Consider the following 72,089-nt stretch of genomic DNA (forward strand, 5'->3'; position numbering starts at 1 on the left):
ATTTAAATCGACCGCTTTAGGCCAGCCTTCAAGACCCGCCCATTGGGTCTTCATGTGTGCTTTCTCTGCCCAACCCGGCCGGCTGCCCTCCTTCACCATCTCTTCCTGCCACTCCTCAGAAGCGGAAAGTATCGTTTCGGCTCCCAGGTTCACCGGACTCCTTCACTAGCAGGGTGGAGGGGGAGGGGGGCGGGCAGGGGGCTGCTGTAGCAGCAGCAGCAGCCTTACGCAGCAGGAGCAGCACCAGCCGTCGAAGATGATGACGCCGAAGTGTGGTGAAATTGAACTCGCTCCTCGTGCTGGCATCACGCGCCGTTCGGCTCCCAGCCATCAGATGTTCCAGCACCTCCGCCAGTAAATAAATCATTTCCTTCATTGTGCCGGCCTCATGCTGATTGGCGCGACAAACTGGTGCCCGGACGTGATGAAACTTTTGCGTCTGGGTGGTGATGCGGCCAATAGTGAACTGTCTGTTGACTTAAGCGAGCCAGAGGTGCGAATCTGCCGCCGAGAACTGGGGAAGGCGAAGTGACGGCGCAGAAACAGCAGTGGAGGGTCCGTCACCGGGCATGGTGAAGGTGTTGTCGTCGGCTTTGGCCATGGTGGGGGCGGGTGTTCGAGCGGACGTCCGGAGTCACCAGTTTGTCGCCCCAATCTATATGAGGCCGGCACGATGAAGGAAATGATTGATTTACTGGCCGAAGTGCTAGAACGTCTGATGGCGGGGAGCCGAACGGCACGGGACGCCGGCACGAGGAGCGAGCTCAATTCGACCGCATTTCGGCGTCATCAGCTTCGACGGCTGGTGCTGCTCCTGCTGCTCCTGCTGCGTAAGGCCGCCGCTGCTGCTACCAGTTTTTGGTCGCTCCGCCACTCATCGTAGATCCCGCAAACTTTTGCGGCCGACGCACGCGCTGACCATTCGCGCCAGCAACAAGTTTTATTGAACCATCACAATATTAGCTAGGGAGCCTCCATGTACCGGATTTTTTAGGTTGGGGACATCTCCGACGACATCGTCGCAGGCCGCTGCCATATCTGGCGGAACAACCGCCGTGAGGTAAAGCGGCCGCTGAATTTGGCGGGCAGCCAATTTGATTCCCAGCGGAAGTTCAGGAGAGCTTGTACCGCTTGTATATATACTTCTGGCATGCCTCCCGATCACTTGCACACTCAAAAATGTTCCGAGCAGTTAATGCTGTTACCGGAGTCCAGTTGTCATCGCTTGGCTTCAATTGAGATTCAAAACTGCGACAATGGAAGATAGGAAGGCTGCCTTCTCGGAGAAATCTGGCCTCAGCTTATTCGTTAGCCGAAGTCAATTCGAAAGCCTCATGGATATTCGATCAGATCGGCACAGTGTGTTTTGTTTCATTTCGTCGCTTCTATGAACAGTGAGAGTCAGACACCCAAGAAACCCTAGTGCGCAACTTGAGAGAGTACGTCCGGCGATCTAGCCCCTGCAGGTTTTTGTACATGCACTTTTGCACTTAATCGCCATCTGCGGATATTCCTACATCTGGCCTGCTGGCACGCTGCCGCGGCCCCCGCGGCGTCAAGGTGACGCTGCAGGTGCACTCAGCCCGCCACTACTGGCTGCCATTATGTCGCTGCTGGAAAAGCAATAGGAATCAATATCCCTTAGAACAAGGATCGTGTAGTTTCTTTATTTGTGTAGGCAAACAACACCATCGAATCTGAGCTATCTCTGCCTGCATGTGTGCACTAACCTCATTTCTTTGGACTTCTATAATGACTTCATTTGAATGAATAACACGCAGTGCAGGAACTGAAGCAAGTGCATAGATTGCTTGTTTTTCCCCATGCTTAGAGTGGAGTGAACGCCATGTTCTTTGCCCTTCCTTGCGATAATGCAAAAGTTCATTACGTGTTGGAAACCAAAATATGCATCATGCTATGGCTAGACGAGTTTCTTTTTGCAAACCAGAAAGACAAAATTCTAGATAGTGTTCGAATAGCTGAGGAATCATTCAAAGCAGATTTTTCGTTTGCAGCTACTTCACTTTAAATAACCACATCCCCATATGTAATTGCTGCAGTAATAGCTATACATATACACACCCGCACAAACAAAAAACTTGACACCTATTGTCCAAGAAAAGAATACAAAAGTGAATGAAATAAAATTAAATGTGAATTTACACAGAGGATAGACACTATTGCTGAAAAACAAGACCAAAACAATGTTTAAAACCGACAGTAACAGTAAAGGTGCGGTTTCATGTAAACACTCCCCCTCCCCCCGCCCCCCTGTGAAAAGTACACTGCCCAAGGGGTTCGATTGCAAGGCCTTCAGCGTGCCTGGTTATGCACACATAGCGACCGTAATCTATCGAACGATAAATGGCTTCCTCAATCGAATCATCACTTCTACCAAGCTTTGGATTGCTAGATGTTCTAGAAAGCCCCGCTAACCAGCTAAGAAGTGAACCCCTTGGGCGCTCTACTTTTGACAGGGACTCTGCATTGTCATCACGGTCTGTAATTCTTGTAGCAGGAAAACTTTTCTTAGCAGCTGCGCCAATAAGACAAAATGTAAGTGATTAAGCAAAGCAGAAAGGAGATTTAAAAATATAGTAGCAAGCAGCATAAATTGTGCAATCACTTGCTTACAACGAATGTAACAGTGGCCTGTACACAATAAATACAGCAGCTAGGTCTGCGGTGTGTGACACACTGATGTCGTCTAACAGGAGAGCTCCACTTATGAAGTCGCCTGTTTTAACTACTAATTTGTTTTACACATCAGGAAAAACAAGCATATGAGGCGCAATAGTAAATCGGCTACTTTATTTAAATTTTATTTCAATAACTTCTGCCATCCAAAGCAAACACAAAAAGAAAATGAATAACTTGTTTACAGCAGGTAATCTACAAACAGTCTGTATCCACACAATGCCACTCTGTTAAAAATTGAAAACAGCAGGCTACAAGCACGCTTTTTCTTTATACTTTTGCTTGACCTATGAAAGGTTTACTCCAGAGGACGTCCTGCTCGAATGTGCCTCGGCACATCGAGCCACCTGTTTGCGAAGATGCATCTGCAAGCACGAGCGAACATACTTCTCAAAAGACAACTTTTCAACTTTTTCTTTCTGAGAACTATACCTTCCTTCAAGATTACTCTCCTCATTTTCAGCCATGAACCTTGATATGGTTCTAAACGAAGCCTTCATGTCCAAAATGCTATCAGCCGTGACAAATGCTTTGAAATGCTCCTCAAAATAAGCCAGGACACGCATCACAATACTGCTGGGCTTGATTAGGTTGTTAACCCCATTAACATACTCTTTTAAGTTGATTAGTGTTCTGTAGCTTTCATTTTCTCCGCCTAATACTGGCGTGCATGGCTTACAATTGCCTGTTGGTTTCAATAAAACCCGGGGAAGAAACCCTCCAAAATAAGCGAGGATGTCGAATTCAGATGAAAAAGCTTCCTCAATAACGTGGTCGTCTATGAGCTTCTTGCAATCCTCAAACTCCACAATATGCTTATGGAGAATTGCACCAAGAAGGCCGGCGAGATGCAGGCTGTCGTCAATGTTGTAGCTTGTTCACTTTGGTGTGTGTAGAAACTTCCCTACACAAACGAGCTGTAAAGAACATTGGACATGTTATGCACTTTTGGTGGGCTTTTTCATTCGCACTTTTGAGATGTTTTCTAGAAAGTTTTGGCTTAAGCCACAGGGCAGGACACACATCTACCCACGGTGGCATGGAAGTTTTTCTGCGAGGCTGATTATAACAGGTGGAGATCAGAAGGCCTGCTTTAGAAGGCTTCCAGTGCGCCGTTCCCATCTTCACATGCCGCAGCGTATGTTGGTCAAGGGGAAGCGTTTCTCTCACCTCTTCATACTTGGTGATACTACGTTATTTACAGCAAGCACAGAATGACGGCATGACTTTAAACTATACCATCTCTAAAGTAGTACAAAAAAACAAGTCGTTGCCTCGGCGTGTGCTGGCAGCTTTCGTTTCTGAATTAGGTAGCAAACTCCAGCGGGGTACTTCACGGAAAAGCTGTACAGCAATGCTTAGTTTCAGGTTGGCAAAATGTGCAGTGCTCACGTGTACAGCAGGCAAGCCATTTGCTATCTTAGGGTCATTATCGAAGTCGTGCTTGAGTACTTCCTCTACATCCTTGATGTCGACCTTACTGCCAGGAAGACTTTGCTGGTTCACTGTCTCAGTGCTAAAGAAGAAACCGCTTAGCCGGAGAATCTGAGAACGAACGATTTTTATAACATGAGTTGGGTCTCCGGTAAAATGAAGCAGTCCACCTCCAAGGTGAAGTTGAGGAACACTGCAAACTGTTGCAGAGCTTTAGTGGGTGGAAACCTTTAGCAACCGCAACACAGCCCGGTTTGCTGACCCATATCACTGGTTACGACGAGAACTCTTAGCGATGTGCTGTGAAGCATTTCGATGAGAGTGAAAACCAGGTCTTTCACCAGTCGTCCATCAGGAGATCTACCCTTAAAGCGGTATGCAACCGCTTGTCTATCGCGTTTGTTTAGGACGCTCACCATGAACACCAGGGCGTGGTTTTCCACACACTCTAGCGTGTCGTGCAGGGTAGTGCTGCCAGAAAAGTAGTCCATTGAGCGCTCCTGCTCTTGAAAAATTTTCGTATTATCCATGTATAGGACACAATTCTTTTCAGTATCCTCTATTGCCTCCACTTTGCGTTTCCGTACATCGAACACTTCATGGAGGACGCGCGGAAGGAAGTGGGTGTTTTGAAACCTCCTGATCAGGTTCCGTTGGAGGGCAGGGGATGCGATAATGATCGCAGGAGTTCATAACCATTTGCACTATATGCATTCTTGATTGGCAGAAGTGTTCTGTTTTTTTTCAGAGTAAACGCATACTTTGCTAGTTTTTCTGGTCATTACGTTTCTTTGGTATTCATTTAAGAATTTTATATTCGACAGGGAGTCAAGTTTTTCTTGCAAAGACTTGTCGTTTAAAGCTTCTATCGGAGGCTTTTCCTGGTTGTGCAACGATTCTAGCCTTTTACGCTTCCCAGTTTGGTCACTGTACTTTTTAAAGCTCTGCAGTGCTATTGCGAGTAGATTCTGTCTTGTTGCTGTCATTTCCTGAGAAAGTGAACAAGACCGAATTGGAAGTTCCGGGATTATCACAGTGCTCGGCTGCTTTTTCTGGTGGCAGTTCTGACAGCATTGAGCCAATAGACTCCGAATGAATCTCTGTCAGCTGTGGTGAATGGAGCATGCTCAGAGAAGTGCTACCATTAAGGTTACAGAAAGTGTGGCTAGACGGCTCTATGAATACATGGGAAAGAGATAAAGAACTTGACTTATTTTCGTTGTCGAGACTGCTAGCAACAAAAATTTGCCGAATAATTGCAGTGGCAGCATAAATGCCGCTTGACTGCAGCTCGTTACATGTTGCAGAAGCAGTCCTCTCTGAAGGCATGTCGTCCTCTTCACTCTCAACACTGCAGCACACAACTAAACACCTGGGTAGGCGAGTGTTTTCCTCATATATTAACAAAGTTGGTGAACGCTAATCTGTAAAGCATGCGGAGCTGCGTGTTCTAGAGCTGCCTGGAGTATGACACATTGTCAAAATGATGTGTTCCCGTGGTGAGTGGGTCACAATACTGTCACAATTCTCGAAAAGCTAATCTTCGCCATCTACAGTTTCCACCACATCAAGGCGCATGCTGTTTGGTGCGCTACCAAAATGGTTTGCAGATTCATCTTGAGCTGCCAGTCCAATTGGCAACGTGTTAGCAAAGGCTGCTTCATGGAAGAGACGCTTTAGTACGATGGGAAGTCGGACTAGTTGGGTTACGTTCATTTCAAAGGAAAAGTACAGCGCGAACAGAGACGACGGACGAAGAAGAGTTTCACAACACAAACACTGTCTCACAACTAAAATATTTTTCAGGAGGAAAACACATATAAAAGCGACCGAAAAAACGGCGAAGTCAGCAATCACATGAGGCAATCAGCTCAAGGAACAAACACAAAAACTAAAAAGATAGCACAGGCACCCTTTTATATGACCCATGGCCAATCAGGCATTGTCCAAGAAACGTATCTCCGCATCAAATAATGTGATAGAGGGTTGGCTGATGCATGCGCTAAACTTCTTTATGAAAACCGCTTCCATAATCTCTCTGGTACGCTAGTTCCAGTGCTGGTACAGTACCTCGGTTTTTTCAAATATCGCCTTACAGTTCTTTTTATCTACGCACACAGCGCAATGTTTAGATACATCTGACGATGCTTGTTTGGGTTCTTTTAGGCGGATATTTAAGCAGCACCTGGTTTGTCCGATATACAGCTTTTGGCAAGTGAAAGGAATCAGGTAAAAACCCGAACGCGCACAATCTGCGAATCTTGATCTGTGCCGCACCGAACACGTGAAGGGGGGCATTTTTTTCTTCCATTCCTGAACGTCTGTCCCAGTCATCGGACACAGGCGTTGAAGGTTTAGGGGTGCTGAACAGAACACGTCAACACTAAAACGACAAGCAACATTCCTCAGATTGTGGGCCATGCGATGCACGTAGGGAATGGCTACTGCTTTCTTTCTGGATCCCGTTTTCTCACCACAGCTCGTGGTTCGGAGACCCCTGAATTTGCCAATTTGTTTTTCGCATGTACGTCTTATAGCAGAAAGCGGGAAACCTGCCGCGGTCAGTCATTGCACGTGCAAGGAGACACCGTCTGCTGCGAAGTGCACACAAGATTTTTCTAGAGCAGACCTTAGGCATGAGAGGGCTATGAAGTTTTTACCAGTTTCGTGTGCCCTAAACAAAAGTTCAGGATCAGTTTTTTGGAGCGTGGTTTATTGACCCAACAAGTGACGCCCTCATCAACCTTAGATCTAGGAACTGAAGTTCATCTTTTTCTGGCCTTTAGAATTGAAATTTGGACCTATGGCATTCATTTTAAACTCTTTCGACACATAAACCTCACGCCTTGCGTGCTTTTCCTTATTTTCTAGAACCAGAAAGTCATCTACATACCTCCAGATCTCCGCCGGAAAGTTAGCTCTAGTGAAGGAGATTACACGCAGCGTTATCGAGGAAGGCCATCATCGCTGTCCGTTGGAGTGCGTCGACGCATTGAAGGAGAATGTAGGTAGGCAACGGAAGTCAAAGATCCTGCGACCTTTGCTGCGTTCCTCAGTGAGAATGAATTGCGCCTTATGGTGTCAGATAAGGAAGGATTTTTCGTTGCGCTCTCCGAGGCATCATACTCGCAGAAAGCCAGGGCGGCAATTGATAAGAACTGTAAACCGGTTAAGGTGAGGTGTGAATGAGCAAGGGACCATGGAGTCGAAAGGCTAACGAAGTGTAACCTCATCCCGCTTGCTTCTAGTGTAAAGAAACCTCCAGCTTCAAATCTGGACATGCTTTTTGCTGCAAGAACACACAAACCGAGTATCCCTTTTCGCACAGTTGTTTCTGAGCGCCACACTTGGCAACACACAGTATCCGTTTATCTACAAAAGAACCTCAGCGCCTTAGCAGTACTCGACCTCTATGCTGTTCCTGACACACAGGCGGTCGTCCAGTACCTCCAAAATAGTACCCCAGGAACTTGTCTTGGATTAAGCATTGATTTTGAAGATTTGTATTATGCCCTACCTCATGACAAGCTCTTGGCCACCGTGAAGAGATCATTAACACTAAAGAACGATGAAGTATCATTTACTGGTCACCGCTGTGCCACAATAGAAGCCTTTTTAGAACTGCTTTCCTTTAACTGTGTTCAAAATTTCTGGACTGGCGGGACAATTTTCTTGCAAAAACGCGGTGTGTGTATCATTTCTCGTGTAGCCCCAATACTCAGAAGTATTTTTAGAAAGAGTAGACGTAGCGATCAGTGATAATCTTGACGGTCTTGCGTTTATGATCCGGAGATATGTAGATGACTTTCTGGTACTAGTAAATAACGGAGGGCACGCAAGCCGTGCGGTTGATGTGTTGAAAGTGTTGAAAGAGAAAGCCATGGGTCTGAATTTCACATTCGAAATGCCGAAAAAAGATGATCTTCAGTTGCTAGATCTAAGATTGATGTTCAAGGAGGGCCACACTTGTTGGGTCAATATACCACTATCCAAAAAACCGATACTAAACTTTTGTTCAGGGCACACGAAACTGGTAAAAAACGGCATAGCCCTAACCTGTCTAAGGTCTGCTCTAGAAAAACCTTGTGTGCACTGCGTAGCAGGCGGTGTTTCTTTGCAGGGGCAACGACTGACCGCGGCAAGTTTCGCACTCTCTGTTATAACACGTACATGAGAAAATCTAATTGGCATTTCAGGGGTCTCCGCACCACGAACGGAGGTGAGAAAAGGGGAGCCAAAAACGAAAGCAGTGGCCATTCCCTACGTGCATCGCATGGCGCACAATCTGAGGAATGTTGCTCGTTGTTTTAGTGTTGACGTGGTTAGTTCAGCACCCCTAAAGCTTCAACACCTGTATCCGATGACTGGGACAGATGCCAGAGATTGGAAGAAAAAAATGCACTAATTCACGTGTTCGGTGCGGCACAGATCAAGATTTGTGGATTGTGTGCGTTCGGTAGTATACCAGATTCCTTTCACTTGCCAAAAGGTGTATATCGGACAAATTGGGTGCTGCTTAAATATCCGCCTAAAAGAACACGAACAAGCATCGTCCGATGTATCTAAACATTGCGCTCAACGCGTAGATAAAAAGAACTGTAAGGCGATATTTGAAAAAAAAAACCGAGGTACTGTACCGGCACCAGGACCAGCGTATCAGAGAGATTATGGAAGCGTTTATTTATAAAGAAAAAATTTAGCACGTGCATCAGCCAAAGCTCCTTTCATTATTTGATGCGGCAATACGGTTTTTGGACAATAACTGATATACCATGGGTCACACAAAAGGGCGCCCCGCGCTATGTATTCAGTGTTTGAGTTTGTTCCTTGTGTTTATTGCGTTATGACATTGCTGACTTCGCGGTTTTTTCGGTCGCTATTACATGTGTTTTCCTCCTAAATAAAATTTTAAGTACGAAACAGCGCTTGTGCTGTCCACCACTTCTTCGTCCGTCCTCTCCGTTGGCGCTGTATTTTCCCTTTAAAGTAAACGTAAACTACTTATCTTAACTTTCCATCTTACTAGAGCAAATTTCTAGTACATCAGAATCTTTTCTGTAGTCTAATGCTTTTCTTTACCACTCGGCCTGCTTGGCATCCTTGTACGCTGGGTATGAGTGCAAGGCTCGTATAGCCTCATGGCACATCAAGACTGGAAACTGGCCAGCTGACCTACAGATGATGTGTGGACCCTTACTTGTATCCGCGGGACACTGGAGAGAAATGTGCCGCATGCTACGCTCGGAATGGTGTCGGCAAGCCCGCTCCTAAAGCCCTGCCTACGTATTTCCTGTGGCGAGGAAGGTGATGCCCGGCATCAAGCACGAGCTCTTAGAGACTGGATGAAGACTGCGGACCAGACCACCGAGTTCATTTCGTATCCTGTACGTCCCCACCTCCCGAAGAAAAATCGGGCGGTAAATGCCAGTCAGGACGTCCTTCCACTGGGAGGTGACCAGATTCCGCAGCAGGACAGGGAATTGCCGAAACTTGGTCCCTAATACTCCTCTCAACCAGTGTTGTCGCCGCCCGAAAAGGTGGCTCAGGTAAAGAACATTACCCGCCACGTTATCGAGGAAGACCGTCACGCTGTGTGGTGGAGTGCGTAGACGCGTTGACAAAAACTGTAGGTCGGTCACGGAAGTCTAAGAACCTGTGACCTTTGGCTACGTTCCTCCGTGAGAATGAATAGTGACTTATGGTGTGGGATAAGGAAGGATTTTTCGTTATGCTCCCCTAGTCATCATACTCGCAGAAAGCCAGAGCGGTAATTGATAAAATCTTTGAACAGGTCAAGGTGAAGTGTAAGCGAGTAAGGGACCGCGCAGTCGAAATGTTAAAGAAGTGCAACGAACGGAGGTCAGAAAACGGGAGCCAAAATAAAAGCAGTGGCCATTCCGAACGTGCATCGCATGGCGCACAATCTAAGGAATGTTGCTCGTCGTTTTAGTGTTGACGTGCCCTGTTAAGCACCCCTAAAGCTTCAAAGCCTGTGTCCGATGACTGGGACAGATGTCTAAGAATGGAAGAAAAAAAATTGCACCCCTTCACATTTTCGGTGCGGCACAGATCAAGATTTGTGGATTGTGTGCGTTCGGTGGTTTGCCAGATTCCTTTAAATTGCCAAAAGGTGTATATCGAACAAAGCGGACGCTGCTTAAATATCCGCCTAAAAGAACACAAATAAGCGTGGTCAGATGTATCTAAACATTGCGCTCAGTGCGTAAATAAAAAGAACTGTAAGGCGATATTTGAAAAAAAACCGATGGACTGTATCGGGACCGGGACCTGCGTACCAGAGAGATTATGGAAGCGTTTTTCATAAAGAAGACATTTAGTGCGTGCATCAGCTAAACTTTTATCACATTATTTGATGCGAAGATACGGTTCTTGAGCAATACCTTATTGACCATGGGCCATAGAAAAGGGCGCCCTGCGCTATCTTTTCAGTTTTTGAGTTTGTTTTTTGTGTTGATGGCGTCATCTGATTGCAGATTTCGCGGTTTTTTCGGTCCCTTTTATATCTGATTTTCTCCTGAAAAAAATTTAGTTTCAAGACAGCGCTTGTGTTGCGCACCTCTTCTTTGTGCGTCGTCTCTGTTCGTGCTGTATTTTTTCTTTAAAATGAACGTAACACTTCTAGCCCAACTTTCCATCCTACTACAGCAAATTTCTAGTACATCGGGATCTTTTCTGTGGTCTAATGCCTTTCTTTACAACCCGGCCTGTGTGGCCTCCTTGTACGCTCTGTATGAGTGCAAGGCTCGGATAGCATCATGGCACATCAAGACCGAAGTCTGCCCAGCTGACCTACAGATAATGTGTGGACCCTTAATTCCATCCGCAGGACACTCGAGAAGAATGTACCGCATGCTACGGTCGGAATGGTGTCGGCAAGCCCGCTCCTAAAGGCCTGCCTACGTATTGCCTGTGGCGAGGAAGGTGATGCCCGGCATCAAGCACGAGCTCTTAGAGACTGGATGAAGACTGCGCACCAGACCGTCGAGTTCCTTTAGGATACTGCACGTCCCCACCTCCCGGAGAAAAATCTGGTTGTAAATGCCAGCCAGAACGTTCTTCCGCTGGGAGGTGCCCAGATTCCGCAGCAGCACATGGAATTGCCGAAGCTTGGTCCTAAATACTCTTCTGAACCATTGTTGTGTCCGCCGGAAAAGGTGGCTCTGGTGAAGAACATTGCCCGCCGCGTTATTGAGGAAGGCCGTCATCGCTGTGTGGTGGAGTGCGTAGGCGCATTGACAAACACTGTAGGTAGGCTACGGAAGTCTAAGAGCCTGCGACCTTTGGCTACGTTCCTCAGTGAGAATGAATAGTGACTTGTAGTGTCGGATACGGAAAGATTTTTCGTTGTGCTCACCGAGACATCATACTCGCAGAGAGCCAGAGCGGCAATTGATAAAATATTTGAACAGGCTAAGGTGAAGTGTGAACGAGTAAAGGACCGTGCAATCGAAATGCTAACAAAGTGTAACCGCATCTCGCTTCCTTCTAGTGTAAAGAAACCTCCAGCTTCAAGTCTGCACAAGTTTTTTGCCGCAAAAACACACAAACCGAGTATCCCCTTTCGCACAATTGTGTCCGAGCGCCACACTTGGCAACACACAGTATCCGGTTATTTAAAAAAAAACCTCACCGCTTTAGCCGTAGTAGACCTCTATGATGGTCCTGACTCACATGCGATCGTCCAATACCTCCAAGATAGTAACCCAGGAACCTGATTTGGATTTTGCATTAATGTTCAAGATTTGTATTATGCCCTACCTCATGTCAAGTTCTTGACCACCGTGAAGGAATGCATCAAACTAAATGACGATGAAGTAGCATTTACTGGTCATCGGTATCACAGTAGAAGCGTTTTAGAACTGCTTTCCTTTTAACTGTGTTCAACTTTTGTAGAATGGCGGGGATAATTTTCTTGCAAAAACGCGGTGTGTGTATCATTTCTCGTGTAGCCCCAATACTCAGAAGTATTTTTAGAAAGAGTAGACGTAGCGATCAGTGAAAATCTTGACGGTATTGCTTTTAAGATCCGCAGATATGTATATGACATTCTGGTACTAGTAAATAAGAGAGGGCACGCAAGGCGTGCGGCTGATGTGTTGAAAGTGTTTAAAGAGAACTTCATGGGTGTAAATTTCACATTCCAAATGCCGGAAAAAGATGAACTTCAGGTCCTAGATTTAAGACTGATATTCAAGGAGGGCCACACTTGTTGGGTCAATAAACAGCGCTCCAAAATCCAATATCTAACTTTTGTTCAGGGCACACGAAACTGGTAAATAACGGCATAGCACTCTCCTGCCTAAGGTCTGCTCTAGAAAAATCTTGTGTGCACTACGTAGCAGATGGTGTTTCCTTGAAGGTGCAACGACTGACCGCAGCAGGTTTCCCGCTTTCTATTATGACACGTAAACGCGAAAAGCTAATTGGCAATTTCAGGGCTCTCTGAAACACGAACGGAGGTCAGAAAACGGAAGCCAAAAAGAAAGCAATGGCCATTCCCTACGTGCATCGCATGGCGCACAATCGGAGGAATGTTGGTCGTCATTTTAGTGTTGATGTTGTCTGTTCAGCACACCTAACGCTTCAACGCCTGGGTCCGATGACTAGGACAGATGTCCAAGTATGAAAGAGAAAAATGCACCCCTTCACGTGTTCGGTGCGGCAGAGATCAAGATTTGTGGATTGTGTGCGTTCGGCAGTGTACCAGATTCCTTTAACTTGCCAAAAGGTGTATCTCGGAAAAAACGGGCGCTGCTTTAATATCCGCATAAAGGAGCACGAAGAAGCATCGTCAGATGTATCGAAATATTGCGCTCAGTGCGTATAAAACTGTAAGATAAAAAACTGTAAGGCGATATTTGAAAAAACCGAGGTTCTGTATAGGGACCGGGACCCGCGTACCAGAGATTATGGAAGCTTTTTTCATTTAGAAGAAATTTATCGCGTGCATCAGCCAATCCTTTATCACATTATTTTATGCAGAGATACGGTGCTTGTGCAATAACTGATTTTCCATGGGTCATAGAAAAGGGTGCCCCACGCTATCTTTTCAGTTTTTGAGTTTGTTCCTTGTGTTGATTGCCTCCTGTGATTGCGGACTTCGCCTGTTTTTCGGTCCCTTTTATATGCGTTATCCTCCTGAATAAAATTTTAGTTGCGAGACAGCGCTTGTGTTGTGCCCCTCTTCGTCCGTCGTCTCCGTTCGCGGTGTATGTTTCTTTAAAAAAAGAATAAAAAGAGGCGCTTTCTTGGCTTGCAGAATTTTGGCACAGCTGCTAAAAATTGTTCGCAAACAAGCATTTTTACACGTGAGTGAGGTTTCGAACAACTGACGTTTGGCCACCTGACCTTTGGCAATTGGCCTTTGGAAAATTTAAAGGCGGTTCTTGTGTACGAGTTATGGGTCCGAGCTGCTACCTTGGCTCGATTTCAATGAGGTGTTTTTCAGAACTTCACGGGTCTGATAACAGAGGCCGAATGTTGCATTTGTTGGTAACTCAATAATCAAGAGGCAATTTCTTCGTTCAAGCATTAGAGTAATGGAATTGAACTGCTCGGCATTCTAGGACTGGGATGGGCTAAGTTATGGCATTCCAAGGAATTGTAAGCCATAATATTGCGGCAATTTCTAATACTCCAGACAAGAATGGACAGCACTGCAATAAATTCATGATGCCTGTCGTCGTTCTAGTGAAGAATGGGATACCCCTCATAAGGAGAGAATCATGCTCCTTAAGCCAGTGAGCAGTAGGATTAATAGCACGGAGAACAGATTAGCCGGCTTTCACAAGTAAATTAGCAAGTACTGCAAGAGATCCTGAGTTTTTACGTACTGCAGCAAACAAAAGTATCACTTAAGTGATAAATTTTTCATATGTAAAGACACTATGAAGACAACATACATCCTTGCTTTTACTACCCTTTAAAAGAACCACTTAAGAGATGTTTTTCATATGTAAAGTCACCATGAAGACAACATACATCCTTGTTTTTGCGGCCCTTTAAAAGAACTGGCAGGCCCTTAATCAAATGACCAGAAAATTATCAGTTTTCTTCAAAGTAACGTCAGCAGTTGCACCTTTAAAGTGGCACTAGAACAGCAATCAGTATGTCAACTTGATGCATCCAACATGCTACTCGACAAGAACTGAAGGAATGCTACTTTATTTCACTACCTTCCTGTCAGCGGTTGCTTATGTCGACGGCAGCCGATCACATAAACTAGCCCGTGATGTCGCAGGTGTAGACCGGGGAAGTGGCTGACAAGTCATCACTTATTTTCACATGACAATCATCCAAAGGAACCAGAGTTCTAAGTTGCCTTTGTGGAGCATGTAATGCAAACTTATGCATGCTTATTTAATTTTAGGCTGATAAAAAATCCGCCACCCTTTATTGGGTCCTGAGAGTGGCGTAAAGCATGAAATTCTTTAGTGAAGAAGTCGAAACCTTATTTTGAACTGCACATGAGGGACACTGACATGCATTTTTTATGCACTAGTCTTCCTCACCATCCCCTTGGTGACGATCTCTAGAGCGCAACGAACCTCGATCGTCATGTTCAGTGGGCTGCTGCCATTTGTGTTATCCTCATGTAAATTTTTTACGCGACAGCACTACACAGTTAGTTTGGTCGAAAGTTCGTTGGCGTAGACATACTCAGCCCTTGTGTCAGAAATATTCAGGCACGCGTAAAAACAATCGTATCATGGTTATTTTCAATTCTAGTGATTTATTAATGATTGGTGTGTAATAGGCGATGACGAGTTAATGAAACCGTTTTAAATAATTGATCAATTAAAGGAACGAAAAGGGCGTTCAAAGTTGTCAAACGCACAGAATGAAAAATCCAATGCCTTATGATGGTAATTAAGAAAAACTTAGTGGTAATTAACAAAATTTAGTGTGCAATTGATAAATTACTTCATTGAAGCAATTGAAAAATGCTTTTGAATGTGTTTTCAACGGGCAATGCGCTGCGCCCAACGGGTGATGGCGTTCCGTGGACTGCATGGCTGCGCTGCAGCATTCTTCTGGGAATGCGCTGTCGTGTTCCACTCTCAAAGACGAAGCTGAAGCGTCCTCAAATTTTTTTATTCCTTTTTTGTCACAGTCGTATAAGTGAGCCTTATAATCACTACAGGGTAGGGCCTGAGAGCATGCATAAGCCTTTTTAGGCTGCAATGAGAATAACATTAAATATGGTGCCGGCTTACATTCGCCTAAAGAAATCCTAAATATAATCATCCCAATATGTTCACTTGTGTAGTCTACACTCGTTATACATCACTCTCATTCCCCGGTATATGCTCGACGATGGCTAACGTGGCCTGCTTCATTCAAGCGCTTGAACAGCAGGTCACTCTCGGAAGACTTACTGCTAGGGACAATGGCTGCAGAGTGTGCAGGCAGTCCAGGTAATGCGGGCGTTTTAAGTTTTTTCAGTGGCACTGGCCTCGACCCGCGGTTGTGATGCCAGCAAATGTGCATGCATATACTCTCTTCTCTCTTCTCACCAGATCGTCACCCAACCCGACCAATTTCTTCTCTTTCCCTTCCCGAATGCAGACTAGGAAGCCAGATATCAATCATTATGCGACAGTGCTACAAGACGAAGAAAAGAACAAGAAAGGACAAACAGACTGCGCTGAACTTGCAACTGTATTTTTATTGGATGGCACACGTCAATTTATACACTGACGTTCTCTGCGCAAAAGCGCGTCGTCAAGGACATGTGTCGAACGCAGACGTGCTTACCACAATTAAAACCATTTCAAGAGCACACGTGTGTATGCATAGCCGTACTCATTGTGCAGTACACTCATTCTCTCGCTGGTAATGTAACAGAAGGTGCACTAACACACCCCATTCATCTCCCTGATGATGTGAAAAGCCTCAGATATCTCCTTTTTGTGCCGGTCAATATTTAAAAACACCACTTCTGCGCCTAAAAAGAACGGAATGCATTTACATTTGAACCACTAAAAACATTTCAAAAGCACACGTGTGTATGCATAGCCGTATTCATTGTGTAGTAGACTCACTTCCCTCGCTTATAATGTAACAGAAGGTGCACTAGCACACCCCATTCATCTTCCTGATGATGTGAATAGCCTTACATATCTCCGTTTTGTAACAGTCGTTATTTATAAACACCACTTCTGCGTCTACAAAGAACGGAATGTGTTTACATTTTAACAACTGCTTGCCTGAATTTGCGGTTTTTGATGTTGTCTTCGCCTGTAGCGCTGTTGCATGATAATGAATGAGTACCAACTAGCCCAAACATCCTTTTTTCTCCAGAAGTCAATCTTTCTGGACGACATCTTCGCGTTTATATGAACATAAATGAATAAATGTTTAATTTTCAATTAATTACTCCATCTCACTCCCACCCACAACGCACGCATACACACGCAACACACCTCCAATATACCAAACTCATTCGTCGGGTCAAATTTTACATATGTCTTTTCTTCCATGTCGAGGCCTGCTAAAACTTAGCTGTGGCGAGTACAAACAAGCGTGAATTTTCAAAAGTATCGAGAACCCACAATACTACATTAATATTGTTGTCAATACATTTGAGGAAATACAAACAATATCGTGATAGCATTTGTTGCGAGCTTCTTCCAGTTATCTTTTCTGTTTTGCTCAAAGCTGCCACCCTCAAAGTTGGCCTACAAGCACAAAAGTTTAGTAAATATCACCGAGGAATTGTCAGTGCTTCGATTCTCTTCACTCATCATGCCATGCAAGCCACGGGTGAGCCAGTAGCGTCAGAAAATGTATCCACACTTATGCATCATAAAATGAAAGGCTGTTTCCCATGGGCCTTCTTTCTATGCAGGAATGATAGTGGTGTGTATGACAGCCCTCTGCCAGATAGCTTAACGTTTGAAATGATCCCAAAATAGGTTAGTCATTAGAATTTCCTGTAAATATTATTGCATTAGCAAGTAAATAACAGCCTTCAAAATACACATGCTCTAAATTAAAGGGACAATAAGGAGAAATTGAAGTTGGCTTGTATCGATAGAATACCAGCTCCTGATCACAAAAACGCCGCTCTTACTGAAAACAAAGCTCTTGTAAGGTAGAAAATAGCAAGAACCAAAATACAGGTATCGCCACCACAGGCCAACCTCGCAAGTACAAGCGTGGTGACGCCATAGGACAAGGGACGCCACCTTGGAGGAATTTTCAATCATACATGGTTTCGCGAACCTCTGAGGCTAACAAAGGTAGGTTGTGCAGATCAATATTGAAGTAAGTTTTGTTTTAAAACTACTAGTGCACTTTTAACACACAAGGAAGCCAGGCAAAGGAAAACCTGAATATTTGAACGTTGGAAGCAAAGAAAACCGTTGCTTGGCGGCGCCACAGGCGATCAGGAGAGTTTCGATTTGTTATGGCGCTTCGCGTCTATGAGCTTTCCGTGCCCCGTGGTTTTGTTTTCGACGCGCCTCGATTTACAAGCACCGAACAGCAGAGGAACTCCAAGTGCCGCTTCAAGTGCTAGTTAACCTCTGAAGGAGCCTGTTAAGCCTTGTCAGATGATCGCCACGGTCGATGAAAAGCTATGATGGCACGATGGTCGGTGATCGTACAAGGCAGCACTTGTGTATTCACACACTTGCCCGGCGAAACATTCCCGGCTGTGCCAGTCAACTTCAAACTACTTATCGGAAATCGTTTATTAGGGACGGGAGACAAGGTACAAGGCAGTTCAGGAAAATTGCTGATGGCCTAGCTCTGTTAAGCCAGGATATACCTAACGAAAACGCGGAGATTTCTGCATCAGAAGAGTGCATTCACTAGACGCGCCTTTATTGACGGCTGTACCTTGAGCCGTCGTGGCGGAGTGGCAGCGTCTCCGCCTCAAACGCCGAAGGCCCTCGTTCGACTCTGAACCTCGGCACAGGACTTAATTTTTTTTATTCAGTGAGTGGGCGGGGGTTTAAGTGGCTCCAATGGATGCCGCCGCCGAATACGTTGGTTAGCGGTTAAAGAGACACTGAGTAGAAACCTATGAAAATTTTTGTTAGCAATATCTGATAGTTCGGCATTTCATGGCTTTGTTGCCGCTTGTCTGGGAGCGAAAGATGCATTTATTTCAAAGAAATTTGGATTCGAAGTGGAAAAATTTTTTTCCCGCCGCTCCGATTCAAACTCGAGAACTCTTCTGACGACACGGAGAACTCTTATGACGACACAGAACGGAGTGACGTGAAACATGACGTAAAAGGAGACTCCGTGATTTCAGGCAGCTAGCGGTGCGGTCTAGCAGCTGCCGAAATGAAAGCTACCGCCGCCGCACGTTGAAGGCATCTATCGGGGGTCGCTTCCGTCGCTTCGTTTACGTTTGCACAGGCGTCTTGCCAGCGTTAGGATGGATGCCGTTCCCGACCACGACGACGTAGTTCTCGCAAAAACTCCGGCCTGCATTTCAGCGGCCTCAGCCCCACAAAGCGTGCGATGCTTTTGAGGGAGCAGAGTTAGGTTAGCCGCCGGCGGGTGGTTTTCCCCCTTCCGCCGTGAGCAGCCGTTGGAAACTATATATCATAACCGCAGTGGGGGAGTCGCAGGGCGCCAGGACAAGGTCTGCGCTTGCGCCCATCGGAGACTGGCCGGGTCTTTGGTGCCAACGGATTGTGATTCCTTGAACGGCGCGGTTTCACGGCGGAGCAGGCGGCGTCGAGGTCTCTCACGGTTGCAAGGGCCAAGTCATGTAATTATTGTTTGCCACAAGAAACAAATGGGTGCTCAAGGGCGGTCGCTTTAAAGTCGGCGGCTTGAAACTAAAGCCGGCGCACGACGCTTCAACGGCTTCCGCTAGATCCAACGGGTCCACTGGATCGGGCTCTCTCGCCCACTTGCATTTACCTTCAGATATGTACTGTGAATGGGTTAAATTAGCCGAGCTCGAAAAGAACAGCTCCGCCGAACTGCCGCAGCTATTGAATACAACGCGCACCGCGCCGCGGAGCCAAATCAGTCTGGCCGGGCCGGCGGCGGTTGGCGCACTCGGCGCGAAATAGAGACATGCTCCAAGTCTCCCCCCGCCAGTGCGGTTGGAGTGCGCCGAAGCCGCCGAACGCGTCGGCGGTCAAGCACAGTTGGAGTATAGAGGGTCTCGCTTTGGCCGACGTGACGTCGCCGTGCAGCGCGCGCACGCGCCTCGCCGCAGCATAAACGCAAAGAGCCTGTACTCTTAAAGGGACACTGAGGAGAAATTGAAGTTGGCTTGTATCGATAGAATACCAGCTCCTGATCACAAAAACGCCGCTCTTACTGAAAACAAAGCTCCTGTAAGGTAGAAAATAGCAAGAACCAAAATACAGGTATCGCCACCACAGGCCAACCTCGCAAGTACAAGCGTGGTGACGCCATAGGACAAGGGACGCCACCTTGGAGGAATTTTCAATCATACATAGTTTCGCGAATCTCTGAGGCTAACAAAGGTAGGTTGTGCAGATCAATATTGAAGTAAGTTTTGTTTTAAAACCAATAGTGCACTTTTAACACACAAGGAAGGCAGGCAAAGGACAACCTGAATATTTGAACGTTGGAAGCAAAGAAAACCGAAGCTTGGCGGCGCCACAGGCGACCAGGAGAGTTTCGATTTTTTTTATGGCGCTTCGCGTCTATGAGCTTTGCGTGCCCCACGGTTTTGATTTCGACGCGCCTCGATTTACAAGCGCCGAATAGCTGACGAACTCCAAGTGCCGCTTCAAGTGCTAGTTAACCTATGAAGGAGCCTGTTAAGGCTTGTCAGGTGACCGCCACGGTCGATGAAAAGCTATGATGGCACGATGGTCGGTGATCGTACAAGGCAGCACTTGTGTATTCGCACACTTGCCCGGCGAAACATTCCCGGCTGTGCCAGTCAACTTCAAACTACTTAACGGAAATCGTTTATTAGGGACGGGAGACAAGGTACAAGGCAGTTCAGGAAAATTGCTGATGGCCTAGCTCTGTTAGGCCAGGATATACCTAACGAAAACGCGGAGATTTCTGCATCAGAAGAGTGCATTCACTAGACGCGCCTTTATTGACGGCTGTACCTTGAGCCGTCGTGACGGAGTGGCAGCGTCTTCGCCTCAAACGCCGAAGGCCCTGGCTCGACTTGAACCTCGGCACAGGACTTATTTTCTTTTATTCGGTGAGTGTGCGGGGGTTTCAGTGGCTCACATGGATGCCGCCGCCGAATACGTTGGTTAGCGGTTAAAGCGCGCAGGCTCTTTGCGTTTATGCTGCGGCGAGGCCAAAGCGAGACCCTCTATACTCCAACTGTGCTTGCCCGCCGACGCGTTCGGCGGCTTCGGCGCACTCTGACCGCACTGGCGGGGGGAGACTTGGAGCATGTCTCTATTGGGCGCCGAGTGCGCCAACCGCCGCCTGCCTGCCCGGCCAGACTGATTTGGCTCCGCGGCGAGGTGCGCGTTGTATTCAATAGCTGCTGCAGTTGGGCGGAGCTGTTCTTTTCGAGCTCGGCTAATTTAATCCATTCACAGCACATATCTGAAGGTACATGCAAGTGGGCGAGAGAGCCCGATCCAGTGGACCCGTTGGATATAGCGGAAGCCGTTGAAGCGTCCGGCGCCGGCTTTAGTTTCAAGCCGCCGACGTTAAACGCGACCGCCCTTGAGCACCCATTTGTTTTTTGTGGAAAAAAAATAAATAAATAACTTGGCCCTTGCAACCGTGAGAGACCTCGACGCCGCCTGCTCCGCCGTGAAACCGCGCCGTTCAAGGAATCACAATCCGTTGGCACCAAAGACCCGGCCAGCCTCCGATGTGCGCAAGCGCCGACCTTGTCCTGGCGCCCTGCGACTCCCCCACTGCGGTTATGATATTTAGTTTCCAACGGCTGCTCACGGCGTAAGGGGGACAACCACCCGCCGGCGCCTAACCTAACCGTGCTCCCTCAAAAGCATCGCACGCTCTGTGGGGCTGAGGTCGCTGAAATGCAGGCCGGAGTTTTTGCGAGAACTACGTCGTCGTGGTCGGGAACGGGATCCATCCTAACGCTGGCAAGACGCCGATGCAAACGTCAATCGACGGCAGCGACGGCAGCGACCCCCGATAGATGCCTTCAACGTGCGGCGGCGGTAGCTTTCATTTCGGCAGCTGCTAGACCGCACTGCTAGCCGCCTGAAATCACGGAGTCTCCGTTTACGTCATGTTTCACGTCACTCCGTTCTGTGTCGTCATAAGAGTTCTCCGTGTCGTCATAAGAGGTGTCGAGTTTGAATCGGAGCGGCGGGAAAAAATTTTTCAACTTCGAATCCAAATTTCTTTGAAATAAATGCATCTTTCGCCCCCGGACAAGCGGCAACAAAGCCATGAAATGCCGAACTATCAGATATTGCTAACAAAAAATTTTTGATAGGGTTCTCCTCAGTGTCCCTTTAATGCACTGCTCAATATATGCACCCTGCTTCAGCCGCTGCCTATTCCGTTCCCTACTGCATTTTCCAACATTTTGTTCAAGCAAAATTCTTGCTCCGAGCATGAGAGAACCAACAAATTCAGAACAGCAGCAACCAAGCTATGTCACTAAGAAAAAATGGCACACAGTGCTACACTGTATAATTCATAAAGTAGCAATCATCGACCATAGCCAGAAAAAAAGGTGAAACATTGGACGAAACTGAGCTTAAGGTTCAGTTTTTTTTTAATTTGCCCCTACGCTTGCCAAATTAAATTTTCTTTTTCCTTTGAATTTGTTGATATATCTTGCTTGAACTAAGTGCATTAGAACGTTTGCAAAAACTTGTGATTCCAGCGCGATATATTGAGGTTGGTTTGGTTTCTGGGGGTTTAACTTCCCAAGCCGACTCAGACTATAAAGGACGTCGTAGTAAAGGGCACCGGAAATTTCGACCACCTGAGGTTTTTTAACATGCACTGATATCGCACAGTACACAGGCCTCCTGAATTTCACCTCCATCGAAATTTGACCGCTGCGGCTGGGATTCAACCACGTTTTTCGGGTCAAGCAGCCGAGCGCGATACCCAATCAGGCACCGCGGCGGGGCATATTTGAAGTTAATGTCATCGCCTCAACTTGCAAGGTATAAACATGGTAACTAACTTGCACTACGCAGGTGCTCATGCAGTTAAAATTGTTCACTTCTTTGCACGCCGCTTCCGCTAAGGCAGGCAATTACTGAGGCTAGGCGCTCCTGTTCATGAAGATATCACGTACGCAAAATCCAGTTTGCTCTAGTACACATTAGCTTTTCAGTAGATAGCTGACTTTCTTTGTGCATGCCCATTCAGTCTTACAAACTATAATTGTGCGTGAGCCTGCAGAAAAATATTATATTACATCCAAAAAACCACTCTACAGCGGCAAGGAGTTGGAGCAATACTTACACTGCATAAGTATGACAAGGCGTCTGTGTCCATCGGTCTCGCTTGATTTGTACCAGCTAGCGTTTTCTTCGCGTAGGGCTGGCCGCAAATTTAAACATACGCACACCGTTGCGGCTGTTGTTAGAGCACAGCAGTACTCAGCAGCCGCTATGATTGTTGTCGTGGAGTTCGGGACTAGAAGAGTAACGCCCACGGCCGTGCAGGCGCAACATCTGCCGATGGCTTTCACACCAACCCAGACTTCACCATTTCGTTAAGCACGAACGCAGACTGGCTGCCGGCTTCTTCAGATCTTTGTAGCGCCAACCGAACCACATAATAAGGACCATCAAGCATAGGAGCACCTATCTCACTGCAGCACAAACGCAGAACGCCGCACTGGATTTTATTATTCAAAATTGTGACATGAGGCATAAGTTGAGAAAAGAGGAAGGAATGCGTGATATATAAAGTTAAAAGAAGGAGTGAGGACCCGTTGCGCTGAGGTAGTCGCAGAGGTTGCCGGTCAAAAGATTGTTTTTAGTCCACTTCACATAGTCACGTTCGCGGTTCCGCCGCAGGCCCACCTCCCTGAGGAACTGTTTTCTAACAGCAGCCTCACTGGGCACGTCCACAACAAGTGCCGCACATCACAGATGTCCGATGCAGCGCCACAGGGAGGGCACCTGTCAGTTGCTGGCAGGCGTTTTGCACACCACCGATGGCGGACAGATGGCGTCAGAGCCGCCCCCACTCGAATCCGGCGGAACACGGAGGAATTAGAGTGCGTGTTCGCTGGCGTAGAACTTCGGAATCGGAAACATGGGACAAGAAAGGATCTGGGTCAAGAGGGGAAGGTGGCGGATTGTCTGATGTGTGACGACGAGTCGTAGCATCCGGTTGAATGTTATGTGGATCCTCAGTATGGCCGCGAATTCAGTATATGCGCGCAGGACATGAGTACTTCGAGCAGTGCACATGAATTGAGTGTGAAATCTGGAATTTGCGCCGAAGAGCCTTACGTTCTTTAAGAAGTGCGATGGAGACGGTGTAAATATGAACAGTATTTAATGTTGGAACAAGCGGAAGAGAAGAAATGCATTATAAAAGGCTTGAAATTCCAATGCCAGAGGAGTGCAAGTGCCCGCGGTATACGTCACGCGAGAGTTGAGATGCGGATGAGATGGATTATACACAGCAGTTACTGCCCTCTCTGCAGTATGTGATGCATCCGTGTACAATATGCACCCTTCAGGCAGGTAGGCGGCTGCTACCGACGACGAGACAGTGGAGCAAATGTCAGTGAGCTGGCGATATGACCACGGAGGAAGTGTCTTAAAACGTTGAAGTGGGAGAAACTGTTTTCAAGCTGTGTTGGCCACCTGTTGGTCGATGAGTTCACTGAGAGTATTAAGTTTGGGCGAACTTCTGTAGCACGGGTATGATTGTTAAACGAGGGAGATATGTTATGGCGTGCATAGCCTCACGATAGATAACGTCAAGGGGGTCCCACTGTATGCGGGTGATACGTTTAAATTGTGCCTGATATACTATCCGTGGCTGATGGATAGAGCGGACAAGCTGTCGGGCCGTAAGGGCATGTGCGCCACCAGAGCGCATAGCTATGCGACGAATGAGACCTAGAGTAGCGTGAGCCAATTTACTGGTGGCTTTCAGCCACGGGGTGCCAGTCCCAGATGTATGAAGAAGGAGGCCAAGAACACGAACAGCTTCCACCTTAGGAATCAGATAATTATGTATCGTAAAATTTAGTGGAGCTTTCCGTAAGCCGGTTTTATTTCTAATGCGATTGAAATGATTTAGTAGGAAAGAGTGTTGGACCCAGAGGTGAGAGGCGAAATGTCAATGCATCCAGCGCGTGCTGGAGGACTGACTAATGAAGAGACGCATCTGGATGACAGCACTACAAGGTTATATCATCGGCATACGCAAGCACACGGATTAAAGGGTTGGTCTCAAGGGCTCGAACAAGAGGAATAAAAGCACATTGAATAATGTGGGGGCGAGTACGGAGCCCTAGGGCACTCCTCTATTAGAAGGGAAGTTGCCAAACGGCTTTCCGTGCACACGCACACTGAAGGTTCGATTTGCTAAATATGCCTAAATAGAGCGGAGAAACCGGTGAGGGTACCAAGAGTTTGAAGGGAGGCGAGAATGGCAGAGTGAAGGATGTTATCATATGCCTTTGTTATGTCTGTAGCGAGCACGGTTCGTACAAAATGACTCCGCGGAAAGTGGTCAAGCACGTCAGCAGCTCAAGTCCTCTGCTCCAATTTGTTGGCGGAAACCAATTTGGGAATCTGGGTAACAATCATGGGATTCTAGCCACGACGACAAGCGTGATGCGAGAATCTTGTCATAAAGCTTGCAGATGGTAGGCGTGAGGGAATTTGGACGAAGGGCCGAGAAAGGTACTGGTTGATGACATGTCTTGGGCATTGGAACCACAATAGAATGCTTTCAGACTCACGGCAGGACGCCAGAATGGCACTTTGTTGAAAGTGTCAAGTAGGGTTTGCTAAGCTGTCTCTTCCAAGTTACGGAAAAAGGAGTTAGGTATGCCGGCGTGCCCGGGAGTAGTGGTATATTTTAGGCGTTCAATGGAGGCCAGCAGCTCTGCCGTGGTTGGGATAAAAGTAATCCCATCGGAAGGCTCTGTAATCGATAAGTCAGGCGCAGGCGTACCGTTGCAGGCCAGGTGTAGAAAAAACTTACAGGCCGCTTGTTGTGAACATGTATCTTCACCCACATTACTTCGAGGCCAATGCTCTATGTGTTATCTGCAACCTGAGAAGGGCGCTCCATGGCGGGAATCACTCTCCAAAGGGGTCGATTGCCCTTCGTAGAGGACCGGGGGGCCCACCATGCAGCCCAGCGCTGCCTGCTTAGCCGCTTTGCTTAGCGCCGCGCACGTGAGGTAGCGCGGTGAAGATTGGGAAGAGCCGATGGGTCATGGGCATGACGAGTAGCTAAAGATACGCCTGGCGACGAAGAGCCCAAAGATTCAGAAAGTGTATGTCCAGGTTTCGATTGTCTTCATTTACAGTAGTGGTAATAGTGTGAGTCGCGCGAACAGAAGAGAGAGTAGGCAGTGCTGAATGTGGGTTGAATGTAGATTAATGATTATCTGCGTGTACAGAGTCCTATGATGTTATACGTATGCTGCGGGGTTTTTCCATAGACGCGTAGGCGTGAGGGAGATAAAATAGGGCTGTGATCACTACCCCATGTATCTGAATAAACAGCCGAACGAGGGTTACCGAGGCCTAACCACCAAGTCTAATCAAGTGAATACGTGCCACCTCGTAGGATGGGTAGAGGTATTCGGGTGGTTTAAAAGTTTAAAGGAATGATCTGAAATGCTGCTTTGGATTGTGCGCCCCTTGAAGAATCAGATGGGTAACGCCACGAATTTTGTGCGCCGTTGAAGTCACCATTATCTATAATAGAGATACCCGAGTTGGTAGAACGTAAAAAACGAATCCATCCTTATTGGAAGATGCGGAGCCAGGACGGTCGTAAAACGAAACTAAAATAAGTAGTGTGTGTGCAGGTTTAACAAGAAGGGCGTCAAACTCTTGGCGTGTGTTGCACCGCCTTGAAAGGTATAGCGGTGTAGGAGGAACTGAGCTGTGAATATAAATTGCAGATTTACCTGGGCTGAGGGAGGAGGCGATGCAACGGCGATCAGTGATAGAGGGTGAATGGTATGCGCAGAATCCTGAAATGTATGAACGTGAATTATGCTCTTGCAGTAGGAATGCCCATACCTTCACCTTTCCGTCGCGAAGGCGGGTGTTCACATCAAAGGCCTTATTAGCGAATCCTCGACAGTTTGCACTGCACCGCCGTAGATGATGCGCTATCCATGTCGAGCCCGAAGAGCTTCTACGATGAGGGATGTCTCCTGCTTCATGAGCGCTAATATCTTATCCACTGTCGGGGTAATCACGGCTAACAGGCGGTAGGCACCTGATTGTGGCCTAGTGCTTTCTCGAGATGTTTCCTTTGGTGATTGCTCCCGAGTTATTAGAATTCTTCGACAGGACTGAGAACGACGCTATTCCCGGCGCTGGGTGAGTTCGTGTAGTCGGCGGTGAGCCTCCGCGATGGCATTGTCTAAAGCTGTGTCTTTATCTGTGGTATCCACATGTGATGGATGCACTGGTCGTTTTGGTGTACCGTTTTATCCGGGAAGTTTAGCCGCTTGTGCATACGAACGCTGGTGAGGAGACGTATGGTGAGCAGCGGGATCAGATAAAGGAAGTTCAGGGAAGTCGTCGTCACATGCGACAGCAGCAAAGCTATTACTTGTAGGAATATGCACTTTTACAGGCGACGTCGGAAACTTCTTCGCTTGCATCTTCTTTGGACAAGCGGGGAAGCGAATGTCATAGTCCGGTGATTCAGATAGGGCACAACGAGCTGTTGGTTCATTCATGTCAGCCAGAGCTGCAGGATTAGGACCGGTATTTTTCATGCGTCCTTTTTTGTGGCAGTGATAGCAAAAAATACGACGAGGTCGGAAGGGCTGTGGTTTGACGATCGCACCGTGGCAGTTAAGTTACTCCGTGAGAGTCAATGGGCCTTGTATGATGAGCAGGTATGAGCCCCGGCGCCCCATAGGCCTTGCTCGCATTACTACGTGGCTTGAGCAGCGAATGGTTGCGCGCACCTCCTCGGGAGGGCTTGGGCTGTCGACATGATAAAGCATGCAGCGGAGGGTGCCAGGGCCAGAAGCAAAATATATTTGCACCGGGACATGCTTGCTGTCGTCCAGGGGGATCTGGGTAACTGCGCACATTTTTGTGGGCGTCCATCAAGGATGTCAAGTTTACCGTGATGGTGTTCGATGGGCGATGGAGGACAAACCCGCAGTAGTTCGAAGAGCCAAGAGCGTGGCCAATTGTGGCTTGAATATTCCGGGCAGAGATGGCAGTCATATCAAAGCGCAATGTAGGCTTGATGTTGACGCGGAACAAGTTCGCAGCAAGTGGAAGCGAGGCTTGACTCACGGGAGGCATCTGTGGAGGTGGCAGGGGCTCAGACACTGGTGGTGGCCCTCAGTGGGAATTCTGAACCGGCGCGATGGGCACAGTTTCTTGAGGGAGTGCCACAGGTACGAGGCGGTGGAGCAGTCAATGTGACAGGCCAAAGTCGTTGCATCAGAAGACGGCGCAGGCTGGAGCCCGGAGGCGCTGACGATTGCGTGGACGTGGAAGCTGCGTCGAGTGGCAACACAGCGGTCACCCGCGTAGCTGTCGTCGACAACAGGGAATCCATGAAGATGCGTAGCGCGGCCTCACTCGGCAGCGCCGAATTAAGCCTAGCTTGCGCCTGGGGGATCCGGTTGAGTTTTTCACTTGAGAATGAGCCCACCTTGCCAGGAATTTCTCCGCAGGGGCGTCTTCGGCATTCGTTCTCACGGAGGACATTGTTCCACTTAAATAACACGAGATAAAACAGGCGAAAAAAGCGAAAACACAGAGCTAGAAGCGGACACGTATCCACCCGTGATAAGCGTTCGCAGCGCGTTCCGACTGAGAATCAAAATGGCGGCAGCGAGTGCTGGCAAACGCGCCTTCAGCGACATTCGCAGGAATTCCGGCAAGCGGCGTCAGGGGCGCTTACAAAAACTGGCACCACCCTAAATAACCAGTACACGGCGGCTCCCTAATATTAGCTTTCCTGCAGGGCGGCTTGACAGCAACTTTGACAAACGTCCCGTGCTCCAGTCTATAACATTACAAAACATCTTTGGTGAAAAATCACTGTCCACAACTCCCACCGAAGGAGTGTCTGTACGTAACATGCAATACACTCCTCTCAATCAACACCACTCTATGGCCCGATAGGCGATAACACAGAGGAAAAAAAAAACCTAATACACCTCAGAACGCGAGTGAGCATTTCCGGAGGCGCCAAGTAAACCGCGCTCACATGGCGCTAACGAGTAGTTGCATTTTACCCGTCATTCATAGGCTAACTGATGTTTCTGGCCGTGCATCTGCCCTGCAACACAAAAAACCTAGTCGACAGCTCACGAGGAGCAGCTTATCATCATGAATTTCGCACTCACTGCTGTTCCGCGCATTTGGAACAACATAGGGGCACCGACATAAGCGGCATTCAGCTCCCGTAACGCAGCTTAAAAACCAGGATAGGAAGTTTGTCACTGCACAGATATTCTGTTTTGCACATACAGCTCATCTTATAGTGGTTTGGCAGACGAAAATAATAAAACATAATCGTGTCGACTTAACGTGAGTGGACGAATAAACTGAATTTCACTCGAAATGTAATGTACCTAATCCACGGGATAACACACCAACGACACCGAAGTATCCGCGCACACAGTTGCTTGCGGCCAAATGATTTTCCGCCGCCTCGCAGTAAAATGGATAAAAAATGAAACAGAAACCCGTTCCATAGACGTATCGTTACCATTCGCACTTTTGCCGCGTCTACCTTCATCTGGAATCCAACACCACAGAGAGAAATTAAAAAAAAACTGTTCGCGAGAAGAAAACTAAACCTTAAAGCTTTATTCATGCGCGCCGCATCTCCCACGGAGTAGCATGTGGCTCACTTTTCGAATAAATTAAAAGTTGCTAAGCATAAATTTTTTTGTTTGTGTTTCGAAAACTGGTATGGTGACATCAGTCTGTCATCGGCTCGGAAGCAGCATGTGTATGGGGACGAGCGAAAAAATACTAGCTTTGTGGTTGTTGCGTTGCAGCAGTTTTCCACGAAAATGCAAACGGCAGAGGTATGAATGGTAGGTGCTAATCGCGCAAAGGATCGTGCTCTTCTAGACTCCTATAACGGTATTTCTAAGAGATGGGCACAACCTTGAGGTCTCACACCCGTCTTTCCACTTCTATTTTCAGGAAGTTTTAAAGCCGAAATTAAGGTTGTCATAGAAATTAGTCTATGGAACGTCTATAGGTTGTCTACAGACCAAAGAAATTAAGAGCGTCAAAAACAGGCTATAGACTATAGACCGCTCATAGAAAAAAGAAATTAAGGCTCTCAGACATAGCCTATAGATCATCTACAGACTGTCTATAGGCCAAAGGTAATAAGTGCAGTTTTAGACTTCAGTCTATAGATAGTCTATAGGCCGTCTTAGGATAAAAAGAAATTAAGGATGTTATTGTCTTAGGTTATGGACTGTCTAAAGACTGTCTATAAAAGACAGAAAATTAAGAAAACTATAGACTTCTGTTTATAGATAGTCGAGAAAATGTTTATATAAAAAAGAAATTTAAGTTTGTTATAGACTTTAGCCTATGGATTGTCTACAGATTATTTATAGAGAAAGGTAATTTAAGGCTGCAGAGTTTAGACCATAAATAGTTTAATGACAAAAAATATAGGCTGCTATTGACTAAGGCTATAGATAGTGTGTAAGCATTTTTTACATGAATGGAAATCAAGGCGGCTATAGATTTTACGCTCTATCCTATGTACAGAACAAAGGTAACTTAAGCCTGTATAGATTTTATTCTATATACAGTCTACAGAATATCTATAGGCAGAATGGAAATAGAAGGTAGTTATAGACGTTAGAATATAAGTTTATAGACAAAAAACTAAGTTTTTTATGGATTTTAGTCTATAGATAGTCTACTGGCCATCTATAGGCTAAAGTAAATAAAGCCGCTTGCAGAATTTAGTCTAGATATCGTTTATAGACTGTCTATAGAAAAAAGAAAATTTAGACAGTTGTAGACTGATATATGCGCACAGTGTAGAGCATTTAAAGACAAAAGAAAATTAAGCCTTAGTGGTTATGCCGCTCGGCTGCTGCCCGAATGACGCGGGATCGAACCCAGTCTGCACCGGTCGAATTTCAATGAAAGCGAAGTTCTAGAGGCCCGTGCATTGTGCGAACCCCAGGCGGTCGTAATTTCTAGAACCCTTCAATATGGCATCTCTCATAACCAGCGTCGCTTTGGGACCATAAACTCCCATAAACCGAACCAAATAAGGCTGTTATAGAGTTCAGTTTGTATATTGTCTATAGGTTGTCTACAGACAATGGTAATTTAAGGCTGTCACAGACTTCTATCAATAAACCGTCCATAGACAAAACAAAATTAAAGCGGCTATAGACTTTAATCACTAATTACCATGTGGACTATCTACACACGAAGGTAAATGTTAAAAGGCTTGCTATAGAGCCTTTAAAAGTTATATAGAAAGTCTATAGACGATTTTTATAAAAGCCGACGCCATTGCCGAATTCTCAGTTGCTTATAGTTAACGAAAATGAGCTTCGAGCTGCGAAACAGGATATATGCAAGCGTTGGCGAGCTACATAAAGCCATAAGGACATACAAGAAATTTGCTGAAAGCTGGCAGAGGCTGCTTTGTACAGCGCGAAAAACAAACAATAGAAAATCACCAAAATGTAGACCTCACCAAGGTATCGGAAATTAACGGAGTGCTCAACATCAGTGCACCGACTATAAGCGACAGAAGCATAAATCTGTGAGCTGCATACACTGCTTTAATTGTCAAGATCCAGTGCACATCAATAGCTAGTGCAATGAGACCAGGTGCTCGCTGTATTGCTCCAGATGCGATCGCGATGGGTATTACGCGAGATCATGCCCGTGACAGACCAATTCGAAAACGGTAACGCACCATGTAAGTGCACTGGCGCCAGAGAGGTGTAGAGGATATTGTTGACGGTGAAACATTGGTTGCGTTTTTGGACACGGACGCCGATGCCACCATATTTAAGCTAAGCCGCACATCCGTCTCGGCCAAGAGCTCGCGGCACCTCCCGGAGCCTTCATGCGTGATGTTCATCATCATCATCATCATCATTTATTTACCCTTAAGGGCCCCAGGGGGCATTACATAAGGGGTGCGGCGAACAGTAATCATGTCACAAAGAACAAAATTGGAACATAAACATAACACATGTAGATACAACTGTGAACACTTCAAAAGAAAAACAAGCAAGTAAGTGAGTAAACAAAAAAAGAAGAAAGTGCCTTCAACAGGAATTAGTTGGTGAATAAATCAATTAACATCTGTTTAAATTTTAGGGAATTAACTTCATTCACAACACTGTCTGGAAGGACATTCCACTCGGCTATGGGTGGAATTGAACCTGAGCTTGCGCCACGATTACATTGACCTTCCAGTCATGCCCGTTTACATCTTTTTGATGAGTGATTTGTTGGACCGGACATAATTGCTGGCACTAAAGTCATTGACCTCCCAAACCTGCACCTCGTAAGATGTGCAGGCAGCACTGAACTCTTCGAACAACGGGAGCCAGAGAAAATGGAAACTGCAAAATTTAAAACTGCTTTTTGGGGAAAGGAAATGGCGCAGTATCTGTCTCACATCCCGGCAGACACTGTAACGTATAATAGGGAGTCTGAAATAGAAGTATTAACGAACGAGGTTTGAAGAAGACGAGGATAGCGATAAGAATGTCGTGTATTAAACAAATAATAAACAAGATGAAGAAGTATTATGTGAGGTGGGAAGCGATGATTGGTGGAGAAGAGAAGAGGACGACGACAAGGATGACATGTACCAAAAGCAAGGTTATAAAAGGTCGAGGGAGAGCGTGGCATAGGGGGGGGGGGGGAAAGAACAGAGAAACGGATGTTCCAGCGGGCCAGGAACCCTTCGGATGGAAGAGAGCAACGCCGGCTACTGCTCCAGTAATCTCGAGTTCTACGGCGTCGCAACGTTGCCTTCCTGCCGTTCCTGAGCCCGCTCCGGGGAGTCAACGGATGACGCAACCACCTTCTACGGCCAGGGGCGCCCCCAGCACTGTTGCCACCCATCCGGGTGTTGCTCCCAACGCCAACATCACGGGCACTTGGACCGGGAGCTTGTACGTCGCCGGCAAGGACGATACCAGCGATGCCTGCCTGAGCACATCGAACGCCACCTCGATACCGGCTAATGGACCCATGCAACTCTGCGTCTGCACCGAACCGTGAGCACGAACACCTAATGCTAGTAGTAGAACGCTAGTAGCTGACGCTAGTTGTAGTGTTCCGGGGCCGTATGTATTGGCAGTCTGTGTTTCTTGTTAGATTTGTTGGTTAGTTTTGTGTGGTAGTGTTTATGTGAAGTAGGGTGTATTAAATGTGCGTCTGTGTGGATGCACCTTTCGCCTAGTCAAGTGTTCGCCGAGGTTCTGTGACGAAGATAAGTTGAGAGCGTGTGCCATGATTAATTTCCTTGTTACTTTTTGTTTTTCTCAGATCTTTCCGATCTCTCGACGGCAGAAAGTATAAATTTAGCAAAAATGCTAGACCTAAAGATGATGATGATGATGATGAACTGTTTATGGCTCGAGGGAAACTACGGCCAAAGAGCGCCATGACACAAGGTATTTTCCATTTCTCAAGGTTAGATCAAAGACGCGGCCATTTCCCAAGCATTTCACCTTAAAGAAGCCGAGAACCAGACCGAGGTAAACCTTGTACCTATTGTATCACCGGTGGATACCCGGCGGCACTGGCGTTCGAGCCCCGCAACTCCCGCATGCGAGGCGCATGCTCAACCACATGGCCACCGCTGTGGTCAAAAACGGTTGAACTGGCTATCAGGCTAGTGTTAAGCAAGGAATAGGAGATGCGTCGCTATGAACCCCTGTTTTTGGGCGCAATAAAAGAGTTTACCTACCTACCAGAAGGCAAAGAGGCAGAGGGAGGAAAGGGCGCAAGCACGCACAGACGCTTCTGAGGAAGAAGAGCGGTTGGCTAAAAGAGCTCGCGAGGCAGTAGAGCGGGAAGCTAGAAATGTTCGCGAGGCAGAAGAACACGAGAAAAGAATAGAACGGGAGAAGGAGTTTCTTTTGTGGAAACAAGCGCATGTCGCGGCAGGATATGAGGAGATCCCTGACAATGATCAGCGTTCGTTAGCGGGTAGAGAATCTCTGAGACCGGCAGGATTTGTCCAGGAAAGCTGATGGCAAACTAGATGATTTGGACGCGTATCTGCAAAGATTCGAGTGGATACCTTTGGGGCAAGGCTGGGAGCGCAGTGAATAAGGTCATGACATTGAGCATGTGTTTAGTAGGGGCGGCGCTGAATGTGTTTGGGGGGATGCCTGGTGCTGATTCAACGGACTACGAGAAGTTCAAGAAGGCACTCCTCCAAAGATTCATGTTTACGGCAGAGGGTTTTCGCGAGATATTTTGCACCGCGAAACGTGACGATTCTAAAACCGCTAAGCATTTTTCTGTAGACTGAATAACTATTTCGACAGGTGGCTTCATATGTCGAGCACAGAAGAGCTTTAAAAGGGTGCGTGACAAGGTGGTGACCGAGTATTTTTTAGCGTGTTCCAGTCCAAAGCTAGCGCTCTTCTTTAACGAAAGAAAGTTGTTTTTAATAGAAGACTTACTTGAAAAAAGATGAAAGAGTTCAATGGAAGAGTTTGCCGACACTGCAGACAAATTCCTGGAGGCTCCAGGCTGAGAAAGATAAGTAAGGCAAACGGGGAAACTCAAAAGATCCTAGCGACAGATGCGGCAAAACCAGGATGCTCTGGTGGTGCATCTAAGGCGCCAGGAAGGTGTTCCGTCTCTGGAAAGTTGGGACGCCGTGGAGACAGACAGACAAAAAACTTTATAACTGCAAGTGAGTTTTGGACCCTGCTAGGTCCCTGGGCCACTGCGAGGTCCCGCACTGCATCATGTAGGTGATGTCGGGACATGACATCGGCAGCCCGTCACCGCAGCAAGCTGTGATGTCAGGTCTACCGACGTGAGTAGGGCCTCCCAGTCCTCCCAGCTCGAGATGGCGTGCTGTGCCATTGGGTGAGGGTCAGCAGGGCAGCCGAAAAGGATGTGGGAGAGTGTGGCGTGCTGGTCACTACATAGGGAGCATGCAGGCGACGTGCAACAATAGTGTGTTAACAGCTTAGGTGATGACAGAGAGCGGGTCTGTAGGCGTCTGAAGAGGAATTTGTTGGGAGTGCGTAAGAGAAGAGTGGTGGACACGGGGGTAAGTCCAATGGTTCAAACGGGGAATTTGCGTGAGCTCAGCAAAAGTGACGTGCACCCGTAGCCTCGAGAACCCTGGACCGAGACTGTCCTGTGGCCGGCAAATGAAACCTCGGGCCAATTTATCGGCAGCCTCGTTTCCAAGGTTCCCAGCATGAGCCGTCACCCACAAGAGCTCAGTCCTGCGCGGATGAGGACTGTGCTGACTAGGGTGATGAGAGCAATGTAATGGTGAATTCCAATCGCAAGCCCAGAGCGGTCTGCACGCTCTGTGACAGAGCGCATGAATCCCGCGTAAAGCGCGCGACCTGAAATTGCGATTGGAGTACACTTGCTCTGGCCAGAGCATGTAGGTGGCGCTCGCGAACTGCTGGCGCCTGCCCACGCTTCTCGCGCGCGTCGTCGTCTGCTTTTCGGCCGTTGCTGCAAGAGGTGACGACTACACCCGCTGCCTTTTGAGATGGAGGTGACGCCTAGAGTTTATGACAAACTACTGCTTTCCGACTCGCTGTCGTCAAACAGAGCGAGCGCCAGTGCGCGATTCACTTTTGAGTCCATAGCGGCGGGCAAAGGTGATCGTCTGCTACGCAGCGCAGAGAGGATCCAGCGCGCCGGACGCGACAAGCCGCCGGAAATTGGGGGTGCTGCTAGCGCCGCTAAAAAGAACGTCACGCAAACTTCCGGTCGGATTTGCCGATTTCGGCGGAGCAGTCCCGACTGCTCCACGGAGCAATCTCGGCTCGGCAATCGCTCCCTGCTACCATTAGAAGACGCGATCCGTGGCTCAGATCTGCGTTTGGAATACAGTTGCTCCGAAAAGAGCAGAAAACGTTGCTCCCGAAGTGCTCCATCTCTGCGATTGGAAGTCACCACAAAAGAAAAGGGGAGAAAAGACCGCCCCTTGAGGGGTTCCGAGCACTCCGAGTGTATAAAGGGGTGTGGTAATCTGATCGATGTGCAGGGAGGCAGTGCGGCCCGAGAGAAAGGCCCGAGCGTAGTAGGTTTTAGGTCCTACCTGTAGAGCTGGCAGTTCCCGTAACATGCCATCGTGTCGAATCCTGTCAAATGCCTTGGTGAGGTCAACTGCCAGGATGGCTCTAGTGTGGTGTGGGTTGGTATAGACAAGCACGTCATGTGTAATGTGAAGTAGGATGTATCGCGCAGATAGATGCATCCTGTGGGAGATACGGTGGTTGTCTTTCATGTACGTTGTTAGCGGAACAAGAATTATGGGCTCGAAGGCCTTGCTTAGACAGGATGTAAGTGAATTGAGGTGGATGTTTTCCAAGGTGATAGGCGTGTGGGGTTTTGGAAAAAAGTTGATTTTTTCATGGTTTCACGAGGCAGGGAGAGTATTTGCCTTCTAACATTCGTTAAAGTAGTTGACTAAGTCAGAGATGGAAGCATCGCTAAAATTTCGGACAGCTGCAATGGTAATTTGATCGTCTCTGGGAGCGATATTCCGTAATTTCAATAGGGCGGCGCCAAATTTGTATTCTGTAATAAGGGCGCGAAGCTCGAGCTGGAGTGGATCCGCGTAATCGGGGTACTTGCAAGAGAGACCGGGGATGGTATCTGTTAATTTTACCTACGCGAGGAAAGCGTCGGTGTCCTTTCGATAGTTGTGAGCGAGGCCCCGAATGCTAAGACGCGTCTGGAATTTGGATTACGTGGGATCTAGCATGTGCCGTAACAGGTGCCAAGCGCGGATTGTGGAGTGATTGCCGAGGAGACCGTCACAAACCTGAGGCCAGTTAGCTTTGCAAAGACTGGCACTACAGTGTTCTATTTAGGATTGAATCTGGGCAAGTTTGAATTTTATTCTCCTATTGTGTTTCTAAGCTTTCCACATTTGCGTTATGCTTTCATGTGTTTAAAAGAGGTTGGCGAGCTTACTGTCAATAACACGGGTGTCTTGGGTAGAGTCGAGCGTTTGAGTGTATTGGCGAATGTCTTTCTGCAACTGAATAATCCAGGTGTCTAGGTCGAAGTGGGCCTTTTTTTCCTGCGCTTGCCTAAATTTTCTGAGGTCGTCCCAATTAGTGCGCTGAACGGTAAATTTCCCCTGAGATCGGAGATAGTATAGTGTTATGCGAATTAGGTGGGGTTCGCTGCCTAGTCTGGGTAGCATTCTTTCGCACTGCAGGTGGGCCAATTTTTACTAAGCGTGAGGTCTAGGCTATTAACAGCAGCAACACTGTTACCAATCCGCGTAGGTCAGCTGAAATCATTAAAGATGGTCAGGTGGAGCACCACAGTTTCATTGTATAAAACTGTTCCTCTGTGGTTGGAGCGGCGATAGCCCCAGTACACGTGAGCGCAAATAAAATCGCCGGAAATACGTAGCGGGTTTGATCCGGCAAATTGGGTTGCGGATTTGAGAAGTGAGGAAAGTTGTTTAATTGGCTGACGTGTGAGAAGGTAGCAGTTAAAAAAAGAGGGGTGATTTTGCAGGGGTGGGCGGAGGAATTTCAATAAGGCTGTGAGCGGTGGGGGCTAATTGCGTGCTCCACGCAATGCAATGATTTACAGACGTATCTTACCACCCCAGGAAGATCAGTGGGGTATGAGGAGATAAAAGCGTAGCCTGGCAGTTGCCTGCAAACATTGGCATCCTGATTGACGATAATGAATAGTGGGGATGACGAACTTGCGATAATTTGCTGCAGAGGATCGCGCTTTCGCCGAAAGCCCTTGCCATTCTATTGAATACCCTGTAGGGTAGTGAGGGGAAGGAGGCGTGTAGAGAGTGGATAGTCTGTTGATAATCCAGGAGTGCGGCGAGTTAAGCACTCTTCTACATTGGTCATGATGCTAGAGATGACACTATCCATTAGACGGGTAATGGTAGCTTCAATCATAAGCTGGCACTGTGCAGTGGCTTGAGCAGTGATGCGCTCTCTGATCCTGGCTTCCAAGTTTTGGACTAAGTCCTGAAATTTGGCGTCTACGTCTATTGATTCGACTGGGCTCTCATCAGGCCTCCTTTTGGGGGGGGGGGGAGGTTGGGCGTGTTGGGCAGGTTGGGTGGGTGAAAGGGATGCGGTTGGTGAATGGGGAGACAGAGCATATGTGGCGGTAGTGAGGGCTGCCCTCAGCTGCTGTTTCTGTTCCAGCAGATCCTTTACGTCCGGGTCCTGGGAGGTACTGGTGTTCGTCCCGGCAGCCTTGGAGGCCCATGTGCCAAAGACGGGAGGGTCGTTTCCAGCGGAGGAAAGTCTTTCTTGTTTAGGGGCATTGCTTTCAGGGGCGATAGGCTGCGTGTTTTGGCGATGCGATTTCTTGCCTTGCACGAGCCGGTGCTCGTGAGGTGCTGGCCTCCAAAGAATGCAGGTCGGGTGCAGGAGGGCACATCTTGCGGTTCATGCTTGTCTTCGCACTGCGGGTAGAGACGAGTCTTGTGGTGCAGGCAAACGTCATACCTATGGCCCGGCCGGCAGCAGTTCGTGCACCCATACGGACTTACCTTGTACGGCGTACATCTGTACACTACACTTATGTAGCGTATGGTATGCGGGACTGGTCCGTGCGCAAAGGTGATCACTACGGAATGGGTCCTAACCATTCTACGGGTTGCAATATCAGCGTACGTGTTACGGGTCTGGCGGTCCCGTAGCGTCTGCTACTGCGTCTCGTCCCTGTAGGCTTGCGAGATGACCCCACGCACAGCAGCCGCCGGCAGTGCGATGTAGGCTGCGACAGGGAAAGCGGTCTCTAGGAAGACCCCTTCCTTGAGCTGGACGAGGTGAAGGGCGGTCGCCTATTGCGAGGAAGTGACCGCGAAGGTGTTATTCGTAGGGTGGATCCTCAGATTCATATCCCTCAGGTGACGGCCAGAGGCGCTGAATTGCAGGGCTTCCAGGAGTGGCTGAGCCATGGTTCCTTTCAAAGCGAGGCCTACTCATGGTAGGAAAACGACCCGTAAAGTGGCGGGAAAAAGTGAAGCAATATGTTCGCTTCGGAGTATGACTGTGAGCCTCAGAAGCAGCTGTTCTTGTTGAGGCCTGTATGTAGGCTTGAAAGTCGGAGGTTTAGCGGACCCGGACGAGGACGCTGTAGGCTTAAATGTACAGACATTGCTACATTGGATATGGCCAGCGTTTCCGTGCTAGAGATTACACCCTGGTACGCGCGAAGTTCCGGGGTCGCCTCACTCGGTCGGAGGACTCTGCCCTGCGCTTGCACTTCCATGGCTGTTGGGGGTAGTTTCGCTGCCAGTGAGTGAGGAACGCAGCGCGCCGGCGAGGCTCGCCTTGATGAGGCGAGGCTTAATGCAGCGGCGCAGCTGGCGGAGACGTTTACACGGATACGTTCTTGTCAATCATCGGGAACATCCAAAAGATGGTAACGGTTAGAGCCCGTGTACTTTCCAGGATCCGTTGATGGTCCTGATGGATCCTTGGGAAGATTTAACTGGGTACAGGGGCCAGAAATTGACGGAGTCGATACGAGACTCGTCCACTCACTCGGGCACCCTGGCGGCCAGCACACCGTGCAGTTGACTGTCGGATTAGTAGCGTTACCGAAAATACACAGGTTGTGCGTCGAGGTTGTAAGATGAGGGGGCATTTTCTGGATGAGTGCCGATGTAGAATGCAGGACCGAGCTGCATGCGTTGTCGACTCGTGCAGAACTGGTCACACCACTGGAAGTTCCGCAGCAAAAAGGACAGCAAACGCCGCTGGCAAATGAGGCGGTGAGTGGAGCACCCAAGTCGAAAGTAGTAATGCCGGTGGTGGAGATAGGGTATCGCCTATATCGATTCTTAGAGACAGCGAAGCCAACATAGCTTGGATTCGAAGAAGCCTGCTGAAGGACGAAAATCTTACAGGGGAAGCGTCGGGCATCAGTCTTGAAGATAGCACAGTCAGGTTCCTTTCTAAAGCCAGGATTCGTCTCCACGCCATATTATACTGTACAGGCAGTGTCAAAATTCGCAGAACAACCAATCTACTATATCATCTTGGGAAACACGACGGGTGCAAAAGAGTCCCGGACCCCGATCCCAATTGGAGGATGCACGACGCTGAGGAACACTGAAAGGAGGAAAGGCCCACGACAGTTCAGGCAGGTGATGGTGATGTCAGTTTCTCGTCGGCATTGGAAACAGGAGCTGAACAGACATCCGAATCGGTTCACGTTTCAGAAAAGTAGAAAAAGTTCGTACAACCCGAATTATAATAGACAGACGGATATGCTCCTGCTTTTCCTAGTCTGTGACCACTTTACCAAGACTAGGGTGCCACTGGTGTGTTTCAGAGTCCCTTTGTTTTGTGCGTCCAACCTTTCGCCAGAAAACTGAATTCCAATGAGCGGTGAAAACTGCCATTATTTTTCAATCATAAAAAGATTATAGCTAGAGCTCTGAAATAGGATAAACTTCGGTGCCGTAATTTCTTTCCAAAAATCCTCCATGAGCATTGTCGCGAGGGAGACGTTGGATTTTTCATTGCATGTTTTATGAGCGGTGAATAGGGAGGAAACACTCCCAAAATACAGGGTGTACGCTCGAGAAAATAAACGTGTGTTGTGGCCGACAGCGGAGATTACACAGTAATCTTGCCTATTATTACATGCTACACTTCACAAGGACGACAACAAAGAAGGGGGGAAGACCTCCGGGCAGGCGTTCTGAGTGTTTATTATTCGTTGTTGACTTTGTGATTATCAAGAATCATCTGACCAACCTCTCTCTAACTTAGACTTCACATTGATATAACTTTAGTGAATAGCTTGTCTTTGCTTGAAAAAATCGGAAACCGTTTAGCTTATCTGAACCATGAACTTCTTCGACAAGGAAGAAATGCATACGTCCTCCCCCCGCAGAGAGAAAACCTGGAGGAACACTAGGAAGCTTTTGTAAAACCGATAACCTTGAGCGTCCCCTCTACGTCACGGATCTCTCCGAATAACTCACGGACCGAAAGAATGGACTAGGCGACAAGTGTACCCACACAGATACACATTTAATACACCCTACGTGACACACACACTAGAACACAAAAGTAACAAAACTAACACAAAACACAAAGAATAAAAATACACACGACCCGGACGCACAGCTACCAGCGTCTACTACTAGAGTTCTACTGTTAGTGATCGGCGTTCGTGCTCACGGTTGGTTCGGTGCGGCTGCGGCGTTGTATAGATCCAGCTGCCAGCGTCGATGCGTCGTTCGACATGCTTGAGCTGGCGTCACTGGCTGCGTCATACCAGCTCCCGGTCCAAGCACCCGTGGACATGATGCCCGTGTTGTTGGCGTTGGGGACACCACCCGGACGGGTGGAAACAGCGCTGGAGACACCCCTGGTCGTGACATGTGGTAGCGTCCTCCATTGACTCCAGAGAACAGGCTCAGGTAGGGCAGGAAGTCCACGATGCGAAGCCATAGAACGCGAGCTCACCGGTGCAGTAGCCGGCGTCGCTCTCTTCCAGCCGATGTGTCCCTGACCCGCCGGAGTCTCCGCTTCTCAGCTGTTCACCCCATGCCTCGCTCTCGTTCGCCCTTTTATAGCCTCGGCGTTAGTTCACGTAAACCTTGTCGTCGTCTTCATCTTCTTGTTCTCTTCTCCACCAATCATCTCTCTCCACCTCACCGAATGCTTCTCCGCCAATCATCTCTCTCTACCTCACCGAATGCTTCTTCATCTTTATTTTTCGCTCAATCCACGTCGTCTTCTTCATACCTTTCCTTTAAAATTTAATTTAGGCTCATTAATGTATGTGACAAGGGCCCCCTCTCTCAAGAGTTTTTCTATGAAAAACTGCTCACGTCATACTCATCTTCAAGCCATCCAGCCAACCGACTATCTTCTGTCGCGATTCTCGACCCAGCTCACACCACACCGAAAATGTCCAGCACACACCAAAAGCACACCACTAACTTAACACACCAAACTGCGTTTTCAGAACACTAACACACCAATGCTCTTGTTCGTAGAGAGTCCTTATTAAAGATGTTGGTGTCCACAACGCACTCTCTTGTATAATCACATAATACCAACAACAGCAACAACAACAAGATAAATCCCAGAGATACATTAACACGGCAACGACAACAACAAGATACATCCCAGGTATACCTAGAGCTGTTCAGTTAGCTCTATCTGCGTACAAGTCTAATTTGTAACATATGACCTCCGTTTTGCAAAACGTCTCCAACTTGATTTGGAGTACAGCTGTGATCGTATGTCTTCATTCACATTGGTCTTCATTAGTGCCTCATCGCCTCATACATTTTATTCCCACTGCACGTGGGCACCTAGGCAGTATCAGCTGTCTCTTCGGCCACTACACCACATGCTACCTTGGAGGTGTACCGCACAGGACACCTTTCTTCGTATATATTAAACATATTTACATGGAAAACGTTCTTAGTGTCATCTATCAATAATTCCTAATCCATGTCCTTTTCCTTCCGCGTCACAAAGTACAGGCCCTTTCATTGCATCGCTAACTGATTATGATCCGTGGGTAGCAGTAGAAGAAACCTGTCGCCCGGATTCAGATTCCTGTGAATGGCCTTTTCATAATATTCTTTATGGCGTTCACGCGCCTTTTCCACGCCTTGATGTGCAAGCCTGCATGTTTCCTTCAACCTGTTCCGCAACTCAAGAACGTACGTGTAGTTTGTATTGAGGTCTGATGCAATCTCTTTCTTAACCCACAATTCCCTGAGTATTGCAAGTGAACTACTAACGGTTCTTCTATATAACATCTCGAAAGGCGAGAAACCAAGACTCGTTTGTGGTACTTCGCGGTAAGCGATCACACCTTTGAGTCTGCCGTTGAACTTCTCTACAAGCAAATTACACATGGGATGGTAGGGAGTTGTCGGTAACTGCCTTGCTGGCAAAAGGCGGTTAACCTCCTTCATTAGTTCCGATGTGAAGTTCGAGCCCCGGTCACTCAAAACTTCGCTCGTGGACTCATAACGCGAAAACATTTCCAAAAGACCCTCCACCACTTGGATACTGTCAATAGTTCTCAGTGGAATAGCGTCAGGTTAACGAGTGGCCACGTCAACCCGAGTATGCACATATCTATTGCCTTTATCGGATACTGGAGAGATTGGCCCCACAATGTCAGTCGCCACTCGCTGAAACGGTAGGTCGATGGCTGGCATCTTGCCCATAGGTACGGGACCAATTTTTGCCTTCGGAACTGTGCGCTGGCACACGCCACATGAGGGAACAAAGCGTTAACGTCACTCTGAACACCCGGCCAAAAGAACTCCTCGGTGACCCTAAACACCGTTTTTTGAACACCCTGGTGTCCGGCCCTAATGGCGTGATGTCCTAAGCGTAGCAACGGTCTCACGCATATCTCTCGGTAACTCCAGCTTTTGGACCCGCCTTCCTGAACTAAATATGCATTCCCTGTGCAGCAGACCATTTACCGATTGATATTCGAATGACGTACGACTCTTCTTTCTTTTCACTTTTTCCCCGACTCTTTCGAAGCAGGCATTCAGGCTTGGGTCTTCGTTTTGCCTAATTGCAATTTCGCCCGGTGTTACGTTCAGGCACATCATAACAGGAGTAGAGAGCGGACACTGCGTTGCTCGGGCGGTCGCTTCAGCTCTTGTCACCACTGCCGACGAGAAACTAAATGCACCCGTCTGACCTGTCGCGGGCCTTTCCTCCTTCGGATGTTCTTCAATGTCGAGCATCCTCCACTCGGGATCGGGATCTTCGACACTTCTTGCACCCGTAATGTTACCAAAGATGAGATCGTAGATGGGTTGGTCTACGCATTTTTCCACTACCTTCCCAGTACAAAAAGGCGTGGACACTAGAATCCTGGCTTCAGGAAGGTACCTTACTGTGCTATCTACAAGTGGCGGCCGACGCTTCCCCTGTGAGATCTTCATCATTCACCAGGCTTCTCCGAACAAAAACTGTGTTGGCTCCGCAGTCTCTAAGCACCAATATAGGACTGTCCCCTATTTGAACAATCACCACCGGCATTGCTGCTTTCGACTTGGGTGTTCCACTCACTGCCTCATTGTCCAGTGGCATTTGCTCTCTTTTCAGCTGTGGAACTTCGGTTGGCGTGACAAGTTCTACCCTGTAGTCGACAACACATGCAGCTCGGTCATGCGTTCTGTATCGGCACTCATCCAGAGTATGACCCCTCCTCTTACAACCTTGACACACAACCTGTGTTTTTTGGGGGAGCGCTACTAGTCCGACAGTCAGCTGCACGGTGTCCCACCATGCCGCAGAGAAGACACCTTACTGGGGCCTTAGATGCACCGCCATATGCTTTTGGTTTTGGCGCAACTATCTCTAATGTCTAGAATCTTTTGGGTTTCCTCCTTTGCCTTACTCAAATTTCTTAGACCCTGAGCTTCGAGGAATTGGTCTGCTGTGTCGGCAAACTTTTCTAATGAACACAGCTCTCTTTCTTTCAGGAATAGCGCCAGCTTTGAGCCTCAACACGCTACAAATTTCTCTGTGACCAGCTTGTCACGCACCCCTTCAAATCTCTTTTTAGTGTATGACATCAAGCCACCTTTCAACATAGTTGTTCAGCCTGCAGGAAAACTGTTTAGCGGTTTCCGAATCCTCAGGTTTCACGGTGCGAAATCTCTCACGTAAACCCTCTGCCGTAAGCCCGAATCTTTGGAGGAGTGCTTTTTTCATTTTCTCGTAGTCCATGGAATCAGCAGCAGGCATCCTTCCAAACACATTCCGCGCCTTTCCGACTAAACACATTCTCAATGCTGTGGCATATTCACTGCGCTCCTAGCCTTGCCCCAAAGCTAGCCGCTCGAATCGTTGCAGATATGCGTCCAGATCATCTCTTTTGTCATCCAAAGGAGCGATCAGCTTCTTTGGACAAACTCTGGCCGGTCTAGGAGATTCTCTACCCGCTAAGGAACGCTGATCATTGTCCGTGATCTCCTCATATCCTCCGGCGACATGCGGCTGTTTCCACAAACTAAACTCCTTCTTCCGTTCTATTCTTCTTTTCTCCTCTTCTTCTGCCTCGCGAGCTCTTCTAGCTTCTCGGTCTTCTGCCTCGCGAGCTTCTGCTCGTGCTTGCGCCCTTTACTCTCTCTGCCTTTTTCCCTCCCCCTTATAGAGATGCATCCCCTGTTCCTTGCTTAACCCTAGCTTGAGAGCCAGTTCTAACGTTCTTGCAAAATTCATACTTTCTGGCATCGAGAGATCGGAAAGATCCGAGACAAAGCAAAAAGAAAAATGCAAATGAATCCTCGCACAAGCTCGCCACTTATCTTTGTGACAGATCTTTCCGAATAACACTCGGACCGAAAGAATTGACTTGGCGACAGATGTACCCATACAGATGCACATTTAATACTCCCTACGTGACACACAGTCTAGAACACAAAAATAACAAAACTAACACAACACACAAAGAGTAAAATTACACACGACCAGGACACTCTGCTACCAGCGTCTACTACTAGCGTTCTACTGTTAGTAATCGGCGTTCGTACTCGCGGTTGGTTCGGTGCGGCTGCGGCGTTGTATGGATCCAGTGGCCGGCCTCGATGCGACGGTCGACGTGCTTGGGCTGGCATCGCTGGCTGCGTCGTACAAGCTCCCGGTTCAAGCGCCCGTGGAGGTGGTGCCAGTGTTGTTGGCGTTGGGGGCACCACACGGATGGGTGGCAACAGCGCTGGAGACACCGCCGGCCGTAGCAGGTGGTAGCGTCCTCAGTTGACTACCCGGAACAGGCTCAGGCATGGCAGGAAGACAACGATGCGAAGCCGTAGAACGCGAGCTCACCGGAGCAGTTGCCGACGTCGCTCTCTTCCAGCCGATGTGTCCCTGACCCGCCGGAATCTCCGCTTCTCTTCTGTTTTCCCCGTGCCTCGCTCTCTCTCACCCTTTTATAGCCTCGGCGTTAGTCCACGTAAGCCTTGTCGTCTTCTTCTTCTCTTCTCCACCAATAATCTCTCTCCACCTCACCGAATGCTTCTTCTTGATCTTCTTTATTCTTCGGTTAATCCACGTCGTTTTCTTCACAGCTTTCCTTTAAAATTTAATTTAGGCTCCTTAATAAATGCGACACGCTAGCACGTAATTTTTTTATCATTTCGAGCTCGCGAAACCTGCCGGCGACCATCGTCCATGGGACAGCACAAAGACTGTTTCACCAGCTACAACGAAATTACCAAGGCCCTCTGCCTGGCCCGCCGAACCTTCCCTCCGCCCAAGGACAAGCTGGACAGGGCGCACGCGGTGGCCCTCAGACAACTGCAGACGCTCACGTACCCCAACCCGGCACAATACCACAGACTCTACCCCGGAACATACCCAACAAATATTTGCAAGGCCTGCCACACTGCTATAGCAACTTTACCCTACATGCTCTGGGACGGTAGCAAAAGCCCTGACAGTGCTAACTCCGGGACCCTCCCGCCGCGGTGGGCCGCTGCCTTGCGCAGCCCCAGCTTCGGTGACACACTCTGGGCTGTCCAGCAGGCCCACGAGGCGACGGCGAGGCAACGCCTCGACGTTCCCACGTGGAAGACCTAAGGACCCGCCGGCGAAAGCCCTGCTGGACTTTTATATAAAGTTGTTACCAACCAGTCTGATCCTGGCTGTCATCGCCGCACTTTTCCCTGCATAAATGGCCCCAGATGGGCCCAGCCGACAATAGGTAAGAGAACGACGTGCTCTTCAAGGCAAATTATGAGAGATTGCTTTCTCTTAAGCTGCGTAGATATTGATATTGCGACTGTACTACAAAAACATTTCGGGGAAGGCCAGAAAATTGGTTTTATCTGGAAATACCTTGATACTGGGTTACCCTAACGCTTAAATTGGCTGCTGGGAATTACCATTTGGCGCTTATTGAATGTCATTTTCAGCGTATTCATGAAATATCCAAGCTAACAAGGGAGCTCTACTCTGACCATTAAATTTTTCATTTCTATAGTAGGCAGTGCTTTATAAGGCAGTAATGATATCTGTAAATTGCCTGGATATTTTTACAATGCAATATTAACATATACAAAGAAAAAAACAGAACAGCACTAAGTCTGCTGAACAGTCGGAATGCAAAAGCAATTCCCTTTTCTCTCTTTGTCGCCCCTTTTTAATTTCTATTCTCTTGATGGACTCGAAGCCACCACCTTCACGGGACTCAAACGCTCGAGCTTTTCATAACTTGAACTCCCGGAATTTTCGCTATCTCCGTCATCATTACAATTATGACCACTGCCATCACCATTATCATCATAATCTTTATCACCGACTATAACTATCCCTATCATTATCATCCATATAACCATCGGTATCGCCAACTATTGATACTGCGTCATCACTATCAGTGGCATAGCCAGAAATTTTGTTCGGGAAGGCGCTCATATTGCAGCGCGGCCTCCTCATAGAATTAGTCGAAGTATCAAACGCAACAATAATAACTGCATTGCTATTGCCACTGTGTATTAAATATCGCTACGCACTGTTTAGTCAAGTGAATTATGTTATTTTTAAAAGAAAATAATGTATTCGTATTTCTTAAAAATCGTGGCAGACATGATTACAAAACATAAAACTGAGCAGGGGACAAGACTCAGATGATAAGCGAACAGGACGAGCTCTTCCTATTTGCTTCGCTTCTGTGTGTTGTCCCCTGCTCAGATTTATGTCTTGTAACCAGGTCATACTATCTATCCCCTTATCGTTCACGCGAGGCAGACATAACTGATACCAATGCTCCCAAATTTTTCAGTTCAGTTCAGTTTCAGTTCAGTTTATTACCATAAAGACCCCCGTGGGGGTATTACATAAGGGGTGGATTATACAAAAAAAAAATAAGTACAATGGTTGCCATGTGGGTTCAACATACAATATGATCTGTTAGTGCTTTGGAAAAGTTGGATGGGCAGGTGATAGCGGCGATGCTGTGGGAAAGGCCGTTCCAATATAATGCTGCTCGGGGGAAGAAGGAGGCAGCGAACGTGGTCGTATGGGTCCGAGGCCGGGCAACTTGAAGAATGTGACCAGTGCGATTCGATATGCGAGCTGGTGATGTGATATAGCCTGCGTAACCGTGGGTGCTGTAAAAGAACTTATGAAACAGGTTTAGGCTGGCAATGCGGCGACGAATAACAAGGGTTGATAAGGCGGATTCTGCTTTTAAAGACGACACGCTGACTTGGTATGAATAGGTATTGTGGATGAATCTAGTGCAGATGAATCTAGTACAGAAAATATCACACTAAGTCTAGAACTATATCAGTCTGGAACCATCAAAGCAGTGCATGCCGCTGATATGAAAAACGTAAAACCATGAAATTAGCAAGTAGAGGACAAATGCATTAATGAATTCTTGTCGTTCCAGAACATTTAAATTTTTGTACATATATTCTTAATGACGCGGTCCTTGTGTTCCAGTGTACTGCGCAGCAGCAGCTGTCACCGGTCATGTATTGAGAGTAATTGCACCGAAATTTTAGTCGGAACCGCGAGCCATTGGTAGGCCCTTGAAAGTTTGTGCTGGGATGTGGCCCCTTGCATTACGTGAGTCCAGGTGCATAGGCGTTGCCACGAAATCCAACCCGAGTTAGCAATGTTCGCGCCAAAATGTCTTTTATAGTCTGAAAAAGACACTGTAGGTGACAAAATCCAGAATGACTTCTGGCGCCTGGGGTTGTTTTAGCCAGCGGTGAGTGACAGTTCGAAGAAGTTTCGGGGGGGGGGGGGAGGGGAGAGGGCTGAAGCCCATAAGGACCCCCCCTGCTGCGCCCCTGACCACTATCACAATCACTATCTAACTCTAACACTTTACCTATCGAGACTCGTACCTTCAAACATAACGGCACTAGAACCCGCAGATGTTTGCAGACTCGAACCCACGCCCTTTTATACCTATTGCTATCATCAATATTGCCATCGCCAAGAACATTCAGGCTATCAACATCACTCCTCTCATCGACTAGTACTACCAACAACACTATCACACACTATCGCTATCACTAATTATTCCTACCGCTATGAACACTGTCATCACTATAACTATCTCTAGCAGTACCACTATCAGTAGCTGTCATTATCACTATAGTAGCTGTCATTATCACTATCACTACAATCACTATCAAGCACTAACAGTCACTATGAGTGGCTATCATTTTCGCTGTTAACCTTTTTTACTAAATATTTACTGTAACTACGTTCATTACATATATCCTGATTATCAACTGCTGCTTAACCAACTTTTTACATTTTATTTTAATTGCCGTACAAAATATGACTGGCAGTTCGTGCAGACAATTTTGCGGACAACTTCTTCCTAAAACTAACGTCCACGTCACTGATGAGCCAAGAAAGGCTCACGCCTTAACAAAGAAACCGCAATGGTTAGCTCAGCCTTTCCTGTTTCGTTAGTTGTAGCCATTCTGTTAGTATTCGAATCTAGTTAATTATTGCCACGGCTTTTCTCCCACCTTGATAACCACATGGTCTTGAAGCCGTGTCATTCTCATGTATTGATATTCGAGCGGTAAGACTGCAGATAGTGTCAGAAAGCGGAGAAAGGTTCCCCACGAAATCCTCTCGCGTCAAAGAAAAGCAACATCTTCATCCTAAACGTGTGCTCACTCCGTTTTAAATATTTCGCTAATACAAGCCTGCTGATATTGTAAGTCAATAATCGACTAAGAGGGCATGACATTCATCTCCGAGGTATACAAAGCCTGTCCTTTCTCAAGACTGAGGTTACAGGGGTCTTCTTCCTCTTCTTAAGGAGTTGGCACTGGCACACATGTACGACACATGGACAAAAGAAACAAACGGAGGCAAAGAATACTAGAAAAGATACAATTAGAAAGGGAAAAAAGGGGAACAAATAAAAAAGAAAAGCGTGTTGTCCCTCGCTGCCCACCCCGCAGCCATGGGGAGCCGACCCCGGACGAGGAAAAAGAAAAAAAGGAAAACACGGAGCGGGAGGGGATAATGGCTACCCATCAAGGCAACAGAGCGGCGGCGTGTAAGCTGCACAGGAGCAGACGGTGGCGTGATCGCCCTACACACAAAAGTTAAAGACGCGTGCACTCGCGTGCCCCGACCATAAAGAGTAAACAAGTAAACAGAATAAAATGCAGACAGGGCCGGAGCTTCCGTCATCTGGAACCACATCGGCAGCCAGAGCCAAGGCCGAATCAGCGGCGCCATGAGCTTAACTGCACACACGTGCACTGTGCATGAAAACACCCAGACACACAACAGTAAAACATCCGAGCTCATGCCAGTGTCGTGTGGCGCCTAAATGACAATGGCGGGAGCATTTAAGCGAGTAAGGTGTACAGAAACAGACGGTGGTGGAATTGTCCAACATATATAATTTGGAGATGCTTGCACTCGCGTGACCTGGCCAGAAAAAGTAAACAAATAAACAGAATAAAATTCAGACAGGACAGGAGACTTCCGTCATCTGTAACCATTTCGGCAGCCCGAGTCAAGGTAGAATAAGCGGCGCCGTGAGCTTAACTACACACACGTGCACTGTGCCTGAAAACACCCAGAAAAGAAAAAAAAAGTGAAAAAACATCCGAGTTCGGGTAAATGTGAATGGCGTGAGCATTTATGCAAGGGTTCTTCAATTGCACCCCGTCGGCAAGGTAATCGAACTGGGAAGATAGGGCCGGGATGGGGTAGGGCATGAAGAAATTTGTGTGAGCATGAAAAAGATGTCGCTGGCAAGAAACGACCGAGGTATGTCAAGCTGGCTCTCGTAATGTCAGCAACGGCCCTGCAAGGGACGGATGGAGGACAATACACCTGGACTTTCATTAATGCCGTGAGGAATTGTTTCAAATTTGCAAATGAAGTACGTCTCGCGTTGTTGTCCTTCCCTGGTGTTGTGGAACCCGCCCTGTAGGACTGTTAACTTAATTGCATCAAATGGGTGGTTTCGCTGATTAATGTCTTTTGACAAGGGAAGGTTAGGTAGGGATAAGATATGCGCGCGGTGGTTATTAAAGCGAATTCGTAGAGGGTTCACGGTCTGTCCAATGTACTGCATACCGCACACACTGCATTCTAGGAGGTATATTACGTTGCAGGAATCACAATCAAATTTGCCATTAATTTCTCATTTGAAGCTTGAAGCTGTGCTTACTGCACAGCTTGATGTTTGTATGTGTTTGCAGACCTGGCAACTACTTTTTCCACAGGGCCGGCACTCCAAAACCGGCTGGTTATTTGTTCTTGAGTGTACTAGAATATTTTTATTGTTTTTTGGTCGTCTGTAGACCAGTGAGGGGGAGCAGTGAAAATTTTGGTGAGGCGCTCGCTTTGTTCGAGGATGTTGAAATGTTTTCTGAGGATTTTGTTTACGTTGGGCGGGTTGCTGGTGAAGGTAAGTACGAGATTTTCCCGGTGGTCTGTTTCCTCGTTGTAGCGACATCCCTCCAGTATTTGCTCTTGGTTGAGTTTAGATGCCTTTTCAATGGCATCGTCGACAATGGCGGGGGGTTATCGTTGCGTAATGAGTACTTCTCGCATGCGTTTGGAATTTTTTACGAAGTCCTCGTCTTGGGAACATATTCTTTTAAATCGATGTGCCTGAGAGTATGGGATGCTTGTTTTAGAGTGACGAGGATGGCAGCTTTGGAAGAGTAGGTATTGTTGGCGGTCCGTCCAGAAAGACATTATTTACGCCTACAAGAACCACACTCCAGGAAGGCAGAACTTGTCTAAAAACGAACGGGGTGCATTGAAGGCTCTGAGCAGAAGGACAGATATAATCATAAAGCCAGCGGATAAAGGAGGTGGTATAGTTGTCATGGACAGCGAAAAATACATTGAAGAAGGCTTGAGACAACTCTCTAACATTAATTTCTATCCACGTCTTGAAGCAGACCCAACTGCGCAATACCAACATTTTGTAGCGGAGACCCTGGGTCAACTTGAGAAGAATGGGGACATATCCCTACGGTTATCCCAAGCCCTCACCGCACCACACCCGTCGCCGGGCCGATTCTACATGTTACCGAAAATCCACAAAAAGAATAATCCTGGCCGCCCTATAGTATCCGGCATCGGCGCGATTACAGAACCAATTTCCAGTTACATTGACACACTAATTAGACATATTCCAACAACACACGCATCATACATACGCGACACAAACCATTTCCTTCGCGCAATAGCAGGTCTCAAGTTCCCAGAAGGAGCCTTCCTGGCAACACTAGATGTAGTCTCTCTCTACACAAACATTCCTCATTTCGATGGCATTAAATCTCTGATCGAAGCGTATGAACAAAACAGAAAGGAGGAAACCCCTAACCCACGTGTTTTAGAAATACTGGCAAAAATCGTACTCGAATATTACAACTTCGAATTTAACAATGAACACTATTTGCAAATTAATGGCACAGCCATGGGTACAAGGATGGCACCCACCTACGGCAATATCTTCATGCATAGTATTGAATCCAAATTTCTGAAAGATTGCCCCATTAAGCCCACCCTATACAAACGCTACTTGGATGACATCTTTTTAATATGGACTGACACAGAGCAAGAACTCATACGTTTTATTGAAAACTTCAACCTCGTCCACCCCAACATATCTTTCACTCACACGTACTCCAACACCACAATTAACTTTCTAGATGTTGAGATTTCGGTAAACAAAGGCTCACTTACCACCGGTGTATATAGAAAACCGACGGACCGCCAACAATACCTACACTTCCAAAGCTGCCATCCTCGTCACTCTAAAACAAGCATCCCATACTCTCAGGCACATCGATTTAAAAGAATATGTTCCCAAGACGAGGACTTCGTAAAAAATTCCAAACGCATGTGAGAAGTCCTCATTAAGCAACGATACCCCCCGCCGTTGTCGACGATGCCATTGAAAAGACATCTAAACTCAACCGAGGGCAAATACTGGAGGGATGTCGCTACAACGAGGCAACAGACCACCGGGTAAATCTCGTACTTACCTTCACCAGTAGCCCGCCTAACGTAAACAAAATCCTCAGAAAACATTTCAATATTCTCGAACAAAGCGAGCGCCTCACGAAAATTTTCACTGCTACCCTTCACGCGGGCTACAGACGATCAAAAACATTCAAAATATTCTAGTACACTCAAAAACAAATAACCAGCCGCTTTTGGGGTGCCGGCACTGTGGAAAAATTAGATGCCAGGTCTGCAAACACGTACAAACATCAAGCTGTGCAGTAAGCACAGCTTCAGGCTTCAAATGGGAAATTAATGGCAACATTGATTGGGATTCCTGCAACGTAATATACCTCCTAGAATGCAGTGTGTGCAGTATGCAGTACATTGGACAGACCGTCAACCCTCTACGAATTCGCTTTAATAACTACCGCGCGCATATCTTATCTCTACCCAGCATTCCCTTGTCAAAACACATTAATGAGCGAAACCACCCATTTGATGCAATTAAGTTAACAGTCCTACAGGGTGGGTTCCACAACATCCGGGAAAGAGAATAACGCGAGTCGTACTTCATTTACAAATTTGAAACAATTCCTCACGGCATCAATAAAAGTCCAGGTGTATTGTCCTCATCCGCCCCTTGCAGGGCCGTTGCTGACATTTTGAGAGCCAGCTTGACATACCTCGGTCGTTTCTTGCCAGCGACATCTTTTCAAGCTCACACAAATTTCTTCATTCCCTACCCCATCCCGCCCCTATCTTCCCAGTTCGATTACCTTGCCGACGGGGTGCAATTGAAGAACCCTTGCATAATTGCTCACGCCATTCACATTTACCTCCCACACCACACTTGCCCGAACTCGGATGTTTTTCCACTTTTTTTTCGTTTGTGGGTGTTTTCAGGCCCAGTGCACGTGTGTGTAGTTAAGCTCACGGCGCCGCTGATTCTACCTTGACTCGGGCTGCCGAAATGGTTCCAGATGACGGAAGTCTCCTGTCCTGTCTGCATTTTATTCTGTTTATTTGTTTACTTTTTCTGGCCAGGTCACGCGAGTGCAAGCATCTCCAATTTATACATGTTGGACAATTCCGCCACCGTCTGTTTCTGTACACCTTACTCGCTTAAATGCTCCCGCCATTGTCATTTAGCCGCCACACGACACTGGCATGAGCTCGGATGCGTTACTGTTGTGTCTGGTTGTTTTCATGCACAGTGCACGTGTGTCTAGTTAAGCTCACGGCGCCGCTGATTCGGCCTTGGCTCTGGCTGCCGAAGTGGTTCCAGATGACGGAAGCTCCGGCCCTGTCTGCATTTTATTCTGTTTATTTGTTTACTCTTTATGGTCGGGGCACGCGAGTGCACGCGTCTTTACGTTTTGTGTGTAGGGCGATCCCGCCACCGTCTGCTCCTGTGCAGCTTACACGCCGCCGCTCTGTTGCCTTGATGGGTAGATATTATCCCCTCCCGCTCCCTGTTTTCCTTTTTTTTTCCTCGTCCGAGGTCGGCTCCCCGGGGCTGCGGGGTGGGCGGCGGGGGACAACATGTTTTCTTTTTTATTTGTTCCCCTTTTTTCCCTTTCTATCTGTATCTTTTCTAGTATTCTTTGCCTCCGTTTCTTTCTTTTGTTCATATGTCGTAAATGTGTGCCAGTGCCAACTCTTTAAGAAGAGGAAGAAGACCCCTGTAACCTCAGTCTTGAGAAAGGACAGGCTCTGTCCGAAACGTCGACTCAAAATAAATCTATGGCTAAATGAAGCGTTTTCAACTTTGATTTTTTGCCTCTAGCAACCAAATACGTAGCTGTGAAAACATGAGGTACTTGACTGCTTAAAATAATATACATCGAAGTATACGCTTCATTTAATGAAACATTTTTATTTGACTCGACGTTTCGATCGTAGGACCGATCTTTTTTCAAGAGAGACCATACAGTGCATGGGCGCGTGTTCTTATAGCATGGGACTTGACACACAGAAGGCTTAAGAAGAAAAGAAATAAAGAAAAGCAAAGAAGAGAAAAAAGGGAGGAGGGGACGACCGGGAGAATGGAACACAACTGACACCGATGGCATATTAGGGAAGCAAAGGTGGTGCGTCGCGTACCCGTGAACTCACTGCACACACACACACACACACACACACACACACACACACACACACACACACACACACACACACACACACACACACACACACACACACACACACACACACACACACACACACACACACACACACACACACACACACACACACACACACACACACACACACACACACACACACACACACACACACACACACACACACACACACACACACACACACACACACACGCACACACGAAGCGAAAGAGGGAGGCCGAGCTGGGTGCGCACGCGGCTACTGCGACAAGAAAAAAGAAAATAAGAGAGAGAGAGAAGCAAAAGCAGAGAAAAGGGGGAAAGCAAGGAAGAAACGTGGTGGGGCTTAACAAAAGAAGGGATGCGTCCGCCAATTGTGGGTTTCGGTATGCCTCTGTCCGCGTACGTGCGGCCCCGAGCGGCTCCGAAAGATGGCCCGGACGAGGCCATCAATGGCAGAAACCAAAGAAAATTTCAACCCTAATAGACTTAGTACCACCACTGACCGAGTCGTCTGAGGTCATACCCCTGTTGCATGTCAGTTTTGGCTTGCTTCCATCTGCCGTTCAACTCATTATTTTATCCCGCGAGGGCCATATGTCCCCTTCTCTTTCTTCTTTTTTGTGCTTTTTTCTCTTTTTTGTCATTATATATTTTTTATATTTTTTATTTTTTGAAAGTTCTCTGTGCTATATCCCTTGTTTTTTTTTGCATTCCTGTCAACAAGCCTTTCCATCTGGTCCTCCTATGGGAAGCTCATCTGGTTTTAGCGGCTCGCGTGTCACCATGTGGAGCCACTTTGGGCTGTCTCAACCTGTTCCGCCTCGTCCGGGCCATCTTTCGGAGCCGCTCGGGGCCGCACATTCGCGGACAGAGGGATACCGAAACCCACAATTGGCGGACGCATCCCTTCTTTTGTTAAGCCCCACCACGTTTCTTCTTTGTTTTCCCCTTTTTCTTTGCTTTTGCTTCTCTCTCTCTCTTTTTCTTTTTTTCTTTTTTTGTCGCAGTAGCCGAGTGCGCACCCAGCTCGGCCTCCCTCTTTCGCTTCGTGTGTGCGTGTGTGTGTGTGCGTGTGTGTGTGTGCAGTGAGTTCACGGGTACGCGACGCGCCACCTTTGCTCCCCTAATATGCCATCGGTGTCAGTTGTGTTCCGTTCTCCCTGCCGCCCCCTCCTCCCTTTTTTCTTTTCTTTACTTTTCTTTATTTCTTTTCTTTTTAAGCCTTCTGTGTGTCAAGTCCCATGCTATAAGAACACGCGCCCATGCGCTGTATGGTCACTCTTCAAAAAGATCGGTCCTCCGATCGAAACGTCGAGTCAAATAAAAAATTTCTTTAAATGAAGCGTAAACTTCGATATATATATATATATATATATATATATATATATATATATATATATATATATATATATATATATATATATATATATATATACAGAAATTATCAGCCGAATACAGGCCGTCGTTGTCGCCACATCCCTGAATGCTGGTTGCTTCTTCACGACGCCTCCTAGGTGGCGCCATTAAATTCCCCCGGGCATAGGATGCCTTGATGACCTCTCGCCTCCGATTTCAGTGTGGGGACACCCTTTCTACTACACCGTGCCGCCGTTTTTCCTCGTAGGGGCATGTTGGGTCCCACGGCATGCTGGTATCCTAGCCGCCGAACTACTCTGACTCACTTTCTTCTCTTCAAGCTGCAGCAACTATTGCTATGGACTTGTTCTCACTCAACCTAATCAAAGTTAGCAGCTCTAAGGCTCAACTTATATGCTTTGACAGCCCAATGAAGAAAGTAGATTTAAACCACCAGCTGTTCTTGCACGGATCTGATCGTCCCCAATGTCAGTGTGTACCCCTGAGCTACACAACTACAGTGAAGTACCTAGGAATATACTTTGACAGTGCTCTTTCATGGAATATGATCACTTATCCCACGTCTGTAAAAAGCTCAGGACCATCTCCTCTGTGCTTTACAACATTAGGTACTATACATGCCGCTTTCAATACGCAAAGTTATTGTAAACGCTCTTGGTTATAGTGTACTGCGGTATGGCATAACAATTTATGGCCCCTGTGCGGTTCACTGGAAGTATAGGATCAATTCTCTCCAACTATCTTTGTTAGAAATTATTGGCTATGACTTAGGCCTTCACTCTAATTCTGATGTCTTTAAGGTATTTTCGCTACCTGATTTTGATCGCCTTTTGATGAAAACGATTGTCCTGAAACATTTTGGGTGTAGTGACTACATGATTCCGTATGTTCCCACACGGTCTCTTCCACGGAAGAAACCTTTTTATATTCCCCGACGGTCTACAAGATACGGAAAGCGAGTAAGAGATTATTGCGTTCCCTTTTACTTTAACAGGTTAACTCTAAGTGTTCGCCGGAAAAAAACTAAATATAAGCTAAAAAAAGATGGCGCGATACACGAATTAGTGGTTTTCGACGTTGTACATTTGCTTTACCACCTGTCAAGTAAATAATGATTTCACTTGTAACTGCTTTATTTTTTGCACAGATTTCAGGCATTTTTATGCGATTTTAGTTTCCTGTATATTTTTGCTTTGCCTCTGTACTAATTTAATGTTCTGTAATTTTTAATGTGCGTTTATGCCTGTGGGTATGTTTACGCGGTTCCGCTGCCTGTACGGTTCTGCCACTCAATCCCTAAGAGGCTTTAGCAGGCCGGATTTTTTGTACTTTTTTAACAGTTGGCCCAATAATGTACTACTACTAAGAACTACATGTCAGATTCGTGCAGTGCGCGATGCGTCTGGCACGGTTTCTGTGCGGTCGCGTGTGGATTTCAATAATACTACTGATCTGGAAATAGACAGTACATACTTGTTTCACTCGCGGCTGTAGTGTTTTCCTAGTTTTGCGCATATTTAATGCATGATGCACTCACTCTGACTACACAATATTCGAAAATTTATGACGAACAGCTGTGTTTTCCAGTAAACGGCTGCGCATTTAAAAGAACAGCAGTCTTTTAGTTACACTAGAGACTATATTATGGTCACCGTACTTCATAAAATTATGCTGTTTTTGTTGTTTTGATCGTAAAGACTGCTCACAGGGCCCCAAATTCCTCTTGTGTACAGGCAGCGCGGACCATGTATGGCCTGCCAAATGTAATATTTTTACGTAGCCAACATCCACTTTTCCAACATTCTCTGACGGGCCTGTCTTGTTGATGCACCGTATGGGAAAAATTCTACGTAACAATGTCCAATTTCTCTTCCAAGTAATCTGTCGCCTCACTGCTCTGGAGTGAAAAGCTGAGGACACATCTGAAACCAAATAGTAATATTTTCTGAACTGCTTCCCTTAGTGGCTTGTGCCGCAACAAAAATAATTCAGTTGCTTGCATTTCCTTTTGAAGGGGGTTGACTACACGTAGACTGATGATGCAATGCGACGACGTCTTTCTAATTCGTAGTGACCAAGTCGCATTATTCCAGGACATAACAATTTATTTTTCCTTTCAAATCATGACGAAAAATAGCCAAAGGAGGCTGGTCCACAAAGAGACACCGCAATATCAGCCCGTGACAACTACTTATTTTCAATCCCTGCCAGTCCCTGCCAGGGCAAAATAAGAAATAGGAGCCGGAGCAGCACAGGAAAAAATTGAGAATTTGTTTTTGAGGAGAGGAAATGGCGCAATGATTGTCTCGCACCTCTCGATGAACACCCGAACCGTGCGGTTGGTGAAGGGAGGAAGGTTGGAGTAAAAGAGAAAAGAGAGAAAGAGGTGCGTTAGTGTGTGTCTGCCTCCCTTTCGTCCGTGTTCTTGTTGCGCAGTTCGTCTTTTTTGCATTATGATCAACCAACTAGCCCGACAAGTCCTGTTGTAGTAGAGGGCTCCGCAATAATTTCGACCACCAGGGAGACAGATACTGCGCCATTTCATTTCCCCCAAAAACCAATTAATATTATTATTATTATTAATCTTTACCATGCACTGGCATCGCACGGGCACCTTCGCGTTTCGCCTCCATCGAAACGCGGCCACCGCGGTCGGGATCGAACCCCTTACTCGCTTCTGCGGAACCGTCTGCTCCAGTTGCTAAGAGATGCTTGCTTGCTTTCTCACTCGATAGCCGTCGGGCAAGGCAATAGATATCTCACTAAGGAATGAGTCTGGGCTAATTGTAAAACCACGTTTAAGGTAAAACACGCAGGAAGACGCGGGCTAGTGCACACGACTGACAAGCTTTCATCCCTGCTGCTGCTGTTATCGAAAGAGGCAAAAAAGTAATCAATAGAATATGGTTGGCCAGGAACACGCGTGACGAATTTTACTGACGTGGCTGCGTGGCGGCAATGAAAAGAGCCTTTTTTTCCCAGTTGTGGTTTCTTTAAAGACAATGCGAAAATGAAGAAAAAAAAACATTACTGGAACAAAAAGCCGCTTTTCGTTCGCGTCACGCAGCCACGGCTTCTTTGTTTACTAACGCACAAAAGATAGGTTTGGCGCCATGATATGTGTTGTGAGCTGGTGCAAAGAAATAGAGACAGGGGAGAGGTAATAACGCCTTCGTGGCATTAAGATAACACAAATAATAAACTGAACAAAATTCTGCGACGATGGGTTCACACACTCGCTTACCCGCAAGAGCGCCTAAATAATACGGCTGCCTTATTAAGAAACGCCTGTGTGATCATGTTGTGAAGAAGCCGCTCGACAAATTTTAATACAGCCAGGCAGGTTTTAACACTCCCCTATCAGATTTCTTGGCCTGCGGTCTTGGCTTTCTTGGCCTTGGTCTAGTGCAAGCGCTTGTGGTCTGATGGACAAAACATGCGACTTCTGACAGCGTGGTGCAGAACGTGCGATGTGCGCCGAGGTGGCTCTAATCGGAAGAAGAAATGCGGCGGAGAACGCACAAAACTTGCAAAAGCGAGGCGAAAAGGGCCACGCTCCTTTGCTTGAATTGAGCTCGTGGTTTGTGTCATACAGCTGTCAGAGACCAAGGTATGAGGGACTGTTGTGTTCCCGGGTGTTCTGCCTACACCATTAAAGTGCACTGGCGCTTTGGCTTTGCTCGTGACAGCGCGCGCCGCAAACATTTCCAATCGCAGGTCGAACCAGACTACCTGACCAACAGGACACCCCAAATTATGAGAGTGTAGGCATGCGAAACACTTCTTTTACAGAATAAGTTCTGCTTAGGACGGAGGTACAATGCACAACTTATCTTTGCATACTCATAATTATTTAAATTAGCAGCCATAAAACCCACCTTTTCGCATTGATTTCATGGCTCGAAATAAGTAATTTCTGATTATGGGGAAAGTAATTGAAATGTATAGTATCCGGTTCAAGAGATTGCAGTGGAATATGCTGCGCAAATTGTAAGGATGCTATTATGAAGAAACATAGCTCAAAATCAAAGCTACAGAAGAGAACCAACACGCATGAGTGCACGAACCGTTCATTAGGCGCCGACTTTCTGGGCAGATTAGCTCCGAAAGATAGTACACATTAAAGTAACTACCTCTGATTCAGAGTTCGAACAATCTGTGGTACCACTCTGTCTCAGTAGAACACCACATTTCCTGAATTCCACGCGACAGCTGCAGTTTTCTCTTCGAAACGGCGCGCCGCCGCATAGCGCTCAATGCAGCTGAACGGGAGAGTTGTACCCAAAATGCCTCCTCCGGAGCGGTGTCTTCACCCTGAAAGCGGCGCTGGCCCATCGAGGCACCCTACCCCTGGCACATACTACTGGTGACAAATGTTTCCGGGACGCGAATTCTCGGGAAAACGTTAATTAGAGCGAAAGCTTTACTAGGCTGTAGGATGTTGACAGGATGTTGACAAGGTCTTGTGCGCAAAAACGGGTGCGCAGCTGCTGTTGAAAACTCAGAAGTGATAGCTTCAGATGAGTGGTCGTAATAGAAAGTGGATAATGTGAGGATGCTGCGCAAAACACAAATTATTGAAATCCTATAAATAGTAAATATTTAGGGCCAAAAATACCCAAGAAGTGGAGGGAGGGGGGATAGACCAACAATAGCGCCAAATTTGAAAACGCCGGAAGTGGAGAGCCACGCGCCCGGAAGTGTGGGCGGAGCAAACACGTGGCACGAAATTTGAAACACGAAATGAATACTGGGATGAAACGAGGGAAAAGGCGCAGCTAATCGAAATGCAATCAATTCACCATTTCGGAAATCGCAGCGCCGCGAAAAAACCTAGCGGGCGCGCGACGCATTATGCGAAAAGTGAGCGAGCGCCGACCAAGCGGCCATCTTTCCTGTCTGCTGCGTTTGCATAGCTGTGGTGTTTGTGTGGGCGTGCTTCGTTTGGTTTGAGATTTCGTGTAATAATTGTTGGTGGGTGGTTGCAGGTGGGCTATATTAAGTGTTGCGTGCCTGTTGGTCACTTAGTGACCGCAGCCACTACTTCACGCAATGTCGTCGAAGTGCCGAGGCGGCGGTCAGACATGCTGTGTGCCTGGTTGTGGCAACACGCTGAGAGACAAGACCGTTTCATTTTATGCGTTCCCTGCAAATGAAAAAAAGAAAGAAAGGAGTGGGTGAAAAGAATCAACCGCCAGGAAAGTGGTGGTCGCTTCTGTTTGTGGCAAGCTTCTAAGCACCACCGGATATGCGGAGCCGACTTCAACGCAAGTGGACGCCGTGGTTATATGGACCGGCTGCCAACAATTTTCCACCATAAAGTCATCAATCAACTATCTCCTTCCTTTAATACCGGTAAGTATATATATTCAGACGGTTATTGCATATTATAATAACTTCCAAATCCTTTCCAGTAGCGAAACGCAAGAAGACGAGCTCCAAAACTGCCTCTGCCAGCCCGGCGCTACTTCTGAACGAGTTGCAGATCGGCTGCGTAGTTGACGTGCTCCAATGCGATCAAAGTAAGTGACGCTTTAACTGTGCCATCTTTTTTTCTGATGCTTCGGCTTTGTGTGTACGCATTTTCATGAAAGCGTTTTGTACGCAGACAGCGACGCAGTTTCCAAGGAGCTCACCCAGCTGACCTTCGCACGGAAACGGAAGATTAGGGGTGGTTAAAAATAGTCGCTTTCTGCATTCCACTATAAAAACCTATTTTTCACTTTTAACGGACCCCTATCGCGCCCACTGATACCGGGGTTCACGGGTGTTGTGGCAAACGCTATATTAATAGCGAGCGGCTTCCTCATCCAGTGAAAACGGACAAAACTTTTTCCCGCGAAGCCAGTTTTCCTCGAGCTTTTGCAGCTAGTCATGGGATGTCTGCATGTTAGGTTGCATGTTAGGAGTGGCAGAACCTGATGTGTTCTGTGACATAAATGAAATCAGTGATTTCTACTGCGCATAAGTTACTTCATCAGCGAGTTTTATGATAAACGCGGTCCTCTTCGACCAGTTCACGCATTGTGAGAGTTACCCATTTCATTTCTTTTTCCTCGACATTATTCCCTTCACCTGAGCTTGGAGAAATGTCACAAAAGTCAGGCTATCCAAATGTAGTGCAAATTTTGCGGACCTTCTGGGTGCATGAAACCTAGTATTTATGTATTTTGGTTCACTACGGATACCGTCATGCAGCATGATTGGTGATTCCACACCAGTACGCTGGTAGCACAAGCTGCAACGTCGTTGAACTTCATGCTCAGGAGGGGAAACAAACAGCTCATGAGGTTTAGAAGTATAACTGGATAGTATTGATCTAGGCTTGCTGGTTGGTAAGCTGATTGCAGAGGTGGATCAGTGGAGTGAAAGAGAGTTGGGTGTATGGCTTCGTCATCCTAGTTTTTTGTTGTCTGTATATCAATGTAAGCCGAGAGCAAAGATTCAGAACACCCATTGTGGGCTGAAGTGACTATTTCAAAACCTGAAATCTGCATTAAAGCAGTGCCTCACTGTTCGCAAATCATTAAACAGTTCATTTTTTTAGGTGCCGACCACTCACACTCCATGGGGCCTTCAGACGCAGCATCTGCTGCCACACTAAGAAAAGTCGCCCATCTTTTCGAACACTGCGAAAAACTCGAGCATGAAAATAGCTTGCTCCGCCAAGACAAATCTGAGCTCTAGAAAGAGGTCGAGGATCTGAAGTCTCAGTTGCACGATGTGAAAGTTGAGGCACTCAAAGAGAAACTAAAAGTAAAAGATCGTGTCTCCAAAGTTCACGATTTTGTTTCGGATGAGAAACGACTCGTGTTGCATACGGGCTTCAACTCCTTCAAAAAATTTGATGCGTTCGTTGAACATGTTGAATGCATGTACCAGGCACTGAAAACGGGTGCTGGCAGGCCACCAGCACTGACAATGAAAGGACAGCTTATTGCAGTGCTTTGCAGGATCAGAGTTGGCTTGCTAGAGCAGGATTTGGCATATCGTCTGAAAGTGTCTGTGGCGACCTTGAGTGCTATGTACTCATTTTGGGTTAATTTTTTGTATGAAATGCTAACCAAGGTATTAATGTTGCCATCACGTAACGCAATGGGCCTGTTCATGCCAGACAATTTTAAAGAACTGTACCCATCTACACGCATTGTACTAGACTGCACCGAAATTTTTATCGAGAACCCGTCTGACTACAAAACACAAAGCGACACTTTGAGGTATAAAGGACATAACACCGCAAAAGGGCTCATTGGCATCACTCCAAACGGCTTCGTTTCTTTCGTGTCTAATCTTGCTCCTGGAAGACTTTCTGACCGAGAAATCACAAGACACAATGGCCTGTATGAGTTGCTCGAGGAAGGGGACAGTGTAATGGCGGATAGAGGATTCCTCATTCAAGATGACCTCCGTCCGCTTGGAGTCAAATTAAACACGCCACCCATGTTGAATGGCCGCACGCAGTTGTCACTGGCAGATGAGTTAGCAACACGGCAGATACCCAGTTTGCAAATACATGTTGAGCGTGTCATTAGGGAAGTTATAAACTTCAGAATACTCCGTGCTGTCTTTCCTAATGTAATAGCAGAGAAGCTGAACAAGATATGTAAAATTTGTTATCTCAATATTTTCATGCATGAGCCCATTCTAAATTGATGAGCGATGGTGGCGTTTTTAATGTTTTGTACGTTGTGCATGGTCTCTTGTAACGCAGGGGTGCTCAAACGTTTTAGCTTTCTCAGTTGAAGAAAGACCAACTTTATTTGGCCAAAATGCAATCGGCTTCTAACATGTTTTGGCCAGCTTCGGTCACGGAGCCTGTCTTGGAAAGATTTCATTTATGAGGGTTTAACGTCCCAAAGCGACTGAGGCTATGAGGGACCCCGTAGAGAAGAGCTCAGTAGATTTCGACCACCTTTGGTTCTTTAACGTGCGCTGACATTGCACACTACATGGGCTTCTAGAATTTTGCCTCCATCGAAATTCAACCGCTGCGGCTGAGACATTAAAAGGGGCTGGCCGACATTTAAAAGGGGTACGAAAACTGTACAGCACCTGAGCAAATGCTTAAATTCAGTTATGACTGGCTTTACAGTAAGATAGCAGTAAGCAGATGCAGCATTAGTCCCAAAATACTTGGCTATTGCGGATGAAGACATGCATGAACATAGCTGCTTGGCGAATCTAGGAAGTGCTCCAAGAAACCAGAGAGTTCCACAAAACGCAGTCTGAGAATCCCTGCTGCAGTGCAAGGCATTGAACTTGCGTTAAAGTACACTACTTCATGCACAGCAGACTAGAGCAGCATTTCTTGCTCTGTTGAAGTCTGAAGTCACTGTACAGGCTACATAGGGCTGCAATGTCTTATTTCTGTGTCAGTGTTGTGCCAACGATTTGAGCATAAAATGTGGCAGGACTGTATCCGAGTCGTGAATTGAAACCAAATCACTTGTCTCATTGATGAACTACACAGACAAGATGGAAAGTTGTTGTTGGTTGCCATTGTCTTGTCTACCACAGATTGTCTTTCCTAACTTTTTGGAATGAAATCTGAAAAGTGTATTTCACTTTGCCATTTTAACTTGTGTTAGTGATGTGCTCCTATATTTCAAAAATGTGTGATATGTATATGTATTGTATATTTGTTTATGTGTGTTCTGTATATGTAAAAAATTTGTATATGTATGCGAGTATTTCATGCCAATGAAATTTGAGAACTTTATTACCAACTCTTATGTAATGTCCTGCATGGAACCCTTGAGAACGAACTTATATGAATCATTGCTATCGCACTCAATATCAGCTGCAATACTCTAGATGCGGCAGGTTTGAGCTTGGTCGTCAAAGCAGTGCGAGCCCAGTGCTGCTCGGAACTTGTGCATTAACCCCTCAGAACAGAGTTCAAAGTATGCGGAATGTGCACTTTGGGCGCTCTCTATGACTAAATATTGATTTACTGTAAAGCATAAGCCTTCGTTGGTTCACTCCACTTATGTTTCAAGTCGTATTGAGTGGAAGAGTACCTACACTACGGATCACACACTTGTCACTTTGCAAAGATTTTGCTTGCAACTTTCAATGTGGTTTCCTTACAGAGACAAATGTGAGGTCACTATCATCATCAAGTATAGTAAATGTTGAAGTATGTAGCTGCCCAGGTTCCTGGGTCTAAGAGTGCATTATGTATGTGTTCAATGACAGGGCAGCAAGATGTGTCGTGCTTGACATTTATTTCTTACACACCGATTAGTTGCTAGTTGCACGCACTTTTAAATAGGTGGCGGGAACACATTCACATGGAAATAATGATATTACACAGAAAACACTTTCTTCATTTCTTCATGGAGACTAATGCCATACAAGATATTTTAAAACCAAATATATGTACGTATCAACACATGTCAAAGCATGTTATGAGTCCAAGCATCTTTGTCCTGCAGAGCAATCTAACTGAAATAAGTCATTGAACTTCACACACAAGCAGAGTGCTCTTGGTAGTTCTTGTAACTTTCCAGAAGACATGACAGCATTTTATAAATCCAATGCAAGCTGTCAAAAGTGATCCTCTGAAAAGTGCAGTCCGTGCCATTATCAACCAGAAAATCACATCAGGAGAGTCCAGTCAAAGCCATTTGCCCCTGGTCCTGGCAAAAGTACATGTGCGTTGGTTTAAGAACTCCATTCTTATGGTAGGATGCCGTATTCATAACATTTTCTAATTCAACACCCCTTTTCTTAGCAGTGAGAGGGTCTTAACTTCAAGGAGACCAAAATCTCCTCCCTCCTCTACAACACGGTCAGGCGCTGCACCAAGAACAGGGACACCAGGGTTGACACACAACCCACAACAATAACTCCTAAGTGGCACTGTTCTCTTTCCTGTGTAACGCTGCACGGCTGTATCTTCATTCCTTAAACCATCAGCCATGTATTTGGTCTGCATCTGGCTAGACCCTCACAGCCTCTTGAAAAACTTCTCGTCAGCTGGTTTCTGCCGTGACACCACATCTCCGAAGTGTGAAGCAGTCAGGCGCTTGGATCTCTTCAAGTTCCATGTTGTAGAGCCGCTTTGCATCCTAGTCGCTTGCTCAAGGGCCCATGAGTCTTCTAAAGTAAGCTCACAGGAGCCGAACTTGTACCCAGCTGGCAAATGCTCAACCCACAGGGATTGCACCGGTAACCTGATCGGCATCTGGCTAAGAGCCTCCTCGTGAAGTGTTGTTTTCACTGGTATGGGCAGAAAGTGGTTGTCCTCCAGCGTCTTGCATAGCATGGCGTTTGCAATATTTTTCTGTGCCTGATGCATTCTCTTAATATGGTCTTATATCACTATCAGAGAAACTGTGGTTTCTAGAGTCAGATGCCTGCCAGGTTTCATTGGCATATGTTTCACAAAATGTAGTTGTGAGAACTCGCGTGTGTGCTCGTTGGCCTTCTTATTCCCAGTACCCCATGCTCTGGGTTTGTCTGGTCTGTACACGACTGCGTGTCTCGCACGTAGGCTGCCCCAGAGCGCTTCAGGTCTAGTAAAAACCATAATAATGCAACTACATGTTTACAAACCCCTGCAGCTCCAGCCCGGCAGTTGCAGGTTCCTTCAACCACAGTTCCATTTGACGAGAGCACAGCAGCAGTGTTATATGATTTTGCCAAAGAGAACGATGCCTCCGCGATTGCTTTAACAAAAGTGGACCTGTCAGCCTTGCAAATAAGAACATTGTGAACCTTCTCTGATTTAAACATCCTGTATCCGCTTACAGTATGTTTATGAGCACCATGTGCATTCTGATGTTCCAAGATTTCTTGCTCTGAGAACCCATCCGGCACGTCTTTCAACAGCTTTGTCCATGGTCCTTTCGGCAACCTTTATTGAAGAGGAATTGCATTATGAATGGTTCGTAGTGGTACCTGCACCATAAGTATAAGCATGTGTCAAAATGTTTTCCTTGGCACTCCACATATAAGCAGAGCATAGAAGCATACACAGCTGATCATGGGATCACCAATGCGATCTTGAAATAAAAGAGTATTCATACATTGTGTTTTGTTCAATTGTGGCAAGCATGCTGAACCCGTTTCGTTTACTACGCGCGGCCGTCAAGAATGTTGCACACGGACAGGCTCGGTAAACCACTAGCTAACTTAAAACTCTGAGGCCGGCCTAGTGCAAAGTCCTGGCGCGTCCATGTTTTTCCTGTTAGTCAAAACATCAGCCCCAGTTTTTTTTTTTTTGACCGCGTTCGCGTTACATGTAGTCACCGAGGCACGTTCATATTTTGGCTGCGTCTAATGCACTCCATGGTAGTAAGGAATGGAGACCGCGACCGAAATGGTATGAGCTGTCAAACTCGTTGAATATGGCACAAACAGCAACTGCTATTTGTATCGCGATGCTATGCTCAGCTACACAGAATGTAACAGTGCTAATACAAGAGCTTGGTTCTGCTTCGTACTTGCTGCGCGCTATTCAAACAACACTACAGACAGGAAAATGCGCTGGCACAAGGTAAGCGCCAACTCAACTACTTACTTCTTGCAAGATATACGTTATTAACGTATGCTCTGTCCGTTTCTTTCGACCATATACTTGTTTCAGAGTCGTTCGTAGAGTAACTATGGATTAAATAGCACGCTGTAACCAAAAGACTGAATGGGCAGTGCTCGATAACGACGCACTTTGCTAAAATACAGCGCATACATTCTCGCAAGAGGGTGTCGCACTGTTGCAACAAACATGGTATACTGTACGCTACGTACTACGCCTGCCGCCGGGACAGCCGCACAAACTTGGAAGGTTCCCGACGGGCGACCAGTAAATAAATGCACTCTTAGCGCGTGCTCAACAGCAAAACACGCCTGCTAGCCGTAGGATCGCGCTCATGCCTTCTGCAGCATAGATATATAAAACGCTGACAACGATGTTGCTATGCAACGCAAGCTGCGAGCGCGCGACACTGGCACACGTGTGCGCTTCTCTTGCGCTCACGTGCGAAAATACTCGCTTCGCGCTTGTAGCGTCGGCTGCATAACCACAGAAAAGTTGTACGGCAATGTAAAGATCACTTGTTCGGCGCAAATATGCAACAAAAGTATTACTAGCATTCCAAAAAAACGCCTGCTGTTGCGCGGCGTCCATAGCGTACCACTGCTCCGGCGGATCCTGCCCGGCAACCTCGCTCACAATTCCCAGCCTGCTTTGCGGCGGTCGCGTAGGGGGCGCGCGCAACTTTCCAAAATGGTCCAATAATTGATAATAAATGAAAAGTGCTAAACATGAATTAAGGTGAATTAATTTTGAATTATTGGTGTATTAAGAGCGTTAATGGTCAATTATAGTTAATGAAGTATAAATAAAGGGTGAATTAAAGGAAATTAATGGTGTAACGGTGCGGCGCGGAGCGATGCGACACCAAATGTGAAAACAGTATACGGCCCATCCGCTTCAATGTGTCGCTCCTGCGCCTTTAGCAGTTAGCTGAAGTGACGTCACGATCACGTGAGACACACGGAGTGACGGCATGCCAAAAAACAACTTTAAATGAGTATACACCCCCTTCCGCTTCAGCACGCCGTTGCCGCGTGCAGATGCGGCGTTCTTGCGCTGATGCCTTGGTGCTCAATTGCGCGCTGTGTGTGCGTGCGGCATCTTGTTTAAGCCATCTCCGCCGTCGCATAGTGAAGCTTCAACGTCCAGACCTTATCTAAAGAGAGGCAAAGAGAGACACAGAGAAGCCAAGAGAGGCAAAAGGAATCAAAGAGAATCAAATAGAAGCAAAGAGAGTTGGCGAGTGCGGAGGAGGCGTCAATTCATTTGTATTACTCCAATGCGGGTTGACACAGTGATTTAAAATTTTTAAAGCGCGAGCTACACTTGGTTACCATTCGAACATTTCGCCGTGGTGGAAAGGCTGGTTGTGCGCATTTTCGGCGGCCGGAGAGGAGCAGCAAGTGCGCTGCGCGTGACGTCGGAGCTTCGCTGCCGCCGCGGCCGCGCATGACCTCGCGTAAAAGAGCATTTGTGCGCATGCGCGCACACCAGGGAGGAGCACCTTGCCAGCCTTCGCCACTGGGTCCGCGCATAACACATGTGGATGCCACGTTCTAGCTATGCGCATAACGGCGCGTGCAGAGATCCGTGTATAAAATGCGGAGGTGCCATGGCGGCAGCAAGCGTGGCTCGGCTTCAGCCAGTAGGCCGACCCGTGTACTTTCCTTTTCTCTCTTCCTGTCAGCAACAGCAGAAGCAGCAGTGGCCGTATCAAAGTCGTTTCGCATGGGTGACGAGAAGGAGAGTACGGCCGCTGTTCAGCGACGGTATCGACAGGAGATCATATTCTCGCTACGTATAATCTGGCATAGCCGATCGAAGTCACTGTCAATTTTGGGTTTTTTGCAGCTCCATCTCGCTACCAAGTCTCTTGATATTGTGAAGAGAGGAAGGAGCATCTAGGTCTTCAATGTCTTCATACAATATCAGGCGACTGGGTAGCGATGTGTAGCTACAATAAGCGACATCCCTAGAATTAACGTCTCAGAAACTTCTGTCCCCAGTAGTACATAGGACGGTGAATACCCTTGCCTGTGGGTGTCCCTGCGCGCACGCCTCAACCTGGAGCACGGTTAAGAATAAGTGAAAATTTAATCTGTGCACACAATCTCCGCCTTTAAAGGCATGACACGATAGCATTAACGGGTTTCTTGAGCGACTCCACTTTATTTTATCAGCATATAACCGATCACGTGCTCTAATATTGTTACCAGATCACATGATACAACATTTTCATAGGACACAAGCGCACAGTCGATCAAGAACACTCATCTCTCTACAACATGCGCTTTGCTACTACCTTGAAAGGCGCCTCTTCAATCACTCATTACTCGAAGTCATAAGCTACCGCATGATGTGAAAGACCAAACGATATGCATTTAAAACCCCGCTTTAAAATAGCCGTGCTAACGTCGCTGCATGACTTGGAGGAAGCGTGTGCGGTTCCAAATCAAAAGGTCAGAGGTTGGATTCCCCACTAATTACGCCACTTTTCTTTTCAGCGCAAATTATTGAGTTTATATGTATACCAGCGCCTCCTCTATTTTTACAATGCCTGTCGAGTACGGCAGATCCGATCGTCCAACACCCTCTCCTATCCTCTTTTCCTGCTCTCTCCTGTAGGCTAGCCTTCGCGCCTGCTTCACGTCTGCGAGGGAGAGTGCCATCTGACTGGCGGCTGACGACGGAAAGCGGACGAAGACAATTCTTGAAACGTTCTCTCTGTCTTCGTGAGGCGGCGCTCTGCATCCTTCATAGTAATCAGGCTCCCTGTCAGGTATTGACGCGTCACGGAGCGCGCCATTCGTGTCGCTGCTCACCGCAGAGCCCCTGCAGGCGCTGGTTTTAAAAGAAGCCACAGAGAGTGCGGCGCAGTGGCGTTGGCATTGTAACGAAATGCTGTGGCGACTTGTTCGAATCATGTATGACTTTTAGCTACAACGCTGAAACATTCCGGGAGAGGTAATGAAACTGCTTGGCAGAAATATGAAATCAGAGGGTAAAGGTTGTTAGTAATATGTTTTACTCTATTGATTTGTGATTCAATCATGTTCAGTAAGGAAAATGAGAAAATGAAATAAAGGAATGATATATCTTCGCGAGAAGGCATTTTTCGAAACTGCCATGTAGCAGTAGCTTTCGAGTCGTAGCTCTACTTTTTCCAGGCTAAGCTGTCATCGTTACCACAACTAGATAAAGGTTTTTCTCTGTACGTGGCAGACTGCAGCTACGATTGTTTTAATAAGCGAAAAGAACTCCAGCCGCAAATGCACGGCACAGCAGCTGATCCCGGAGCATTTCGTACGTTCTGTCTGGTCTTAACTACAGCCAGGGGCTAATAAAACGACGAAAAACTAAAAAAAAGTGCTTGAAGGAAAGGAGGCAGATAAAATAGGAATCAAATCCGCTTGATCACGTCTTCAAGTTCTGTCACCGCAAAGACCAAACCACAAGGCAGCGTTTCTTTGGCGCTTTATCAGCGTTTATTCTACCGTCGTTGTCACTTCAGGCCGCAGGAGAGGGCGTTCAAACAAAACGAAGGCTTACGAACTGGTTGTCCAGACGGTCGTTAGGTGTGTTTTGTTTCGTTCACTGTTGTTATGTTCCGCTCACGCACGAGATGGTTTGTCCTCCTCGAGCGTAAAATTGTGGTTGCGCCTCAATGCATATTTCTTATGTCTGTAAATATGTGTCAATACAAGCAAATACATAAATTATAGAAATGTAAATGAAAAACGCCGTAGTGAAGGGCTCCGGAAATTTCGACCAGTTGGGGTTCTTTAACGTGCACTGGTATCGCACAGTACATGGACCTCTAGCATTATGCCTCCATCGAAATACGGTGGCCGCGGACGGGATCGAACCGGTGTCTTTCGGTTTAGTACCTGAGCGCCATAATCACTGAGCGCCCGCTGCGGCCCGGCGCCGAGAAATGTGACGAAGGCGACGAAGCTAGTAGTGGCGCGGGACGGTGCTCTCGCACTAGGCCAGTGGCCAATAAATCTTTTTTTTGCTGTGTTCACTATGCCTCATTCTTCGACAGGCCGCCACGTAACAACGTGTTGTATAATTGATGCATCAATTGAGGTTTCAGTGTGCACTGTTATGAAGACCCTGTTTGATGTATATTTGATTGCTTCTAATGTATGGTTTCTTGTATAGCGTGCGAACTTCCGGGTAGTGTATCCAGAGGTTCTATGTCTTCTGAGACGGAACCCAGTCACGTGTGCACGAAACAATTTTTGCTTGTAAACACTTTTTGGCAGTACATTGTAATCTATAAAGGTGCTTGCATTTTATACAGTACTTCGGTCAAAATGAAACAAGCACACATTCCCGCTTATTTATACACGCAGAAACGCAAATTAAAAAGGAATATTGCTTTTTGGGCATAGGAAATGGCGCAGTATCTGTCTCACTAATCGGCGGACACCTGAACCGCGCCGTAAGAGAAGGGTGAAGGAGGGAGAGAAAGAAGTAAGGAAGAAAGAGGTGCCGTAGCGGAGGGCTCTGGAATAATTTCGACCACTAGGGTATTTAGGTAGGTGAGAACTTTAATAATGAGCCTTATGGATGAGTCACTGCCTAGAGTTGATCTGGCTCTTGATCCCGGGTA

This window comes from Amblyomma americanum, chromosome 3 (genome assembly GCF_052857255.1).
Source record: "Amblyomma americanum isolate KBUSLIRL-KWMA chromosome 3, ASM5285725v1, whole genome shotgun sequence".
Classification (NCBI taxonomy): Eukaryota; Metazoa; Arthropoda; class Arachnida; order Ixodida; family Ixodidae; genus Amblyomma; species Amblyomma americanum.